Genomic DNA, 71593 nt, shown 5'->3' on the forward strand with positions numbered 1-71593 from the left:
GGCCATGTGACCATAAGAATTAGCTAAGCATTATCAATCCTTTAAAACCTTGAGTCAGCATATGGTAGTTCTAGTAAGTCACAAGGTTAAATGGGTTATGGCTGGCGCAGGAAGAAAATATGGTAAGTTTTATAAAAATGTAGTGTATCCAAAGTTGTTTTTTAGTATGAAAACTAGTTAAGATGGAGGCTGTAGCATATAACCTCTTAAAAAAATAAATTGCATACTGATTTTGATGCTGTTAGAGAAGTACCTTCAACATACCATCAAAGAGAAATATGAATTGCATGTGTGTGGTGAAATTTTCTGAGAACAGGTTTTCTTCCTCCCCCCCCTCCCTTTAGTTGATGCGGATGAGATTAAACGTCTAGGAAAGAGATTTAAGAAGCTTGATTTGGACAATTCTGGCTCCCTGAGCGTAGAAGAGTTCATGTCTTTGCCTGAGTTGCAACAGAATCCATTAGTACAAAGAGTAATAGACATATTTGACACAGATGGGAATGGAGAAGTGGACTTCAAAGGTAAGATATCTGTTATATATGATGATATTTTTCCTCACAATCTGCTAATTTTTGCTCAAAATTGAGAAAATTTGTAAAAGCAAAAGTACTGAGTAATCAGATTTTTAGGGGGAAGAAGTCCACGTTATTACCATGAGTAAGGTGTGTGCATGTGTATATATATATTTAAAAAAAAAAAAAAAAAAAAGACTTATAGTTAGCTGTGTAGCATAAGATTAAATATAATTTATTTTGGTTAATAGTCATTTGAGTATCCTTTGTTTTATAATAACGTCCATCTTGGCTTTAGAAAATATGCAATCTTTGTTGGTGTAAAATGAAAAAAGTGATGGAATAGGAGAGAATAATAAATGCATAGTTTCAGTTTTACTTCAGTAAGTTTCTAAGTTTAACCAATGACTTGGATCCAGATTGTTCACTTTCGTTAAGTTCAAATTTTATCTTGCCTCATAATGGAAAGCATTTTTTCCTGGAGTTCAGTTTTAATACATATTTACCTAATTTAAAATGTTTTCAGTAGTAAAGGTGTGGTCCACCATTGGACCATCTTCCCTAGACAAGCAAATGGACAGTTTCCCAGCATAACTTGGAACAGTTTTGTGGTATGTGCAACATTTAATTTCAGGACTGAAAATGTAATATTTTTTCTATAAAGTTTGATTGAAATGGGAAAAACAAAACAAAACCAAAAAAACTTTCTAAGCTATAGATCCTGTAGAAATACTTGTATTATAATTCCCTCTTAATGGTCCTTTTTTTTTTTTTTAACTACAGTTTTAGTTTTGAAGAAGTGACAATCTGCAAGGGAGGCAGCTGATTTTGCCTAAAAATAAATTATGTTGTTTTGACTGGGTTCTAAACCAATAAAAGTATATCATCTTGAGTATTTTGGATAATGTAAACAGAAAGTGAATCCCTTCTGCTGCCAAGTTATTTGCTATATTAAATATTTCTATATTAATTTTAAGATCTGAACCTTAGCAGTGGCAAATGCCTTTAATTCCTGTTTTAAATAAATTCAGACATTTGCTGTTGCTTAAGGTTACACTCAACCTCCTGTTCCCCCTAGTGCCACCCCCTTTTTCTTTTTTCTTTTTCCTGGAGTAGGATTTATTAAATTTCTATTATGCAAATATGTGGTCAGATGGATTTTGAAGGAGAACATAACTTTAAACATACTAAAGCTGTTACAAGATAGGAAGAACAGAGAACTTAGTGTCAACTGTAAAAATACTAAGTGGAATGTTTTGAGGTTTAGGACAATTTTTCGCAAGTGTCATTTCTAATAGATATTGATATTGATAATATGTAATAACTTGACGTACACTTACAGAAACTAAGTAATGACGGAGAGCTGCTTTTTTGCTTCTGAGTCTGAGCTCATATAATGTATAACAGTTTCAAAAACTGTTGAAAAGGTTCTTTCCATTCTGTGATGAAAAACATAAATATTTCTGTCCTGTGATAATAAATGCTGCTGTTGCTTTCTGGACATGCTTATGTAAATGAATGGGTCTCAATCCACAGCACAGAAAAAAGTCCCCATTTGTTACAACGGTTCATGCTACAACACAAGCTGGAAAAAGTGCAAGTTGCCCCACAATGTTCTGCAGTATCTGACAAAGTGGACCATAGTAACAGTGGGGGGGACACGTCTGAAAAAACTTCTAATTACATTACCAGAATCAGTGTATAGATATTTATAGTTTGTTCCTTTCTGCTATATATCATATGTTGGCAAAATCTCAAAAAATCTCCAAATTGGTCTGATGTGTCTCAATCACACTCATATACTATAATATATCTCGCATCAGACCATCTGGAGACTTTATTGTTATGAGAATATAAATGGGGAAAAATACATAGTCGGCTTCCTCCAATGAAATGTAGATACAGTGCCTTTGTGCCTCATTTACTGGGTCTCACTCAAACTTCCCCAGTATTTGATGAGAAGGCTTTCTATAATTAGGTCAGCTGCTTACCTTACAGAACTCCAGGAAGTCTTTTTCAGGGGCCCAGTCCAAAATACCTGTACATCTTGTCTTTGCTGTTACACACATGAGTAAGGGTTTTGAGATATGGCCTTGTAGCTTGTGTAGTTAAACAGATGTCACTTCTTAATGCTTATTTTAGCTATAACACCTTTCTAAAGATTGTTTATAATACTGTATTTATTTTATTAACACTAAGACCATCTTAAATGTAATTCATGTCTTCCTTACCCAAGGGCAAGATTAGGACTTACTCTTGATACAAATTGAACATTCAGAACTTGAAGTTGTTGCATTAGGCATTTTAGGTCTTCAATAAACATCAAATACCCTCAAAAGTCCAATATCTGAATTTTTAAGTGAATGTTAATTTGGGTTAGTCTGTATTCTTTGAACATAACTTTTTAATTCTTCCTGTTGAAAAAAGCTAGGAACCCCCTTCTAAGTACATAAATACAGTATTTCTTCTCAAGTCAACCCTATTTTAAAATAATTCCAGTAATGTAAGCTTTTCTAAAGCATTTTTCCTTTCTTAATTTCTCAGTATTCTGGTTTGTAAATGGAATAAGCATGTCTTTAAAACACTCAATTTGTAAATGCTTTCCTTGTTCTGTATTGTTTAGAATTTATAGAAGGAGTCTCCCAGTTCAGTGTCAAAGGGGATAAGGAGCAGAAGTTGAGGTGTAAGTATCTTGAATTCATAGCATACCTTTTTTCTTATTATATTTTAAAATATACTTTTAAGTTAACCATAGGGAAGAAAATCTTGATCCTCACAAAAGACTGTTAGTCAAGACAGGTTGGCAAATCTCTTGAAATGAGATGGGACTTCATGTTCTTGTGGAGATGAATAACACCTTTACAAAAAGAGGCAATGAGTAAATGAAACAAAGCTAATAACTTTATAGACATTATGGATAAAGTGCATTATTTTGCTTATAGCAGTAGAGAAATTTACTGATCAAACAAATGTAAAATGCAAACTAAGAAATCCAGTGAAATTGTTTCTGCAAGCTTTTATCAGTTTATTTTTCAGAAGCAAATGTACTCAAATCTTTGCTTTTTCTTTTAGTAGTCATTGTAATGACCTATCTATAATATGGCTACAGAAAGGGAAGCTGCTACCTGTAAATGTTTAAAAATCTCCTAGCCTAATTGACTCTGTGAAACAGCATCCTGTAAATTTACCAGTGAAAGGGTGAAGATGGCAGGTCGATTATCTGTACGCTAGAAGGCCATGGTCTTGCATTTGCTTGTTAATGTATTGCCTGATGGCTGAAATTTGTTTGAGGTTTTTCTAGTTCATGTTAATGGAATGCTTTTACAGTCAGTGTTACAACCATTACATATTATGGAATAAAATATTGTAAAATTGTTCACTGTACTGTCTCTAGTATTGTGGGCTGCTTTTTTTTTTAAGAGTTTTACTCTGGGAGACGAATGATCTTTCACTTAGTTGTATATGCTTTACTGAAACAGTATATATTTTACTAAACTGTTTACAGCGGTAACAAGTTATGGATTTTACATTTCTAATCCTATGGAAGTTATTCTGTTTTATATCCTGTTTACTATTATGCTTTCATTGTTCTCATTTTCTGTAGTTGCTTTCCGCATTTATGATATGGACAAAGATGGCTATATCTCCAATGGGGAACTCTTCCAGGTGCTGAAGATGATGGTGGGGAACAATCTCAAAGACACTCAGTTACAGCAAATTGTAGACAAAACCATAATTAATGCAGATAAGGATGGTGATGGAAGAATATCCTTTGAAGAATTCTGTGCTGTAAGTATTAAGCAAAGATTGAACATTTTTGTTTTAAATAACTGTAATAAATCTAATTTGACCTAGAGATTTTTTTCACAACTATACCAAAAAAGTTAATTGCTGCTGTCCTTTGAAAATCATACAAGAGTCTACAGTTATTCAGGGTGCAGAATTCTCATTTTTGACTAAGATGTCAGTAGGAAACTCGCCCCACCCCCCCCAAAAATTATTGTTAAAAATGGAATTCCAAAGAATTTTTTTCAACACTCTTTTGAGGTCTATAAAACCAGACTGAATTAGAATGACCTGGAATTGAATATGTGCACCAACTGTGTTGTTAAAATGAGAAACCAGAAATGCAGGCTGCAGATTTTAAGAGTTTGTATGGTAGAAAGGTGTGGTTCCAAAACCAGTTGTAGACCAGCGATGATCTCTGGAGACCTGGTTGAGTTTGCTCTCAGCAGCTACATTTTATTACAAGGAACTAAAAAGAAAAAACATTCTCCTGTTTTCTTCCCCCTCCCCTTTCCTTTCCATCCTGGCTCCATACAAAATTATTATCAAGGCCACAGGGAAGCTGAGTAATCACAAATGAGTAAGGATGTGTTTCATTGGGTACTTTGTGAGACTGCCTGACATTTTACTTTGCTGGCAGGTGTTGGCACAAGACACACTAAACTCTTTCCAGTTAGAGTGTCTCTTCATTTAGATGCAACTTTAGGATGCTAGGGAGGGCTAGTAAAAACAATTTACTCTGTTGTTTAACCTTGGGCAGATCACCCCCTCTGTAAGATGGAGGCACCTTGTAGCAAGCATGCACAGCCTCAAGAACTAGGAACATGTGTTTTTTATATTGTTGGACAGCTGTCCAACTCAAGCACTTTGTAATGGATCCGCTGCAAAAATGTCGAAATGGAAGGGGATAGAAGGAAATAATTATCAGAACAATGTAACTTTTGTAATTCGTGCTCTCCAAGAGTTGGTGGTAATGTCCCTTTATGTCTCAATGAACTCTGACACCCTGGCCCTAAAAAGGACTAGGAGGATTTTTTTTTTCCATTTGAAGTCAGAATTAAAGTAATATGAACTTAAAATGTAGATGAGTTATGATACATATCTGAATCATACTTGTGAAGTGGGCAATATATAACCAAACCAAATTAAGATCTCAATTTATAGTAAATAGAGATTAGTAGAAGTGGATCTCTCCTTCTTCAGGCTCCTTGCTGTGGATTGTGTTATACATACAGACTTGTAATTTATTGCACTTGAAATATTACTTGTGAATTTGGCCTTCCATGTATTGGTGTGGAGAGGCCAGAAAGCAAGGGATTAGTTGAAAGGCAACCAGCTACAGGTAATGGAGCTTCAAATTTAAGTGTGGACCTATTTATGTACATTTGTTGCTATACCAGCTGTCCTTAATTCTAATTGCTTATTGAACTTTAATATTTATTCCCATTCCAGGTTGTAGGAGGCCTAGATATCCACAAAAAAATGGTGGTAGACGTGTGACTCTTTTTAGGGCACCACCCAACACTTTTGCTTTCTTCTCCATCTCTGAAGATCTGCTCAAGACGTCCAGCAATGCTCTCTGTGTATTTAAATGGAAGTATTTTTCTCTGTGAAGCCACATTTTCCAACATGAGCCTCATGAAGCCAACTAAGTGTTATTGAACTTTTTATTCTCTCAATAACTCAGTGTAGCACTTTAAAGTCTGAAGGACAGCAAGATGGAAAGAGCATATCAGTGTGGTGGAGAAAGGGAAGGGGTTGGCTTTTTAATTTATTTTTCATCATCTTTTATAACAAGGAAATATCTATCTATATATATATATATGTGTGTGTGTGTATTTATATATAGATATATATGTAGCTTTCTATAGGTAGTAGTTAGGTGGGCTTTAATTTAATATACTTGATTCAGAAACAAAACTAGAGTATAAAGTGCCAAGCAGAACATTAACAGTTCAATATATGGTTATACATCCTTACTTTTATTTCACACAGTTTTATATATATATAGTAAAAGAATGTAAAATTTTAACTGGGTGTTAGGTCAACTGTTTTCCTTTTCCTGTGACTGTTCAGAGGCTTTTATATATTGACTGGCTGACAAAGCACTGCTTCCTGCTAATTTACTTTAATTACATTTCTGTAACACAGGGAGACTAAGTTTTATTTATACCTGTTAATATATTATCAGGGACTGTGTCTCTTTGCTTAACTTTTAGTACAATTCTACTTAATATGAGAATATAGTATGATGCTGATGCCAAGAACTAGGCCTGTGCGCATGTAGAAGCTGTAGAGTGCTTTTATGGCCATTTCATTCTGTCACCTGTAACTGGGGGCAGTTACATTTTAGTAAATATCCCTAAGCAAATGTATAGCAGTTGCTACAGATTCATTTTAGATGCAGCATCTGAAGATGTTTGGTGCATTCATGATTTCTTGTGCTTTGCTTAACAAATTTAGGATTGATAGAATTGTGCAGGATTCCCATTCACTTATTTTATATAGTGCTTAGTGAGATGATACCTTGTTTCTTGCCATTAAATTTATTATGTTTCAACCATAGTAGTTTCCCTTCTGCTTTTTAAAAAGTACTACAGGTAGCATAAATAACTGGTAATATTTTATATATATAAATATATATAAATAAATGTATGTATATAGGATTCATACAGGGGGAAAATCTTGTTAACCTATGCCATAGAGGAGGAAAACTTCACATCTAAATTTTATACCTCTTGCTTTTCTCCAATCCTTTACTTGGAGAGTTGTTTTTTCTTTTCGTTTTTTCTTTTCTAGATTTGTCCATATCATGACTTGTAATGGATGGTAACTTGATATATTTGTGTGATATAAAAGTAGCAGGACACATTTAACAACTTTCTATCATCCCTTCCCTTTTCTGCAATGGTACTATTGGCTGGAAGAAAAACACATTTGCTAGATTTTTAGGGTAGTACATCTTTCCTGTATAGTAGTTTTTCTATAAAAGTTATTTTATAATCAGCTGTGGGAAGTGCAGGTTGTATGAACCTACTTTAAATCAAGCACCTGTCTGCCATAGCTGTTCCTTCAACTGAGTGCTGCACATCATGGGCTCTGTCTGAGAGAGAGAAATCCAGGTGCTTGGTGTCCTTGCATGACATGAAGTTTTGCATGTAGATCGATTTGAAATGTTCCTCTTGTTTACATAATTTGCATAATTTAAAAAGGTAATGTTGCCAAACTTTGGTAAATGTTAATGTTCAACCGAAAATCTCCACTACATGTAACCTTCTTCCTCTGGATCAGTACGTGGCTTATAATCCCAGCCAGTGATGGTATCTGTTCCAGTGTCAACTGCCATGTGCTCTGCTTCAAGGGGGAACCTAGTCTTTTGTGAATTTTTTGTACATAAATATTTGTTACAAACATTTTAGCAGATGCTATTTCTCTTACTTGCTTGTGCATATCTTGGCTGGCGTTCTAGAAGATAGTGCTAATGTTACTTCCTTAATGGGGGGATGAGATTTTTTTAGTTTGCGTGGGGGAAATGGTTTATGTTGAATGTTTAGTTTTTCCTCTGCATGCTACATCATATGTTGTGGGAACTATAGGAACCTTCATACTGTATGAATAAAAAATAAAATATTTGAATCTTGCCAGAAAGTGTTCTGAATACTTTTGTTGAATTTTTTGCATACATGCTGGGGTATTTTCTCTTGTTTAAAAAAAAAAAAAAAAAAAAAAGATACAAAAGCTCAGCATTCTAGGTTTATTATTTAACTAACATTATGATTAAAGTCTATAAAACTGTTCTTGAAGTACCTCAGCCAAGTGGGTACAGCAGCTGTTTCTGGGACTGGTGCCAGCCTTCTTCCATTTGCAATGAGCACCAGTATTTTGGGGGGTTGGTTTGTTCACTGGGGCACAACTCTGTAAAGGGGTTAATTTCTTTCTTCCACTTCTGTATTCTCATCTGTCAATCCAAAAGACATGCTGCCTGTTAGATCCCACCTGTGTTCTGGGGCACAGTTGTGGTAAAAGTTCAACTGGATGCATGATAACAAGCACCTTAGAGCCTACCCTCTTCTCCCAATGTCTTTCTCAACTTAGTAAGACTTACTGAAAAGCTTGTCTTACTTCTAAAGACCTCTTAAACTGGAAACAAATTATTTTACTGCCTTTGCATCAGTCCAGAAGCTCCCGTTTGGGGCTGGCCCAGAGTTAGGATTTTGACATGGTTCAATGTGCCACTCATGACTTCTTTCAGATCAGCTTCTATTCATTCTCCACTTACCTTAAGAAAAATCCTCTGGCAACTTGTGTTCTGCATCTATAGACTTGGAATGGCAAGAAGCACAACACTTCCTTTGCACAAATTGTCACTTCGTATGTTGGCATATTTAGTTTAAGTCGTAAATTGTACACTGGGACACACGCCCTTCCGTTCTGAAATTTGTGTTTAGTGTACTAGATAGATTGGCCTGGACTGTTTCATTTCATTGCATGTTTAATGTCATCCTCTCAAATCATCAGATAGCTGGTGACCTATGTAATTGAGCAAATATTAGCAAAATTGGCTTCAGTAAGATGTAGATAGATTCAGGGGTATTTTTAAATTTACAGCTGGTACTATTGTTTACTACAGGTTGCTCTGGCTGACCCTAACTTCAGTTGCTCACTAAATACAACGTTTGGATTAATATTTCCTGTGCCAGTCTGCTTTTACCTGCTGTGAGATAAATTGTTTTGGAAATTTTCAGCATAATGACTTGCTTGCTGAGAGTGATATTAGAGAGAACCAGCTTTAATCCTTATCTTCCTCTTCTGAGGAGCTAGAGTGACCCTATGCTTGAGGAATGGAATTAAAATTTGGCAGGAGCTGGCCTTTGATGTTAAGATTAGGCTGTTCCTGTGAGAAGCTGCCCAAATTTGGCCAAGTTAAAAGCCTTTGGGGGAGGGAGATGACTGTTTAGATATGATTATTAACTTAGCAACTAAAATGTCCAAAGATGCCATCTGCATGAAGAATGTTTGTTTTACATCCCCTGCAGCTGACCAGACTCTATATACCACTGAAGGACTGCAGTCTGGACTGGCTCATTCCTGGCTTCTATAAGCTGGACACAGAGCAGGCAGGGTCCCCTGCTCTCCTTGGCCTTCCATGCAGGCACCATGGAAGAAAGGCATGTAACATAAATGCGAGAGAATAACCAAATTTAAACCAGGATGAGGTAAAGGAATAAATGCAAGGGCGGAGCTTGGATGACAACAATGACTGAAAGAATTAAATCTTGAGAAGGGCTGAGACATAAGGGCTGCATCCATGTGGTATGTGGTTCCACAGGCACATTTGTGGTGCCACAAACCGCATGTTGTGTTGATCTCCGCAGTGCAAGGGAGGGAAAAAACAGCTGTGCATGTGGCAGCAGCATGTGCCAACTGAAGCTTGAGTCTGGCCAGCTGGAGCTCAGCCAACAGTGGACTTCAGCTCCATGAGGCAGGATCATTGCTGCTGCAGCCCTGGGAAGCCCCCAGGACCTCAGGTAAGGCTGCTGAAACCAGCAGTGCTGGCCCCAGCCTCTCCTACCCCATCCAAGGTAACTTGTCACATGCTGCTACACATGTGGCACAGGCATTCCCTGGGGGCAAGTTATGCTGCAGCTAGTTGTCCCTGGGGAACCAAACATTCATGCATGTCTGGACACGGCCAAGTAGGAATTTGTCATGGTCAGTGAGTGCTGCATAATTTCCTCTAGAACCCAAGGGGCTGGAATATCTCTTGCCAGCAGTTATTTGTGAGCCTACTGTGAGCTCAGAGAATAAGCTACCTACTAAGGCTATCACCTCCTCTTACAGATGTCCCACCGCTTGTGCTGTTAGAGGCTAGATGACAGACAGGAGATCTAAAGTTTTAAACCCTGCTGATGGGTATCCACTTAATATAGCTTTCCAGCTTGTTAAAAACTTAGTATATTAATACATAAGAGCTGTTGAAGGTTAGTTACATAATCAAGCACTCCAAAGAATGGAAACAGAGTTGATGTTGCCTGTAGAATCTTGTCACTTTTCTGTATATGCACTAATACTTTCTCTTTTCAACCAAGTCCTTCTCAGTGCATGGGATGAACCTACTCAATGGAAGAATCAAGGCTATGTAATGAAAACAGTTGTTAAACTCCCACCTCCATCTTTTATATGAGTCTGAGGGGTGCATAATGAATACAGCTCAGGATTACTGGGCAAGAGATGAATATCACAAATAAAAATACTTGGATTCAAGCCCAAGAAGCTGCAGGAGCCTAGATAACATTTAAAACTCTCCAAAGCTGCTCACTGACAGAAAATAATTACCCAAGGAGGGTCTGAATCATAGCAGTCCATGTTTTGTCTTATCTGATCATTACTCAAGCATGGTGCAGAACATCTCCTTTATGCAGAGAATTCTATCAGATAATGTACCTACTTAAGGGCCAAATCAAAGTGAGCAATCTCTAATTGCCCTTCTGTGACCATCCCAAATTCTGCAGTATCCTTTGAAATGCAGTAAATAGAACCAAACACAAAGATGAGCTTTCACCAGCACCTGCATATCATGCATCTATCATCCCTGCTTATCCCCCTCCCTGCACTTTCCCAGGAAAGTACAAACAATAGACCTCATCAGAATCTGTCTGCTGCTGCTGTTCCACTTAACTGCAAGTTTACTATTTCATCTGTCTTCTGGACTTGTTTAGACCACAAAATTCTGCCTTTTGCTTCATGAGTAACAGCTTCCTTGGGGAACTGACAGAAATCTTCAGGTCATCTTTATCCGCTACTTTTTTTGATATAGGTCAGCTCCCACATGAAGAGGCATGATTAACCTTTTTGCATACCATCCTGGTTAGCCATGTCACCTCCTTCACTTTCATAAAACTGCAAAGGAAGATGAAAGGCTCCCTAAACCCAATGCTTCCTCTGTTGCAGGAGGGCCTGTTTTAAGCATGGCTGTTACCCCACAACATTCAGGAACAGAAACTCTTCCCCATCCCCCTCCCCACACTCTAGTGTAGTAATTATAAGTTCCTCAACCACATACCTACCTACCCACAAAATTCTTGGAACTGGACCTCCTGGCCTTGGAACTTACCATTCTTTAAGCCAACGGGAACCAATTTCTCTGGCAGGTATGCCACAAATTAGCCCCAAGCTCTCACATGCCATTCCTCTGCCTGTGCCACTTATGGCACACATGCCACAAATTGTCTACTTTTGTTTGCTCTGCCACCTCTATCATCAAACAAAGCAATAATCCCACAGCCATCTGTGAAGACTAATGTCAAATAAGGTTGGGAGCAAAAAAACTAAGTTTGGATGTTGTTATCCAACAGGTTGTATCCAAGTAAGAAACTAATTTCCCCATTCCAAAATGGAATCAGGAAAATTAGACAGTTTGGAGTCACTGCAGTGTGTGTAAAGTATGAGCATGTCTTTTTCATCTTCCATTCAGGGTTTCACAGACCTCTGAGGTCATACAATATATTAACACAAAAAGATTTGGGCTGAAGCTGAGACATTCAGACTCCTGCTTCCCCACATCTCAAGAATTTATTTTACATATCAACATTGACTTTATTGGAACACTCAAGCATGTACCTGTACAATCGACAGAAGAACTCTGAGTTTCTAGCACTTAATCATTTCCTTCAGAAACCAAAGACATTTCCAGCTTATTAGTATTCTTGTTTCAGTGAAAAGTTCAGTTAGCCATGTTTATAAAGTATAAGGAGTATAATCTGTAATGATCACATACAGGGCTTTGTTAAATTACTTAAATATTGCATCAAAAGGTCAGACATTATGCCTGAAAGAACAGACTGCAAAAGGAGTCCTGCTTTCTTCTAATCTTCCTAATCAAACTGAAGGAGGTTGAGTACTGTTCCTGTTAATTCCATACACGTCAGTTGTGTATTAATATATTCAGCTTCTTTTCATCGGTACACAGTCCCAAATTAGAGTCCCAAGTTCCAGTCCCAAGATCTCAGAATCTTTCAGCTGCCCTGCTAGCCACAGCCCTGATATTGCCATAAACTTTTGATGGAGGACTTCCTGCAGGGAAGAAAGACACACAGTTGTAGGATGACTCATGAATGAATTACAAATATTGGTACAAATTATGACACCTGGAAATTTCAATATTACTACTAAGAGAATTTGCTCTGAGCAACAACAAGATGCTCCACAATTTCAGCTATACACCAAAACCATACATGGAAGAAATATCAGTCTTTCACCTGAAAGTTACAAGGGAAACACCCAGGGTCAGATAACAGTTTCCGGTATAGAAGAGAGCAGCTATAAGATGGTGGAGCTTCGCAGATAGTTGTAGAGTGAATTATGGAACTGCAGTGTACAAATAATGTCTCAGCAAAATTCCTGGCTGGAGCCAGATACTAATGGTTACTGGAATGGCAATTCAGAGATCTGGACACTGTTGAGCTGCTACCAATGCTAAGACACCAAGCACTTAGGAGCAGACCAAGCCCAACAGAAGGAAAAGACACAGAGGAATGAATGGTGCACCTGGGAGTCAAGCTCAGATTCAATTATGCTCAGACAGAATGAAGTCCTTCTTAAAGCAGACATGGTTGCAATACTCCCAGTTGTACAAGACTTAATTTAGCATTTTCAGAGAAGAAACAGAAGTTGGATAACAGGACTTACCTAAAATGAGATTGCAAATTGCTGTTCGTGCCATCTTAATATTCTGAAAAGATCCTAAAATGTGAACTTTCCTGCAATAAGTAACCAAAATGCTGCAAGTTATTTATTTTGGAAAGGCTTTTCCTTGCACACAGTTCATGTTACAGTACTCAACCAAATTTGACATTCAAGAATTAAATACACTAATACTTTTGAACGCACCCATTTCTTCTTCCTTTGCTTCCACTCTTGCAGTTTCAAATCACAACCCTGGAAAAGCATGATTTTTGACTGGGCTGGTATTTCCTTTTGGTTTTACACTACCAACAATAGGTAGCACATCTGTCTGACAGTATTTGTTATCAAGGTAGAGGTGAAGATGACCCCATTCAATGGCACAGCAGTGTCATGGCCCTTGCTTTGAGGACACCAAGAGGACACCCATACTGTCACATGGGCAGTTATATCCAGTAACAGTGTCTTCAAGAGAATCGTATCTGGCAGTTCAACCTCCCATCCCCCAGTAAAACTCAGCAAGCATGCCAAAAATTATGAGAAACTGCTACCATTTATACCTGAATGCAATTTATGCCTACTCATAGTAGCAGCTGAAGTCACACAGCAGCATCAAGATGCATCCGTGTCACATAACTGTAAATGAACAGTTCTTCACATCAATCAGTAGGTGCAAAACATCAGCAAGTTGCACCCAAATGGACGTAGCACCTGGTTTCCATCCCTTGTGGAAGTTTCTCTTAAAGTGCTCAAGCATTTTACATTAGAACACCCCAGTGCCCTGCTGTCTTCAACTTTGCAATGCTATATGGTAACACTTGTATCATTTGTCACCACTAGTGAACTCAGATTTAGTACAGAATAGATTGGGGCTGATCCGTTATTCACTTCAAGCACTTAAATTAAGCGCCTTCCATTTTCTCAAACAGGATATTAATTTGCATGTTTACATAAACATGGCAGCCAGCTTCAGACCTGTTTTCACCTTTACTGTCTGTCCTTCCTGCAACTTAAGAGATCCCAAAATTATAGACATTTCTATCCAATGCTACTATTAGAACACATCTCACTAGGTTCAAGTTCAACGTCCAGGTACTGATGCTAATATTGGCATCATCACTGTCACGTAGGTTAAAAATTCAATTGCTTTGAAGCTGCCAGCGTTCATCAGCAGGGAAAATAAGATTAGGAATAAAAGAGCTGACAAAAATGCTTCCATGGGGGTGTTGGCATTCTATTATTCACACAGAACTGTTCCTACCTTGCACAAAGGAACAGTTTTGGTTATTGTACAGAGGGAAGATGCTGAAGGATCAAGTGTGAGTTTCAGGATTTGCACTTTACCGAAAAAAACCATGCAAAATGAGAGAGGGATGTTTACACTTACGAGTCAGCAAGAACTATCCGTGTCCTGGTTACATTTTCTATTGTGAATTTTGTTTTTCCTCCTTTCCCTGCTATTCTTCCTATTGCTCTTGAAAGGTGGTCTCCTTTCAAAGGCTTGACTTAAAGCAAAATAAAAATATTTTATTATTGAAACAGCAACATGTATTTCTATAGCACCTTTCAAGGGTTCTCAAATCACTTTACAAACATGAATAGGCTACAAAATATACCTACGCACACAAAGGGAATTTACTCACAACTGAAATGCACTTACAGAGGGACCACAATTGACCCCTGAGGTGGCTGTGTTTTAGAGGAGGGTGAATTGATCCCCGAGTAGGACTGTGATAGGAATAACTTCCCAAGCGACTGGAGAAGTGAGGTCAATTCCTATGCAGCTGGGCAAGAAGCAGAGTATGACGGCATGGAACTAATGTGCTCTCAACAGAGTAACTAAAATTAGATGAACCCAGCTTCTTGTACCAGCCTCATCCCCCATAGTATTCAGGGGCCTTCCAATAGCATAAGCAGCGCACAACCACCATCTGTCACACCTCATCCCTTCCCTAAGGAAAGGATGATGCACAAAGTATAATTTATGGTTTTAGTGGTGGTTTTGTTTTGAGTTTGCTCCTCAATTCATTTGAAGAGTAGAGTGCAGTATAAGACACTGCAACTATGGGGGAGATGAGCAGGGCACCAGTCCCAGATGTTAACTTTGGGCTAGTTTTTTTTTTTTTTTTTACTTTGGAAAGATAATAAAGCAATTCTTCTGTTGCAAAGGTTAGGGATCCAGAGTTTCAGACATTCTATGTGAAAATAGCACACCCAGCTTGCTATTCCCTACAACGCTGATAAAAATGCCACTTAACTAGCTGCTACACACTCACACCTGCTTTCACTAAGATATAAATTAACCTTTTTTGACCAGAACATCTGAACCTGATACCCACCTTCTCACAACAGCAACAAGCTTCATATTTTTAAGAGCTACAACCCCACCTTCATGCACCTAGCCAGGACAGTGGCAAATGTGGTTCTGGCTTGTATTGGAAGTAATTTATGCCCCCAGGAGATTTTTTTAGACTGAACAACAAGCATTAAAGATCTTACTATCCAATCCTCCAACATAACATTAAAATAAGAAAGACCACTCCTAATACAGAAGTGCCCAGACTGACTACATACCAGCTGGACCAATATTTCCACTAAATGAGATTAAAATGTACCGATTCTTAGCTCAAGTGATAACCAGTCATAGGTCAGCTGTTTTCTTACTCTTGAATTTAGAGTAATTGCTGCTTATTTCTAATAAGTTAATACACAAGATGATAACCATTGTCTTGTGGAAATGTTTAAAACAAAAAGACGGCAGTACAAGTTTACTAATTCTCACTTTGCTAATTAACTATGTGATCCCTTCCATGGGATGATTGTACAGCATCATGCATGGTGCCATTGTTCAAATAATGTTCAGTAAGCTTCACCACATACTGGAATTACCCAATTTCTCAGTGCTGTAGTAAGATCTTGTTGCTAAGAGAGTGGTTTTTGTCGAACATCATCATAGGGTAACAAACACTTGAAATAGCCTTGTGTGATCTTGATTTATCTTGTTGATTTATACATGTGAAGCCACAGAACATAAGCCATAACGGATATTAAATGCTATCCGCATGTATACAATTTTGTTTTGTGAAAGGGGAAAGAAAACCCAATGACATGAAAAAATATTAAAAATATGGCAAGAGAACACACTTACCATCTGTAACTTCAAAGGATTCTAGAAAAAGGTCGTCTAATCTGATAAGAGCAAGTGCATCCTAAAATATCAGAAAAGTTGACATTAACACTATGCAAGTTATAATACTGCAGAACAAAAATATGCTTAAAGATCAACATTACAAATTCATTTCCTTTGGACACGTAACAAAACAGATCTCCAAGAGGGCCTCACTAAATGTATCCAACAGCAAAAGCAAAAACTTAGTGCCACTAAAGAACAAGTTCACTGTAGGTCATGTTTCTGTACAAGGACTGCAAGAGCTTGAGTGACTTAGGATCATAGGAAAGAAGGACTGAAAGAGACTTCACAAAGTCATTTAGTTCTGCCCCTCCTCAGACAGGATCATCCTTGACTAAAGCATTGCAACCAAGTAACTGTCCAACCTGCTCTTGAACATTTCCAGAGATGGAGATTTCAAAATTTCTTAAAGGTAGCCTATTGCTATGCTTGACCACCCTTACGGTCAAAAAGTTCCTTCTATTCGCCAACCTAAGTTTCCTCTGCCGCAACTTGAGGCCATTGCTGCTAGCCTTATCTCCTAAAGCCACAAGAAAAGCCTCTTTCTACATTTATAACTGTCCTTTGTGAATCTGAAGACTGCTATCAAAACCCCCTCAGTCTTCTCTTCTCCAGACTAAGTAACCCAGCCTTTATTCATAAGTCAGCTTCACAGGCCTCTAGTCAGTTTTTGTTGCTTTCTGCTGGACTAGCCAATTCTTCTTGAAGTACAGAGCCCAAAACTAGACACCAGGTGAGACCTCACCAGTGCTGAATACAGCAAAAAAATCACTTTTCTTGATTTGCAAGTGTCATTCCTGGTAACGCAACCCAGACACTGTTGGCTTTTTCTGTAACAAGAGCACACTGTTGACATACATTTATCTACTGTAATCCCCAGGTTCTTCTCTGTAGTACCGTGGCCTAGATCGTACTTATAAAAATAGTTTAAAAAGCACCAGATAAGATGCTTATCCCTAAAAAGTTAATCCTTTTCAAAAAGTACAAGATGAATCAGTAAGGCAGAATTTTTAAAAAATTTTTTTTTTTCCTATGGAAAATAAGTCCAAAGAGAGTCAAACTATTTTTTGGGTATGGGTTTGAAAACTGTATGGGTGTGCGCACCCCCCACCCCAATGATATACAAATAAATGTAAAACTTTATTCTGACTTGTGGATTTAGAATAGCCTTCAGATTAGCAAGAAGTACAAATTTAAGCCACTTTACAACTGAAAATACATTCAAATATTTATATTTTATTATGCTAGAAAAATGTGAAGTGACATTTCCTATTTACTAGGTGTTTTGGGTTTTGCTTTTTTTTTTTAACTTTTTGTTTGTAGTAATCTGCTTCTGGAAAGAAACTGGAATTCAATAAAAGATGCAAAAGAAGTCCATGTTTCAGCCTTTTTATGCATAGAAGGGTTACGTGTGCTGAACACACAAAAAGTTTATCAAAAGATATTTTCTCTTTAAAACTACCGTATTTTTCGGACCATAAGACGCACTTTTTTCCCCCCAAAAGTGGGGGGAAAACGAGGGCGTGTCTTATGGTCCGAAGGTGTGTGTCCTGGGGAGACGGGGCGGAGCTTGCCCACGGAGGCAGCGGAGCCCGAGCGGGACACCCGCCGCTTGTTTATGCCGTGTCCCGGGGAGACGGGGCGGAGCTTGCCCGCGGAGCCCGAGCGGGACATCCGCCGCTTGTTTACACCGGAAGCCGGCGCCCGTGCCGGTGGCCGGGAGCCGACAATAAAAATGGCCGGCCACCGGCACACATAGTCTCTCCTGCCATAAAAACTGGGTGCGTCTTATGGTCAGGTGCGTCTTATGGTCCGAAAAATACGGTAACTGATTTATTTAAAAAAAAGTATTACTGTTGTCCATCAACTGAACTTTTTTTTTTCTTGTCACCAAGTTCTTCAATATTTAAGAATTAGTAGACCTCAGCATTTTGGAAAAGAAGCCAACTTGCTTTTTCAACTCTCAGTCAGTTTCTTAACTTCTAATGACTTAATAAACCAAAATGAAAAAGCTGAAATGAAATCAATTCTCTGTGCACCTGCAGAAGGGGTAACAGCTGTCAAAGTGGTTTATCACTTCAGAAAACTCTAGTTCCAAGTGCTGAACCAATGACTTCCCTTAGCTCAATTGTCTGGCTAAAGGCTAAGGACTCTACCCAAGAAGGCAAATACAGATTTTAGACAAGGGGACCCATTCACACTCTGGCTGCTGACAACTCACCTCAACTTGAAATCCAAGAATAAATGCTTTCACAAAGTCAGCTGCTTTTGTCAGAGCACTCAGATCCTTTGTCTCTTTACAAGTCTGCAAGGCAAAAATTATAGATGCCAATTAAGAGCACATATTAGGTGGATCGTTACATTCCCATTATCTCCTTGTTCTTACTCATTAGGCTGAAATACTGCAGTAACCCTAGCCATCCACCATAACATTTGATATAGTAGTGGCGTTCAACAATCCCAATGTTCTGTGCCTCCAAGAAGGTGCAGCACATCACCCCAACCAGTGCTTGGAATTCTTTCTCCACCCAGTCAATGGATGCTGCTTGAAAATTCTTCTGCCATGATGTGAAGGAACGGAGGTTTTTGCAGAACCCCCTGGAACATAACTCAAATCATACCAAAACAAACAGCAACCTGAGAAGCAAGGAGCAGGGAAGGAGACATATGGTCAGCTTGAAGGCCATGTGCAGTATGTAATGCTTACCAAACTATTACACAAATCTTGAGACTAGAACCTCTGTCATCACCCCTCCCAATGCAGTGTTTTGTGTAGTGAGCCTTCTGCCAACTACCTCCCCACCCCAGATTCTCCAGAAATTCTGCCTAACAGTTCAATCAGGTTAAATTCAAGAAATTAATTTCTGTACACCAATGAGATTTTAATTCGGAGCATCATCTATTAGGACCCAACACTTAAGATCTTTAGATCAAGAAAAAAGAGAAATGTGTGCTCTAAGTCAGAGGAACTTTACTCTCTCAAATATATGCCCTAGATCAATACTGAAACTGATCTAGATAAGGTGTTACAGACACTGTCATGCAGGAAGTCAGACTAAATCATGATAACTATGGGCCTTGAATTTTATGGAATGTCAAAAAAAACATGCAAGAATTAAGGTTTGGACAAAGGAGGCGGCAGGTCAAAGGAAGAGAGAGATTTGTGAATCATCAACAAAGAAAAAAAGGATGAGGAAGAAGCCTTGTGTAACTTCTAACAATTGAAACATTGTAGGTGCAATCTAAAACACAGAAAGAGAAACACAAAAGTCACAGAAGGGCAAAATTTCAGAGCAGCACGTGTGATAGAAAAAAATAAAATGAAGTAAGATAACTGATTAAAGAGGATGCACATGGAGTAAGCCAGCAAATCTCAAGGCTTGAAGAGTATCATTAAAGACAAACAAAAGCATGTCAAGATAGTACAGGCAACAGAAACAAGATCAGAGAAAGCAAGGAATGCGGCTGCACGTGAATCATTTCAATTTAAAGGTGCAGGAAGAAAAAAGCTGGGCAATAATTGGAGAATGAGATGGGATAAAGATAGGTGCTTCTTTCCCACTTTCTTTTTTAAGATGGGGAGGGACAGAAGGAGGAGTATGCAGGGGATGCCCAACAGAGAACAGAAGGAATCTGGGGATAGGTGCATACACATGTCCAGCAAGCTGAGGAGACAAGTTAGGACGGGGTCACTGGCTAGGGAGAGAGCAGATCCAGTGAGATTTTTACCCATTTTCTGGACAGAGGCAACATCGTTTTTTTAAAATGACCTTACACTTGCATACCAACATCAATGCTTTGTTATCAAAGAGCAATGCCAAAGTTATGATCATACTTTCTGCTAATTCTGAAAAAGGAAACCCTACACTCTCACAAAACACCAAGTTACCTAATTTTGAAAGTTTTTTTATCTTTATTATATTAAAGAAATTTGAAAATGTGACTTAATACGTTTATCAAGATGTGAAAGTATAGTAATCTGAAATGTATTATGTCACATTTTCAAATTTGAGGATGAAAATCCATATATTACTGACGTAACATCTTTCTTGATAGCAGTAAATTGTATAATGAGCATTGTAGCAGCCACCAGAGGAGAGGCGGCTAAATTATTTTTATCTATAGTGCCTCTCTTTTTTTCAATAGCTGTAACATGGCAAACCAGTTATGCAAGGGAATGCAGATTACTAGGTCTGTTTTCTGATAACATACAACATTTCTAGAAAGCTTACAAAGCTGTTGCAGTTATAAATGACATATTGGAGGTAAGGATGGGGATAGTTTTGTGACACTTTTTGCACAGCAGAAGAACCTGAGATTTGAAACTTGAGTTTGTGTGGAAATAACCATATGTGAGAAGCAGTGCAGACCCTTGGTCTGCATCAATCTGATTGTCACCTGATGATCTCACAGAAAAGCACTTCAGAATTTCATCCTGAATCTGCTACTTAAGTATTGTTTTTTGACTGTGTCTCTTAGGTCAGCGGTTTTCAACCTCAGTAGCCTTCAGGCAAACAACTGTTTATCTACTACAATGAAGAAAAGTCTCACCCACTCGAAACTAGATAGGCAGTATTGTGGCCTCAAACATCCATAATGCATTAAATTCTTAAATAAGATTGTGTAGTTGGATCATACCCAGGATTTTTCCTCAGTGCCAGAACCAAATACTTTTTCGTCAGAGAGATATAAAGTTAGAGAAATAAAAATATCACAAAAGTCAGTCCTAGGAATAAAATTCCATTCTTAAAAGTTTTATTTATGTCAACTATTTACCTCAAAACAGTAACTGCTGCTTTTTAACTGGGATACCTTTTTTGCAATGCTCTCATTTGGCTTCCTATAGCAAATACGTACGCTATAAATCATTAAAATCTTTCTACACAAGACAATTTTTTGTATTTCAAATCCCAGCTGAACTGAAGTGATGCACTGTTTACAAAAACTAAGAGAAAGAGCTTTCCCCTTACCTTGATTTCCACATTTCTTGTTTTTAAATTAAATCGGATTTGAAGTTGCAAATGTTCCACAACAGGTGTGAATATTTTCATCCAATTCTCTTTCAAAGGGGTATATCGGTTTGCTGGTACAGGGATTTTCCTCATTTCAACTTTTTCACCCTAGAAAAAGGGATTTTAGTTTTACTCAAAAAAAAAATTAGACTAATGCCCCAAGGATCCCAAAATAAGGGTCAACCCTCTCCAAACCCCCTACACGTACATTTTTGTCCAAACCACTTCTAAAATTACCCAGGTCAACCACCCCCACTGGTCTGAGGAGGCACCACTGACTAGTATGAGAGGCCTGTCCCATCCCCACCAAATCAGTGGGTTTCCAAGATGCTGCTTTTTGCAGTCCCATGAGAACTCATTTGAGATGTGCAGGATATTAAGTTGCCCTGAGCTTCCCCCAAACCCATACTGACACACTGGCTGCTAGAAGACAGGCCCTGTCAGTGTGCTCAGTCACCAACATGTTTCTTCCCCCCTTGAACAGAATAATAGTCCAACAGACAGCGGACTCCAGGACTGCCAGATTCACAATGCACGGAACAACCACCCAGTGAAAGAAGAACATTATGCTGGTGTTTTGTGCTGGGGTGCAAAGTGCTAGTAACACTTGTTGGGAAGGGGGTGCATTAAGGACCAAAGGCTGTCATCAAGGACATCAACCTTTAAACCAGAAACCTGATGAGGTTTCTCTGCTAAATCCTACTTCATTCCCATCTAGGGCTCTTCAGCTGTAGCTCAGCCAATGTAGTGTCAGTGTGGATTCAGGTAAAGGTTGGGCCACCTGCATGTCCTGTAAAATGATTTACCTTTAAGGTAAAGACTGCAGAAGGCAGAGCAGCACCTCAGATACTAACTGGTTTGCGGGGAGGGAGTCGGTCCATCTTGCCCAGTCTCAGTGCCCTCTTTTGGTGAGCTTGCTGTCAAACCTTTGGCCTTCATGCCTGTCCCTGTTTTGTCTTTTGTCTCATGAATTCAGTTTACACATATGAAACAGTCCTCTCTATAAACAGGAAGGGCTACCTGTTGCTCTGCAACCATGTTCCCAACATGCGTCAGACAGGTCTGAGAGGAGGAGCAGGCAATATGAGGCACCAGCAACTCTGCTGGAGCCCCACCCCGTGAAGTTCAGCCAGGGCTGCTACTCTTGCTTCATGTAAACCACTGGATTAGATGACCTCGGGGGGGTGGGGGGGAAGTTTCTGTCAGCCCCACTTCTCTATGACTCTAAATTAGGCAAAATGCTGTCAGCAAGATGGCAGCAGGGGGCTGTGGCAGCTGCTCCAACTACCTGGAAACACATCTCACTTTACAGAGAGGGTGCGGGGCTACTTCATGAGTAGAATAAAGATGCTGACAAGTGTCACACTGGGGCAGCAAGCGGGCACTGAAAGGGAGCGGGCAGAGGGTCTGACCAGGACCCACTCTTCTTCTCCCACTGGCAGCCTCCAACATCTACAGGACCGCAGGGACTCGGAAGTCCGTATGCAGAAGCCGTTGCCCCTTTTTCTCCAAGGGCCTGCCCAGTCCCTGGCCCCCACACGTCGGAGGGGAGGGGTCGCCCCGCGGCAGAGAAGAGGGGCAGAAGGGGGGAGGGAAAACCCCTTGTCTGTCTCACATACCCCGAGCGCGGAGGTGGGGGCAGCGGCGGGCGGGAAGCTGGGCCTCTTGCTGGGCCGCGGCTCCGCAGTGTCCATGCGGCTCGCGCCAGCCGCTCGCCGCTTCCGCTTGCCTCTTGGCACCACGCCGGTGAAGCCGCCGTCGACCTCCGCGACACTCTGCATCTCCACACTGGCCACCGCCCCGGGCAGCTGTCCCGCCACCTCCATCCCCCACGTGCGCCGCCGGCCGCCGGGCCCCCTGTACGCATGCGCAAGATAGGCAGGGGAGGGCGGGGGCTACCCCCAGAGAGCCGGAAGTGACTTCCCTAAGACGGGCGCGTCCGGAGGCAAGGCTGGGGAGGTCTAAGCCGGATGTTGCGCGCTCAACGCGCTTCCGGCGGGTTACCCGGGCAGCGGCAGTGGAGGGGTGGTTGCACGCGTGAGCAGCGCGGCGCGAGGCGGGCCAGCATGTCGGGCGCGGGACTGGAGAAGCCGCAGCTGATCGCGCATTTGCAGCAGGCGCTGAGCTACACCGCCTTCCAGGCCCTCTGGGTGCCGCGCAGCGCGCGCTTTCTCTGCCTCGGCAGCCTCCCGCGCGGCGCCGGCATCATTCAGCTCTACGAGCTGCAGAGCGGCCGCCTCAGCCTGCTGCGCCAGGTCCGCGCCGCCCCGGGTGCGGGGGGGAGGGGCTGGTTGCTATGGCGACGAATGGGCTGGGCGGGCTCCCCCGCGTCACGTCCCGTTCTTCCCTACCCTCCTGGCGCACCGTGCGGCTCCAGCGGGGGCAGGGAGTACTGGTTTGAGAGCAGAGAAGTTGATGATAGGGCAGGGAGCACAGGGTGGAGAGCAGAAAGCAGAGCAACTGATGGGGCAGGGAGCAAAAAGCAGAGAAGTCGATGGGGCAGGGAGCATAGGGTGGGGAGCAGAAAGCAGAGCAGCTGATCAGGTGGGGGATCAGAGTGACACTGGCAGGGAGGGTGCAGGGATAGCTTGTGGCAGGACAGCTAAACTGGTTGATCTCTGCCCTGCTTCTCCTTTATTCTGCTCCCATGCTGATGCTCGCTCTGTTATTACTTCATCTGTTATTTTCAAGATTTTCCTTTGCAATGAAAATGCTGCAGGCTTCCTTCTTTGCTGGACGCTTTGCCCTCTGTCAGGCCCACAGTTCCCGTAAGCACAAGATTTGCTGCTCTTATTCCATCTAATGAAGGAGTGCTGTTTTATGGGGTGGGGAGAGGGGGAACTTAGTTAAGTACCCTGGAGGGATGTGGTTGAGTTGCTGATGCTGGCTGTATCATGCCTTGCTCAAAGTTGCAGGCATGGTGGCAGCTTTTGAGGCACCTGGACTTCTCACGTGGAGCCGCAGTGTTTAAAATGCAAGTAACCTTTGAGGATTTGCTAATCTTCAGGAGTGGGAGTGTCTCAGGTGCATAAAGTTCCCATGGGGGCAGGAGTGCATAAACTTTCTCAGTTCACAGTTCTGTAGGGACAGCACATAGAGGGCACAGACTGCTTCAGACTAATAGAAAGAATAGCTTAATTATCTCTTCTGTGCGTACTGTTAGGCCTCTGGGATGAGCTCAAATTTGCCAACTTTATAATTGCAAATCATTAGAGACCACAGACATGTCAGCTTTTGAATATCATTAGTGAGCAGCGGGGCAGGGGAGGAGAATTACCGTATTTACTCAAATCCAAGACGAGGTTTCTTCCCTCTCCATTCAGCATGGGGAGACCCACTCATCTTGGATTTGAATACAAGGCAGGGAGCAGGCAGGTACTGTGGCTCCATCCCACCCATGACCTGGTCTCAGAATTAGAGTCAGAGCCACAGGCCAAGCCACTCCCACAACCTGCCCCTTCACCTCTGCTTCTGTTCCTTCTGCACCTCTGCTCTCCCTTGCCCACATGCTCAGTTTTAGCTCTGGCCTGGGGCACAGAGTACATACTGGCTTCTGGCCCTGCCCAGCCTAGCAGCACCAGTTGTGATGGCAACAGCTTTTGCATTGGCTTCAACCCAGAGCTGAAATTGCCACCACTACAACTGCTGCTGTCAGGCTGGGCAGGGGGCTGGAGTTAGAGCCATGACTGAAGGAAGTAGCACCAGGAAGGTGGGGCCCACAGGCAGTGGTGAGTGAGCAAGTGACAGGGATAAGTGTTGGGGGACAGCGGGTGGGGAGGACAGGTGAGGAGGGGGTACAAATGGCAGGCAATAGGATAGGGGTGCAAGATGCAGGGTGTAGTCTGTTGGACAGTAATGACACATAGGGGGATGCACATGCACCCCCTGAGAGCGCTGGTGCACCCCCTGCCAGCCAGTGCTCTCCAATTAGGTGACAGGCAGGAGCGCAGGTGGCCCCCCCTTGTGAGCGCTGGATGGGTAGTGGGGGTAGCAGGAAAAGTGCCACTAGCACTTGCAGGAGTGTCACTTGCACTTCTGGGTCGGTGTGAGTGCCTGCCGGGGGATGACCCCCGGTCGGCGGGATTGGCCGCAAGAGACCCCTCCCCACAGTTGGCGCAATCAGTTGCAGGGGGACTCTGCCCCCCCCCCGCCCCCCCCCGGTTGCTGACTGGCCTCTGGAGGGGCATGTGTCCCCCCTGACTCAGGCGGCATCTGTCGCCCATGCCATTGGACACCCCAACCACCTGCCCCACTGACGCCTGCTCCTTTGCCATTTCTTGCCTCCCCATCACTGCTTTCACCACCACTGAGGTGGGGTGGGGACAAATTTAAAATGACCCTTCAATAATTAGATTCTATACTTGGAAAATTATAACAAGCTAGCAAATTGCCCATCAAGAATGATGGTGGGGATCAGGAGTGAGGGGAGAGGAGGCAAGTGCTGCCACCGCCCCACGCCACTGTCACCTTCAAGGAGTGGGGTGATGGGGTCTCTGTCCTTGCCATCATTCTTCCCACCCCAACACCGCTGCTGTGTCCCCGTCATCATTGATGGGCCGTTTGCCCTGTACACAGCACTGGCTGGAGCCTTGCCCCACCAGGAGCCATGCCCCCAAGACCATTACAGACTGACACACATAGACGGACTAAGCTCATAAATATAAATATAAATAAAAAGTAATTTATACATTTTTCATATATGTCTAATTATTGGGGGAGTTGTCATAAATTTGAAGTCATCTTGGATTCAAGTAAATACAGTATTGTTTTATAAAAGGTTTAATTTGCATTTTATACAGGAAACCCTCGGTATTCATGGGTTTGGCATTCACAGTTTCAAATATTTGCAAATGCTGAACCTTCATTTTAAATACACTTTAAACACTTACCGGAGCTCCTCTGGAACTTCATGCTTGCTGCTGCCAGGCTCCTGCCACTGCTGTTGGGCTCCTGTCATTGCCGCTGGAGCTGTGCCCCCCCACACCATGAACTCAGTGCCCCATTCATAGATTTCACCATTCACGGGTATCGTGGGAATGTATCACCCGTGAATGGCGAGGGTCGCCTATACTGATTTCTAAGAAACTGTTTCTGCAATGGTGTTTTGGTGATCACTTTAATTTGCTGATAAAAAAAAAGTTACATTTTTTTTCTTTTAAGATTGAAAAGCCCAAGCCCATTAAATGTGGAACTTTTGGCGCTTCGTCTTTGCAGCAGAGATATCTGGCAACTGGAGATTTTGGTGGCAACCTTAATATATGGTGAGAATTTTTCATGTCTTCTCTTGCTACTTATCTTCTTGTGATGTATTTTGAGTCAGTATTACTGATTTTGCCTAATTTTGATGAGTTAACATTTATAGGTATGCCTGGGGACTCTAATCATTGTATTAAGCCTTATATACATAAGTAGAAAGAAACAGGCAGCACCTGAAGTTTACAGTCCAAGGAAAACTGTTAAACCAAACTACATCGAAGCAAAAAATTGTTTTTATATAAATCTTTTGATTTGAGATAAGCAAAAATCTCAGTTGCTATGATTTGTGTTGAGCTCTGATTGAAAGGGTATTTGAATTCAGTTAAAATGATCAAAACATTTTAAAAGCAAAACAGTTTATTAAGAAAGGAGTTATTAGCTGTAATTAGCTAATTTAATTGGTAGGTTGTAGTTCCCACATCCTTCAGGATTTTAGAATCTGTAGATCTGAGCCTTTCAAGCCTAGTTTGTATTCATAAAGTAGTAAAGGAAAACAGTCCATCCTCCATGTTCAACTCCAAGCTATTTCCTAACTTTGAGCAAACTAAATTAAACCAAATAAAATGAAATAAACAACTCTTCCTGCACCTGTTGAAGACATAACAGCTGTCAAAAGCAGACTGATCACTTTGCATACCCTGATTCCAATGCTTCATGTGTGACTGCACTCAGTTCAGTGGTTTTGAATGTCTTTAAAACTTCAGCAACAAACATGTACTATTTGAATTATAATTTTTAATGAATTAAAGTTATTTTAGCATTGCATTATGTTTTAGACCTTTACTCAGGTTGCCAACTTTTTTATAATATATTTTTCTTTCAAAAATATTTTTTAAGTTCTAATTTAAATTTAAAATAATCATATAGTTTTATCTGTCATGAATTTGACACCAACCTGAGTAGTAGCATAACATGAAAGTTTCACTATCATGACTAGTTAAACATAAAACATAAATGCAATGCTGCACATGCTGCATAGCATATTTCTTCCATAAGGTGTTGCAGAGTTATAGGTGTTTCTGGGTGGTTTGATATCTGTGGGTACTCTGGTCCCAGTCGATCCATTCTCTAGTAATCTTTTCAGGTTCTGGATATGAATTTCCACTGCTCATTAATAACATATAATTAGAGGTGCACTGATATATTGGTCGCATATTGGATCAGCATCAATATCAGGAAAATTAACATTATTGACAGTCAGCCTTTTTTGGCTGATATTGTTACTGATAAATCCTGCGTACATGGGCACAGCTGCAGCTCACATGTGCACAGGAATGCAGCCTTGCAACTTGGAGAGCAGTTTGTGACCAGTATGTCTGTGGGGGGGGGAAGGGGCAGATAGAGGCCCCAATGGTGAGGGAGGAAGTAGAACAGGGGCACGGGTAGGCACTGCCCAGCCAGGGTGGTGAACATGACCCTGGAGCTGCAAATGACTTGTCCGGAGGGTGCGGGGAGGTGGGGCTGCTCCCTGCTGCTACATGCACCCCTGGGGGAGGCATAGGGGGCATGTGTCCCGACAGATTTGTGCATGGGGTGAGGGCAGGCTGCCCTCTGCACGCTTGGGGTTAGGGGCTGCGCCAGCCTCTTCCTGGTGGGGGACTGGTTTGGGGCTGAGCTGAGGAGCATATGCCCCCCATACCTTCCCTGGGGGTGCACGCAGCAGTGGGGAGCCACCCCACCCCCCATGTTCCCCAGACAAGCCACCCATAGCTACATCTCGCTCCCCGTCCCAGCTGGGCAGTGTCTACCCCTGCCTCACTTCCTCCCTCACTATGGGGGCCTCGATCTGCGCACCCGCCTGACTCTCCCCCACACAGACTTACCTGCAGGGCACTGCTCTCCAAGCTGCAGGGCTGCATTCCTATAAATCAACTGTCGGGTTAGTAATCAGCCAGCATGGCTGGTTAATAATCGCCCGTCGGTATCAGCCAATAATTTCTATTGCCCCTACGTACAATATCAGGGCTTAACATTCTTTCAAACTAATTTTGTTTCTTAGATTTTGATTAGCCGTAGTTGACTTTTTTATCCTAACTGAAGAAGATGGCTCTTGCTTGTTAATTTTGACCATAATGAAGATGTCCTGCCATAGTGCATGAAATGTTTTTTAAATATACCAAATAGAATATATTATTTAAATAATATATGAATTAAGGCGTATAGGTGCCAGCATGTAAGCATTTGCAAGACACCAGTCAGTAAAGTCAGATGACTGTTAAAAGGTCAATACTTTTTTTTCAGAGTTAATAGCAGAGCAGTTTGGAACTGCAGTTATAATTGTATGTTTAAGTGGAAGCAGCTTCTTCCCTTTCTATTTTTGATCTTTATAAAAGCCAGTATCTTGGTTGCAACTGCTTTATTCTTTCTGCAAGTTTGTGTCACTATGTGTTGCACCTCTGGGAATGTGACATTACCTTTTTTGTATACTAATGCTAAGTGTCAAGGAACATGTGTACAGTACCTTGTTTATTCTTTTCTGTTGTCTAGGAACCTGGAAGCTCCAGAGATCCCAATCTACTCTGTGAAGGGCCATAAAGAAATCATAAACAGTATTGATGGAATAGGCGGCTTAGGGATTGGGGAAGGAGCACCAGAAATTGTGACAGGCAGCCGAGATGGTGAGTTAGCCGAAATGGTGAGTTAGCATGTTCTGTGTTAACATTTATAATCAGTGTTATAGGTGTGCCTGGGGGCTCTAATCATTATATTAAGCCTTATATAAATAAGTAGAAAGAAACAGTCAGCACCTGAAGTCCAAGGAAAACTGTTAAACCAAACTACATCAAAGCAAAATATTGTTTTCATATAAATCTTTATTCTCTGCCTGGAAAATGCTGTCAGTGGACCTTGATTGAAGACTATGGAGCTAGTTTGTCTTGAATTCACAACAGAACTTCAGACACCTGTTTTGATCTGTCAGCGAGCTTGTCGTAACCAAACAATAACCAGATACATTGGACATCTAATGCAGGATTAGGTAAGAATCTAAGGCAAGGGTTCCCAAACTGTGTCAGAAAAGCTTAATGTTTCATTCATTTACTTCACAACCATTTTTTATGAAGGTAGCTTATGATCCAATGAAGAGCTTTGGACCTAATGCACGGATTGCGTAATGCCAACTCTTGGAAAATTATCGCGAGAGTCACGGTTTCTAAGTAAAATTAAGTCTGTCTCATGATTTCTTGATAGAACTCTCATATCTCAGGATTTCTTCTTCTAGCACGTGTAGAGCAGTGCCCAGCAGATAAGTCTGTGGAGGGGAAGAGGGAAGGTGTTGGTGGGGGATCAGATTGAGGCCCTCATGGTGAGGGAGGGAGTGGGGCAGGGGCTGGGGTGAATGGGGCCCTGGTTGCAGGGCGGGTCATGCAACAGAGCTGCGGGTGGCTTGTCCAGAGGTGTTTGGGGGAACAGGGCACAGCTCTCTGCCGCTACATGCACCCCTGGGAGAAGCATGGAGAGCACGTGTCCCCCAGATTTGCGTGTGGGTCAGAGGCAGGCTGCCTGCTGCCTACTGGGGTTCTGTATCATGCTGCCTTTGCCCGAGGAGCCGTACGATGCCATGTTGTATCTCCTGCCGCCAGGTGGGCAGAGTATGCATGGCATGGCCAGTGCTCAGCTCCCAGGGCAAAGGCAGCAGAGCACAGAGCCCCAGCCTGTCTCTGCCCTGTGTACATATCTGGAGGGCACATGCCCCCCATGCCTCCCCCAGGGGTGCATGCAGCAGCTGGGAGCTGTGCCCCTACCCTTCCTACCCCATGCCTTTGGACAAGCTGCCTGCGGCTCTGTCGCATGACCTGCCCCAGCCCTGCCCCTGCCACAGTCACTCGAGTCCCTGCCCTACTCCCTCCCCCACTGTAGAGTCTTCAGTCTGCCCTCTGCCCCTTCCCTTCCACAGACTTACCTGCTAGGCTCTGTCTGTGTGTTTGGGAAAATGCTAAACACACAACAGTCCAGCAGATGTTGTTCCAATTGTAACAACAGGTAGGAATTTTTTTTCCTCCTAAATCATTATCAATTGTAGTAATATGGTTTTTGTATTAATCTCTGACATATTATAAGTTAAGTAAGTGACTAATGGGATTTAGACACCAACAGTCAATATATCTATATTGCTTTATACTTCAAAAATAACATCTCATGATTTACATACCAATCTTAATTTTTAAGAGTTTATTTCTATTTTTGACACAGTAGGGTTGGCAATACTGGGATTGGCAACCTTTTCAGAGTAGCTGATTGCAGTAATGCAGCTGTCCATTGGCAGGCCAGCATTTCTGACTTGGCTACTGCCACTTCTCTTCAGTACCAAATTGCAGCCCACTACCCAGGTGCCACTGAATGCCACAGAATCTCCCACTGCTCAAATGCTGCTGATGTCTGGGCTTTGCAGGCCAGATGAAATTACTTGGTGAGCCAGATCTGACCCCTGACTTAAGGCATTGCTTTGCAGCAATTTAACTTGTCTGCTTTTGGGTGCATCTACTCCCTTAACTTTTTTTCCAGTAAAATGCTTCATTGCCAGCATTCTGAAATAATTTCTCGTCTTCTGAGCTCAAGTAATGTAAAGAATGATTCAACTTAAAGCAAGTTTTCCAATCCTCTTCGTCTGGCTCTCATTCCTGTTGCTTGTTACCAGGTCATTAGTATTCTTACAGTCTTCTTTTCAGCACTTTCTCCTTATATACAGTAGTCTTGTCACTTGATTGTTGCTTAATACTCATCACCCCCTTCCCCATTCTCTTTATCTTGGTCATTCCTTTCCAGGGCCCGGAATGCCACTTCTTAAAGTAACCAAGGTTTGGAACAGAACTGGGTGGCTTCAACAGCTACGCTTAACGGAGAGAGATTCCTTATTTTGTGTTGCCTTTCGTTTAGTATTTATCTATTGGGCAGAATGTTTTATATCAAATAATGGTATTTCCAAGAAGCTGCTGTTAACTGTATCGATGAATTACCTATCTAGTCATGGCTGTCAGGCTAGCAGTACTGTACAGTATTTAAAATTGCCATTAGAGGAATGAACCTGTTATTTTGAAACAGGGTCAGAGCTTTGGGGTAGCAATTCACTTAAATATGGTAGTAGGACAGACAGGGCAGTTAGCAGTTCTGAGTACCCATGGAAAAGCTAGTTTGTTCCTTTCAGTTTTGTTTGCTGAAGTTACTGAACTGTCCAGTCCATTACTGTGATTGAGTGCTGTTATTTCTTAGCCTGGTACATATAAGGCAAGATTAGCATTTTCAGCTATGGGTACTCTTTCTGCCATTGGATATGGGTACCATTGTATTACAACCAGATCTTCGTGTGCTGGGTTTGCTATATTAAATCCTGCATGGGACAATTTTCACAATGTATTTGGAGGCTGTAACAAATTATAGAAATACAGGAAAGTACCAAGTAAAAGAAATGCAGGTTTTTGTAAATGAGCTGGAGAAACTGTACCTTTTCCTGAGGATAAAGTTAGAAAGAAGAAAGCTAGAATTTGAAGCAGACTACCTGAGGCCATGTTTGGTAAAGTAAATGGTACATTCCTCTAGATGAAATTGGACAGGTCCTAATTTCCTATTCCTAATTTCTATTCCATTTTTCCACCCATTAAGTGCAATTTACTTTGCTAAAAATTAGATATACAAATGTGCTTGGAATATTTTTTTTTAAGCTGGTTGACAAGTTGAGTTTGTATGTGGAGCATGAACACAACATCCTACTTTAGCAGCAATATAAAATCCTATATGATTCTTTATTACAGGAACTGTCAAGGTATGGGATCCAAGACAGAAAGATACTCCTGTTGCTAATATGGAACCAGTACAGGGGGAGAGCAAGAGGGACTGCTGGACAGTAGTATTTGGTAATACAGATAAACTTCTCAGTCTATAACCTTCCATGCTACAAAACATTTATCTATTTCTCTAGCTCAGGATTCCCCAAACTTTACTGGTTCATGAATAGTAATACTGAGCAAATCACACATTGTGAGCAACATCACATCTTATTATCCCTGTCAACCTCAGTTCTAACTTTTTAATGCCCCGTGTCACTAAGCAACGTTGTAAGGTCTTATGTGCTGCATGTTGGGCTAAGGACCACTGATTTAGCCCTTTCAGCTATCTGTGAAAGTAGGTGTTGAAGGCTCTGAGCAAATAACACAAATAGTGACTATCTTGATTAAATTTAGAGGAAGAAAAGTAGCAGTGTTTGAAATAGACTACTCTGTGATTATTATCCCAGTGTCATTCTTGCAGTGACTTTGGGTATGGAAAACAGCTTGTCAGTAACTGCCTTTCCTCTCTCTTGTATGGCCCTTTCTGTGTTCAGCTCCCTGTGATATAACTCACGTTTAAAGATTGTGCAGATATCCTAGTACCATATATGGTAAATGTTTTATGGGACTATCCATAGCAGACTCTATACTGTGTCTCTCAGGTGTGTTGGTTTCTGCTGACTGGCTTATTTATTCCTAGCCTGTGTTTTTGGAAAAGGGCAAATCTTGCAGCAACGTATTCTGAAAACAGTGAGGCTTAGACTCCGTGTTATCTTCTTCGGTAAGCCAGAGGCAGGTGGCTTTCAGTGGTGAAGGTCTTTCTGTTTCTTGAAAAGTTAACCCTAGTACTTTCAGCTGTATACTGCTGGAGGAGCTTGACTGTCGTCAGTCTCAGTAGTGTAATTCCATCTTGTCAGGTGCTCAGATATTAACAAAAGTCCTTAACTGTGAACTAGCAGGGGGAGCAAGCTAGACATCTGACGTTTGTTTCACACCCACCCCCACACCCCTTTTTCCTGTGAAGGAGGCAAGCTGCTATATTTTGTACAAGTTTGTATTTCTGGTTTATTTCAGTGTTTTGTGTCAGGTTCAGTGAGTTGTGCAGCTTCTTAATAAGTATGTGTATTACTACAGCAAAATCTGCAGTAAAGAGGTGTAGTTTATTGGCCAGCTAGTGGAGGTCTTTGCTCACTGCTGTTTAAATGCTGTGAGTTAGTAATGATTCCACTGAGACTTGGAGGCTTTGTTCTGCTTTGACAAAAGGAAAGTGTTCAGTGCCTTCACTAGCATTTCTTTTTTCCCATTTGTACCAGCACTGCTTAAATCTTGCCTGCACTGAATTTGAGCCATCTCCTCTTTTGTCCATGTGGTAATTTCTTCGTGTGTGTACATCTGATCGTATCAGCTGAGGAGTTAGGGAATTAAGTGTCACCAATGCCATAGGTCTGAGGACCTCACCAAGAATAGCTCTACAGATACTGAAGAGGAGAGAGACAGTCTGATCCCCAGAGAGTTCCACATACGAGGGCTCTGAGGCATGATAAGCAGCTTTCTGTCATCATCCTTTGAGTCCTGTGTCAGATAAATGAGTCTTAATGATGTTAAACCATAGGCCTTATATGGAGGTCAGCAGTACTTTGTGAGAGAATATGCTGACATTTGCAAAGAAAGTTGTTTTTCTGTTAGACGTGTTTTATGCCATTTCTCTCATATGAAACTTATAAATGGTTCAGAGTGAAGTCAAATGGCACATTTTCAGTTGCATGTAAGTATAGGTCAGGATGAAGTCCATTCTGCTAGAATAGTCTGAAAATTCATAATTTCATTGAGGTGCAGAGGTCTAGTTTTCTAAACACTAAAGCTGTTTGGTTGAATCGGTATGCAGAAAGTGGTTGTTAAGCCAAGCAGCATATGTTGGTAAGCAAATTACAACCATTTTAAAGGAAACATATCTATCTTATGAGGTGGCATATTAACATAGCTAGAAATAGAAGGTTGAGCAGTACGAGAACTTCATAAAGGACAGAATTTGCCATTTTGACACTAAACTTGATATGTTACATATTTAAAAACCCAATCCTTCATCTAACATCTAATTGCAAATATTTCAACTGTAATTTTATTCATTTGCATAAATGCAAGCTCAACTGTCAAGTTCAGTGCAGTCAGGATTCTGTTATACATCTAAATGTTCATTTCTTAATTTCCAGGCAATGCCTACAATCAAGAAGAACGTGTTGTGTGTGCTGGCTATGACAATGGCGATATCAAATTATTTGACTTAAAAACCATGTCATTGCGGTGGGAGACCAACATTAAGAATGGGGTACTGCATCAACTTGAAATGTGTTCAGATTTTCAGAGAGAATATACTGAAGGTTTTTTGTCCCACTGGGCCACCAAATGCTAGTTTCTGGGTTCTTAACCAAGAACTTTCTTCTTGGCTACAAAGGTGTGATCTCAAAACTATTTTCTTTTGAAAATTGTCACCACAGGTAAAAGGGTAGAAAACTACCATCCTACTTTGTTAGCTTTTAAAGTATGCTGTGACTTTTATCTGTTCACTCAAATATTTCTTGAGTACATTTTTTGAATGGGTTCCTTTTTTAATAATCATGCTCAATCAGTTATTTCCAAATTCACAGCATTTTCTTTACTGTTGTAATTATAGTCTGAGTTTATGATGGACCCATAAATTACAAATGTGAAATAAGTGATTCTGTGATGAGTTGAATTGTAGATTAAATGCTTTTTTGTGTGTTACATTTCCAGGTTTGCAGTGTGGAGTTTGACAGAAAGGATATAAATATGAATAAATTAGTGGCTACATCACTTGAAGGAAAGTTTCATGTGTTTGATATGAGAACTCAGCATCCAACCAAAGGCTTTGCTTCAGTTTCAGAAAAGGTATAAGTAAGAAGTTATTCTTTTTAAAGGAAGTTTCATACTCTTGCAGCTCTTGAAATATTGCAAACTTAAAACTATTGTATTTAAGGTATAAGGGATAACCAAATTCTTAGGTTTATATAACAAAGCAGGCATTTGAAAGATAGGTATCACTTAAAATGTGTAGAGTGAAGCAAGCTGCCCATTCTGTATGCAATACTGCATGAGGGACTTCAGGCTCAGGCTCTTCTCTTGATCACCTGCTACCTGGAGAGAAAGGAGTGTCATGTAATTCAGTAGACTTCCAATTGTAGGATATATTTCGTCTGTACAGCAAAGAGTACAGATGAATAGCTCATTACCACTAGGTGTGATAACTAATAAATGTTCTAGCTGGGGTATCAGATTATTCTGTTTACTTGTGCTTTATTATTTTATAATTTCGTAGCCAGAGGTGTACATGTAGATTGAAAAGGAATTTCAATCTAGAATGATGGAGCTTGTTCAAAGCCATGGTATGAATGTTAATTGTGTTTGATGATAAAGAGTTGTTTGGAGCTTAGTGCAATGGGTCACATGTTTGTAGACCGCCTGGTAACTGAGAACCAAGCAAATTGTGATTGGGATAGCAGGAGCGGAAGTGGATCTAGGAGAAGGCCTCTTACATGATGATGCGCCACAGAATTCTAAAACTGGAGTGCCAGTAATCTTTTCCCTAAATCCATAAAGCATCGTATTGATTGAAGCAGATACTTCATGAGTAGCAGTTTGATTATAAGTTAAATTCTTTTCAAAACACAGGTATTTTAATGAGAAAATTCCATGGGACTGTTTCATTTGTAATGTCAGTTTATCAACTTTAATTTGTTCCTTTTAGGCCAGGGACCAGCGTTTTTTTTACAAGCCATAGGCCAGAACTACCCAGCTCTGGTCCAGCATGGGCTGGGAGCTGTTGGCAGCAGAGGGTGTTTTTCCTGTGCTGGGAGCTGTACCCTTGCTGCTGCTGCCATTTTCCCCCAGTCCTGTGTTCCTCAGCTGTGGTGTGGGTGCAGCTTCCATTTGTTCGGGAAATGTCCTGGGACCAGGTATTTGTCATCTGTGTTTCTGCTGCCACTGCTTCTTACCTCTCCCTCCTTCGTTTCCCTCCCTGCCACGCCCTGGCTGCAGCACAGCTGGAAGCTGCTCAGCTCCCTACCAGCTGGAAGCTGTGCCTGCACTACAGCTGGTTGAAGCAATGGAGACACAGTTTGCAGATGCCCAGCCCTGGAGCAGATGCCCACCAGCCAATGAAAGCTGTGCGTGTGCTGTAGTTGAGGACCAGGGTTTTGGAGGGAGTGGCAACAGCCTAGACACAGGTCCTAGTGTCAGGCTCCAGCCCTGGTGCAGACAAAGCCTTTGGTGCTGATGCACTGCCAAAGGCACCTGGCCCACATTGGACTGGAGCTGGGAGGTGTAGCAGCAGCATTGGAGCACCTGGAAGCTGCCCAGCTCCAGCACAACTCCTCGCTGCCCAACCCTGATTCAGGTACAAGTAAAACTCTCCAGATCCACAGGCTGGATCCAGTTGCTCCTTGGGCCAGATCCAGCATATGGACTACATGTTTCTTGAACCCTGCTTTTAGATATCAAAGATTGTGGTAGATAAAATGTATTGGTGTAGAGTACACGGCTGACTATTAAGCTTTTAAAAATAATAATGGAAATGCTGTGTTCATTTTGAGCTGTGTTAAACACTTCCTTTGGGAGTGTGTGCAGAATCCTACCCACTAGCTTAGATTACTTATAGTTTGTGAAGACTCTTGGTTTGTTCTTTATGTTGTTAAATGCCCATCTTACATTATTTAAAGTCCAATTTAAATTGATTCAGTATGAATCATGGCTGTTGTAATAAGTGTGCTAGAAAATTCTGGGGATTGTTTAAAAGGGTCATTTCTGGCCGTAGTTACGTGTGTAAAAACTACTTCATTTCTGACGTCAGAAATTTTGTAGCTACATGATTGTCATTTTTGACCATAGGCCTGGTCCTGTGCACCTTTATGAACACAGAGCGCTTATACATGTATGGGGTAATTACAACACATCAGAGCAGACTCAATTAATCTGCTGGAGCATGGTAACCACCACACTGCAACAGACTCCAGCGTCACGTGTATCCGTGTCCCGCACTGAAAAATGGCGACAGGGGCACTTAAACTAAAGCTTGTTCAATGAGCTTTTGTTAAAGTGCCAACGCCACCATTTTTCAGCACAGGAACCCTGATACACGTGATGGTTCAGGCACTTTAATTAGAGCGACTCCCCAGGTTGCTCTAATTAAAGCCCCGTCCCCCCACTCCTGGAACATGTGCCCATAGAGAACTCTCTTCACCGTGAACGCTGTGTACCTACAGAGGTTGGAGGGGCATGGCAACTGCCCACAGGCGGTGATGTCAGCAGCAGGGACATGGTGGCAGCGAGCAGGGAGCTCCCTTAGGCAGCCACAGCGGTGATGGGGGAGGGAGGGGTGGTGTGTGCTGACGAGTGGTCAGCAACCACCTGCAGATGCCACTGGCAGAGTCCATGGCACTTTTTACAGGGGTACACTGCCAATCTCAGGGGGTGCACATGCACCTGCATGCACCCCCTATGTGTTGCCAGTGCTCCTCACCTAAGTAGTCTTGCTCCTAAAGTGGACTTGAAAGCTTGAGGCATAATTACATTCACTAGTAGTACCATTGCTTTCAACTGGACTACTTGTATGCTTTAAGTATACATGTAAGCGATTGTAGCACCACGACTTATTATGTCCTTTCTCATGAGATTAATTGGCAATTTACTTTTATACATTTTTGGTATTTATTAGGCTCACAAATCTACCATGTGGCAAGTTCGGCATCTGCCTCAAAACAGAGATGTATTTATGACCAGTGGAGGGGCGGGGAACCTTCATCTCTGGAAATAGTAAGTGCCTGCTACTTAAGCCACATGGGTAGAGGGGAAACAAACAGGTATTGGGTTTGTTTTTTCTTTAAAACTTTTCCTGAAGAACACGAGTGAGTCCTATTTCCAGACTTAAAATGTACTTGGTACAATTCACTACATCTGTAAATACAGGGAGATGCAAGAGATCATTTCTCATGTGACACCTTGATGTTAAAGGCTGAATTAATCTCTGGTGCAACTTGGAAGGCCTCAATGGTCACATCCCTATGAGTGTGCATGTTTCTCATGGTACAAATAGCAGCAGCACATAATTGTGCTGCTGCTACTTGTCCCTGGGCATGCCCCTGCATGCGTGCCCTGGCACATAGCAAAATGACTTGAGTAGGGTAGGGGAGGCTGAGCCAGCACCTGTGCTGGCTCCAGCAGCCTTACCTGAGGTCCTGGGGGCCTGTCAGAATGTGGCTCTGGCTGGCCAGGCTCCCTTTCTGGTGGTGCATCCTGCTGGCATGTGCACCGCACTGCTTTTTTCAGTGGTGGGTTCTTGGGGTTTTGTTTTTTTTTTTACACTGGGATCTTTTGGTATCAAAAAAGCCTGCCTCATTGCAAATTAGCAGTGTGGCAAATGCTTGCACATGTGCTTCAAACTGTTTTGAGGTGCCACCAACCACTAATACACACTCATAGGGATGTGCTCAGTGAGTTTACTGTAAGGATGAGTTTGATCCTAGACGTTTAACTTTATATCATCTGATTCACATTGTGTTATCAGTTAAATAAAGAAAACCCCATATTTTAAAAAAGATTTCTTATTGCATCCATTAGTAGTAATAAACATTAAAAAAAGTTCAGACTGCATCTAGTTAAATATACCTGGCATTTTACATTTTTCAAATCTTTATGCAAACATAAGGTCCTCAGTGTCCACAGGAGGTAGCTCACTGTTATTTTCATTTTTACATATGGAAAAACTGAGCCAGTTAAGGAACTTGCCCATGGGCAGAGTCAAAGAGTTGGTAGCAAATGAAAGGGTATCATAACTTTTGCTCTTCTAGGCATATTGTTTTTCACACTGGAAGCCTCACCCTGAGACACCACAGTCAAGTCCTCTTTGGAAGCTGACCTGGATTTAGATGAATGTGCATGTGGCACATGCTCCTTCCATGTCTTGGAGCACTGCTCTGTATGGTCTTACAAAATGGGTAGGGTCACTGAATCCTTTCAGTTTTCTTGCTGTCTTACCCCCGAAGTGGACTTGGAAGTTTGAGGCATAGTCGCATTGACTAGATTGGCTCAATAACCTCAAAGCAAGCCATCCTCAGTTATTTGAGCAGGATGGCTATACGAAAAGGGGTCTGGGTTTGTTCATTAACATAAGGCCTAAGGTGATGCATATGAGCCTGTATGAATTCTCTGAGCTGGATTAAATTTCATCAAGAAATATTTATCAGTAATGCATTTAAGTGGACATATCTGGGGACACTTGTGATTCACTTTTTTTTTTAGCACATCTGTTTTCAGTATCTCTAGGTTATGAGAACACCTTTTCTGTGAGCTTGCAAAAGTATATATAGCATGTAAGTTATGTTATGAGGCATTTGTATATGAAACATTTTTAAATCCTGTATTTTTTTTCTTTGTCAGTGAGTACCCTGCTCAGCGCTCAAAGAAGGATTCAGAAGGAGTTGAAATGGGAGTTGCAGGTTCAGTCAATCTCTTGCAGAATGTGACCTTGTCAACACAGCCCATTTCTAGTCTTGATTGGAGCCCAGACAAAAGGGGCCTCTGTGTCTGCACTGCATTTGACCAGACTGTGAGGGTACTGATTGTTACTAAACTCAACAAAATTTGACAGAGAAACTATGATTTCCAATATGGAAAGTGACATAATTTGTGGCTTATATATGAGAGAAGGAGAAACTCTTTCTTATACGTTGAATGTCTTTCTTAATAAACTAGTTTAAAGAATTTTAAAAAATCTTTCTATTGAAAGTTTAAATAAACTCAGCTACGGTTGTTCAACTATAGATTATGCTACTGTGACTTAGAGAAAGTTGCCTAGGCATAAAACTTTTACCTTCTTGAAATATATGTTTATATTCTTAAAATAAAATGTGCCTTCTCTTTTAACCTACCTACACATTAGGAATTATTTTAAATTCTAATTTAACTGCAGTGCATCTCATGTAGCACTGAGATCTATTCATTCTTGTTGCATTGGGTAATTGAGCACTTAGAAACACATTTCAGGCATAGTAACTTTCTCTGTACTTGACCACATCTCTTAAAGTATGTTGTAGCGACTCAGACTACCTTATTGTGTTTAAAGATATTTAGAAACTGTAATGAATATTAAGATGTGAAACACTCGCATCTATTGGAATAGCTATTTCCTTAGAAATGGTATTACAATTAAGATGTTGAACAAAAGGACGGTTTTTTCATGGTTATGGCTCTTTTTGGATTTTATTTTGTTTTCTTACCAATTTGTTACATGGCATCCTACAAATATAAATGTCTGGAGTGTTGTTTTAACATGAAGCACATTATTCAAGGAACCAGAGCTCTGGAGGAGGATACAAGTGTATTGGTTTACTAAAAGAAAACAGTTTTTAACAGTAAGCTACTCCTGTGGTGAAGTGATGGATTTGTCTGGTTCTATCCTTGTTCTTTCTGTCATGAAAAGCTTTCTACAGCAGTCAAAATAATAGCATTTTTAAAAATCAGATGTTAGCATAATATTCATAAGATAAACATATTAAAGGAACACTGTTAAATAAAAGTATATTCATAATAAAAAAAACCAAAACATTAAGTAGCTGCAGTCACCATTTCTGCCCCTAAGTTTCCCTGCCATTTTCTCCTTATTTTTGAACTGTTTCTCCCCTTGAAAGATGCAAGTAATATTAGGAAGAGCAGTGAAATGGACTGCAGTCTAATCCACAGAGTAAACAGGAATGTGGAACTTGAAAAGGGGGCTGCATTTCTTATCAAGGATTTGTCTTTTGCTGTATACACTCTGGCTTCCCCTGTGGCTGCTCTATTCAACAACCAGAGAAGAACTTTTTTCTTGTGCCCTTACCTCCTGACCCAACTGGTGCATGGGGGAAAGAGGCAGAAACACAAACATTGGTTTGATATATGTGAGTGTGGCAAGTGGAAAAAGGATTATGGGAGTCAAGGAGAAGCAGAATTGAGTGATGGTCTTGAGCTTGTAGGCTGAAGCAAATAGAGAGGATCCAGAGGTAGGAACCAAGAGAGACAAGACTGGTGAAATAGGGTGGAGTATGTAGAAGTGGAGAGGTAGGAGCTGGAAGCAGGGAGGTTAGAGAGAGAAAGGGGAGACCAATGATTCTCAACCAGGGTGCTGCCCCATTATTGCTGCCAGGTGGAGCTGCCCACTGTGCCTTTCTTTCTGAGACATATTGTGGGGCTGGATTGAGAAGCAGCTGCAGCCTGGCCTGACAGTCTGCCACAGGGCTGCTGTTGCTGACCTGCCTGAGAGCCCAGATTAGTGGCAACATCACCACTACAGACAGGATAGGGTAAATGCTGCCCCTGTCTCTGTGGTTCCTGGCAGGTAAGAGGCACCCCTGGGCTTCATGTACTGAGGCAGAAGCTCGGTGGGGGTGGGCATGTCTCTTGTATGGAGAAAAGGAGGTGCTCCCTCTGCCCCTCTATAGGGAATACTGCCAACTACAGAAAAGTTATGGAGGAATGGCTCAAGCCTAAAAAAGCTTCAGAACAACTGCAGTAGACACATGGGGACAGGGTGTATAATAGCTGGAGTACTACAGTTCTTTAGGCAGACTAGAACAGCCTGGGAATCCTCAGTCTCCACATTCCTTTGCTGTAGGCAAACACCTGTGGAACCAGATGATAAAGTGTGTATCATCCTCCTCTACTGATTAGGTGACACAAGGTAAGGGTGTGTTCCTGCAACCAGTCATTCCCCTAGCTGGAGTGGTGGAGGACTGGAGTGGTCTAAATTGCCAAAGAATTGTGATGATAATCCATGTTGAGTGTCAATACAATGCAATTTCTGTTTCCTAAAGAAAAGGAGGACACTGGAACCTCCCTCCTCCATTGTCAAGTCAAGCACTTAAAAATTAGGGAATGCCAGAATTAAGTGTGTTTGCAATATGAATACTTTGCTTTGCACATACATATTACAATGCACAGTACAAATAACTTAAGCATTAGTGTCCTCATGAAGTAGCTTAGTAATATCCTCATTTTTATATACGGGGAAACTGAAACTCCAATTAAGAAATTGGCCCATGGCCAAAGCCAAAAAGCTGGTTGTAACAGAATGGGTTTTATAACTCGTGCTCTGCTGTCTAGGCATGCTGGTTTTCACCTTGGAGGTCTCAGGTTCTCTGTGGGGACTGATCTGGATTTGGATGATTGTGCATGTGGGGTAGGTTCCCTTGTGTGATGTCACCAATTGGATAAGGCCACTGGATCCTTCAGATTTTAAAGACTATTACAATGCAGTCTTTAATTTCCCCCAGTGCCTGGACCTCGTCCAGTGTATAGGGTTTATGGTCCCTAAGAATGAAACAGAATTGTGCAATGAATTTGTCATCTGTAGCTCCTCAGTCTCACTTGTTGCAGAAATTGGAAGGAATTTAATGGATGAGGCAGGGAACTGCAAGAAAAGAAACTGCTGTCTCGTGTTAAAGTACTTGTGTGTCACCCTGGAGTTCTGCTATTTATGCCTCTGTCCTGCTGTTGTTAAATGATGCCAGGGAAGTCACTTAAATCCCATTTTTCACAGTTTCAAGTTCATTTGCTTAGTGCCTACTGTTGGAAACATGGATTTAGATTTGGTAAGTTCTGAGCTCTTGCCATAGCAGATGAAGTCCAATATATCTGAGCTTTGAATATATTAAGTTCTTAGTACTATGGAAAATTGGAGTCTGGGTGTCTTCAGTTCGCCACTCCATATTAGTGGGCACTTGAAAGTAATGGTTTTATTTCATTAACTGTAAAATGGGGATAATACCCTCCAGTTTCCAGAGCATTGTGAAGTATTTGTGGACCACAGAATAGCCATAAGGAAATAAACTAACCCTTTACTGGAGGGAGCATTTGGATGATGTGCCTAATTAAAGACTGCATTACGTTAACTTGACTGCTCTGTCTGTATGCAACTTTAAGTCTAGCATTTGAGTGTTTGGCTTCACAAAAGTAATGGTCTTTCAATATAGGAGGAGCTTATTTTGTTTGTTTTAAATACAGTATTGAAATATGTGTACAGAACCTAAACTCAAGCACAATAGGAATGTCAGGAAATAAGATGCACGTACCAACCCTGAAGAATTACAGAATTTGAAGGAAATAATGCAAGAGGAAGAGTATTTTCCAGCTTTATTTTAAAGATCCATTGCAGGAATGGGATCAATTGGCATTGCAAGAGATGAGTGATAAAGGTCAACTGAAAGGAGTGTATTTGAAGAAGGGTGTGAAAGAAAAGTACTAAAATTTACTCATTTCCATATAACACTTTATATCCCTATTGGCTAACGAAATCTTGTACTCGTACAACCTTCCATCATTATGCCAATCATTTCATTGTTGAAGTATTCTAGAAAACATAAAATCTTATTCTGAATAGTATGTTCAAAGCTGTAAAGTGTTACTTCTGTGCTGTTAGTGATTTTTCTTAGCCAGTGCTTCTTAAGTGTAATTTATGTTCCAAGGAAAAAGAAATGAATATTAAAAATATATATATTTCTGAATTGCACATGTCACCAGGGTATTTAAATGTTGAAGGATGCTTGGACAAGTTATAGAAGCAGGGACTGAAGTAGCCACTTTCAGCTGATGCTCAGGTGGGTCCCTGTCACTTTCTTCCTATCCTGATTATTGTAATGCACAGTCAGGTCAGCAGGTATGGATGTGAGGAGAAGAAATTGCTGAACCACTGGAGATGCAATTTGCAACTGTGTAGGGATAAGTGTTTCCCCATCAGTATCAGGTTCAGGATGCTGTTCTTGGCTGTTTCTATCCGTGGTGAGTGTGGCTTCTTAAATGGGTTCTAGACATAATGCTAATAATATTCTAGTCTTGCAGAGGACTTCAAAGCATTTGGCAAGAAGTGGATTCCACTCCTATGACCTAGTTAGATGTTCTCATTTCATGGCTAGGAAGGGTTGAGACAGACGCAGCCTAATATATGTAACTAAATGTCACAAGCTTAAATTTTTCAGCAGTGCTGAGGCAGTGACAGAAAGCAAACACATCTGTTATTTGGATTGTCCAGTACTATTTCATTAATTGCTGTATTTTATATATTCTCAGATCTACCTTGTATTGCTTATGCAATCTTTCTGTAACAAAAACAGTACTTTTGCAGGATTTATCTCTATAGTCACTAATGATAAGAGGCTTAAAAATGTGGCAAAACCCTAATATGTCTAATATGCTTTTTGGAAACATCAATAATTTTACCAATGTTATGTGGACCTGATTTCCTTTCCTAGTAAAAAATCAAAAGAGTTTCACTGGGCTAAGTGAGAAAACAGATCTTGTATGGGCACGTCTACACATGTAATTAATGTGCAGAAAGCTTTCTGCGCAGTAAACTTACCCTGGGAGTGCATCTACACATGCACCCATTGCTTTTTGTGTTAAACTAGCTTGTTATAACAACACATTGCCTATAATGCCTTTCATGGCAGGATCTTAAAGTGCTTTAGAGATGGTAATGAATTAGTCTGCTGACATTGGGAAGTTAGACAGCTTCGCCTTTAAGAAAAAAATGGAGGCACAAGCAATTTAACAGCTACATTTTCAAAAACTGTCCAATTTTGGATGCCTCAATTACAGTTGCCTATGTAGAGTGATTTTCAGAAGGGCTCAGAAATGCGACTCCTGCTGAATACAGCTGTAAATGCTTTCTGTTTCCAAAAAAATCAAACTCTGGAATCTCGAATTTTGTACCAAAAATCCAGGCCATAAAAATGAAAGCTATTTTAGAAAATTTGTGAACCTATGGTCCAAAGTCACAAAGGAATGCTGTACCAGACCTACGAGTTGGAGTGTGCCTCTTGCCTATACTCTAGTGTTGGTAAAAATGGCATTGGGCATTTCTGTTTTTGTTGTTTCCCATGGATAATTGGATAAAATGTGCTCAAGCTTACAAGACAGACTGGGCTGGCAGCTAGGGGGGGAAAAAAGCATTAATAATACAGGCAGTGCTCAGACTTACCCTGCCCTGATCTGGGGGCACATGCCCCACCCCTCTCATGCCCTACTGCTGCTCGCCAAGCTGGGACAGGGTGGGCGTGGGGCAGAGCTGTGGTTGGTCTGGGGGTGGGGGGCGTGGCTTGTCTGGAGGCAGCGCAGCAGCCTGTCCCACACTTGCCCTGCCCTGAGTGGGTGAGCAGTGGGAGTACATAGCCCCTGCTCCCAGTGCAGCCCCGGCCCTGCCCGCCCTGCCCCACACAGATCTGGGGGCATGCCCCCCCAGCCCTCCCAGACGAGTGGTGGTAGCTGGTGTTTGAGCCGCCAGATGAGCAACTTGCCCCAGCCCCTCCCTCACCATGGGGGCATTGATCTGCCCTCCCACACCCCTTCCCTTCCCTCTCCCCTTCCACCACACCAGACTTACCATCTGGACACAGCTGTATCCAGCGTCATAAAGTCAAAACTCATGTCAGAAGGTCAACAGGGTGTCAATTTATAAACATCCTGAGTGCCCTTTGTCGTAAGTCAAGGACAGTCTGTAAATGGCATGTTTTTCATGGATGTACTACAGTCTTCTCTTGGTTCATCTCAACGTGGGTGAAAGGGTGAGAATACTCGAGAAAGAAGCTGGTTACATATGATGGCATAAAACCAGAAAGGCATGGCTTCATCTTGCGAAAAGGAATCACAATTTTAAAATCAAAACTCAACAAAATCATGACACTGAAATATGGCAAGTAGGATTTACTTTCTCCAAACATTTAGACAGAGTGAGTAAACATGAGGTACATCTACACAAGATGCTTTACTGTGCAGTAGACTAATCTATTGTCCAGTAAAGTGTCAGTGTCTACACTTGCACATCATTTATTGCACAGTAAATTAGTCTACTGTGGAGTTGGCTACTGCCTGTAAATACTGTGCAGCAGATAGCTACTAGATAAGGTTAGCTACTACCTTAGCTAATTGGATTTTTGGTACACAATTTAAGATTCTTGAGTTTGATTTTTTTGGAAACAGAAGGCATTTACAGCTGCATTTAGTGGCAGTCACATTTCTCAGCCCTTCTGAAAATCACTCTCCATAGTGTAACCTCTCTCCAACTATAATTGAGGCATCCAAAATTGGACAGTTTCTGAAAATGTGGCTGTTAAATTGCTTGTGCCTCCATTTCTTTATTTAAAAGTGAAGCTGTCTAACTTTCCAGTGTCAGCAGACTAATTCTTTAAAGCACTTTAAGATCCTGCCATGGAAGGCATTATGGACAAAGTGTTGTTATAGGCTAGTTTAATACATCAAATGTGACTCAACAAGAAAAAAAGGAATCAAAATGTATGCCGGAATTGATATTTATCAAACAGTCTGCATTTTTCTAAGTCTCATAACCTTTTACATGTTTTTATTAATACTGAAATTCATATGACCTCAGCAAAATGTCTTTGCATTCAAAAGTAGTTTTGAAAACACTTCCACATGTCTATGGTCTTAACTATCGATATATAGTTAAACAATGGAAATAGCAATACAAAATTAAACAATTTGCCTGGAACTATAAGAAAACGTTACTTCCAGTCAGGCAGCTGTAGGTTTTACTAATGCAAATCCTTTCCTTTATGAAGGAAAATTCTCCAGACTGCTGTCATAATGCCTGTGTGATTTTGACTGAAGACCCAGTAGTGTTCTGCCCCTTGGTGGAGAAGCATATGCATTGCAAGTATTTACGCAGGTCTGTAGTGATAGTCATAAAGGATGGATGTATTTACCATTAAAGTTCAAACAGTATAATAATTTCAAGTTTGAATAAAGAATTTAGAAGTTTATTCAAAGAAGGTTGTCTGTATGTATAAAGCATGTAGTACCAGCTTTTTGTGCCCCAATGACTGGTCCAATGATTGTGTAATTAATGGTTATTTGGTTGTGTAATTAATGGCAGGAAGTGTAGCACATGATATGTACTTATAGACATATAAGACCTTCAAAAGATACAGACTAAATATCTCAGAGGAAGTTAGGACTTACAAAATCCAGCTGTTTTCATACAGCTTAGAAGTTTTTCTTGCAAGTATAATGTGTGATATTCAAGACCCAGATAGTCCTCTCGGCTTGCATATGTACTATAACAAGAGGACGTGCCCTTAAGTGACTTAAATGTCTTTCTTTTTAGGATGAGTTTTCTAAAATAAAACTAGAAACCTATTTCTGCTTGTAAATCCTTGCTGCAGCTCTGCTGATAAACCTGAGAGCATGGAGCTTAAAAATAATGGTTTCTCTGATTCTGAAATATGCTTTTAGTGATGCAGCTACTAATAAATAAACTTTTATTGTAAATGAAATGCAGTACTTGAAAGGTAGTCGTTACTATGTAGAGGAATATACCTTGTGCTGCATACCTGGGGAAAGAGGATTACTTTCTATCATGAAAGATTTTGTATCAAGTAGGGATGTTATGAAAAACCGCCCAGCCCTAAGAAGTACTTTGAAAGATAAATAACAAGTGCATGACAATGAGCTGGTTTATGTTTTCACATGTGTGACCTCTTGGTCCTGTTTTGATGAAGTTGGCCCTCTGTATCAAAGACAGCATATTATATAAACAACTGTAGGCAAAGCCTCTTGTGAATTCAGGTTACGATGATGCATGATTAATGCAAGAGCTGGTAAATTTTAATATCTGCAGCTGAGCCCTAGACTCTTCCAAAAACTCCATGGGCCTTCCGGGGATGAGGATTCATCTTTCCTCTTTGCCCTTAGTCTATTTTTGGATTTATTATTTTTACTTACTTGTATTTTAGAGATGGGAACAGCGGGGGGAAGAGCTGATTTCCTTGTGCAGAGGGAATGCTCCTCAAGGGCACAGTTGGTGAGAAGCTAAGGTGTAGGGGGGGAGCACAAAAGAATATGGGGTTTTTTTGGTTGGTTGCGGGTTTTTTTTTTAGTGTTGAGTTTTCTTGCATGATATTACCTTCATACTTAAGACAGTTAATTATGGTCTGGAATGCAGAATTGTTGCTAGTGCAAAGAAGGGTTCATGTCTCCTACCGACTGGATTTTGGTTCACCCCTGGCTTGCTAAGCAAGAAACTCAAGCAGATTACAGGCTGCCCCTAGCAGCCCAGTCACACTATTTATAGAGCCCTGGCCTCTCTTGCTGGAGACTGGCACTGAGCCTTTGCAGCCTTGAGGCTGTAGCACTACAGCATGTTCTAAATAAAATCAGAGCTGGCATCAGAGATGAAATGCACAGGGCCAAATTCTCTCTGACACAGCATGCAAGAAAACCCTGCCCAGTTCAGGAACATGAAGTAGAAGTGAGCCTTGTAATTTATGGTCCATCTGAAATCTCATGGTTGTACAGCAGAGGGCCACATTTATGAAGTATATCTGACTGCACTGTCCACTCTTCCTAATTCATATTATTCCCATGCCTTGTAGGATCATCATAAGTAGTTTGCCTCTGCGATATGGACTTGATCTAAGCCAGGATATGGGTGTCCATTTCCCCAGCTGTTACTGTGAATAGACCAGATCCTCAGCTAGTAGAACTAGTGTAGCTTTGAAACTGTCAATAGTGTTTGCTTAATTTACACCACTGGATTATCTGGTCTATGCGTGAAGCCTATTCTCCATGCGCTGCTCTGAAATTTGGCTCACAGTCAAAGTAGAGAGTTGAAAAGCAGCTGCAAGAAGAAGTAACAGTGACGTTGTTAGACATTATCTTGTTATGGCAATCTTTCTCAATTGGGGAGCTGCAACACCATTTCAAGGGTGCAGACATTGGTGCTGCCTCAGCCAGCCAACCAGATGGAATTGCTCCATGTGTCCATGTTTCCAGGAAGGGTATGTGGGGCTGGAAAGTGAAGCAGCTGTGTGGCACTAGTGGGCACTCTTGTCTGCATTAAGTTTTGTTTCCTTCCCTTCCCTGCTTTGCTCCTCTTCCCTGCTGGCTGGGAGTTTGTACATGGGAAACGCAGACAGCAGCCCACAGGAGGACTCTTGGAGTGTAAGACAGTGGTGCTCAATCTTTTGGCCCTTATTTTTAGGTCAGATAAATTGCATGGAGATCACAAACCAGATCAGGCCCCACATACCAGGATTGTGCCCTGCGCTGCTGCCACCCTGTTTCACCCCACACCGCCCCACTCAGCCTTATGCTGTCCTACTCAACCCCATACCACCCTGTGCTGCCCTACTTGATCTTGCTCTACTCCAGTCAGCCCCACGCATTCAATCTAGCACATCAGGCCACACTATCAGACTCACAGAGCTTCCCCCATGTCTCAAAATTTTACAGCAGGGGAGCATCAGTTAGCTGCCATTGCTCCCTGCTGCCAAACTTTTGTACCCACAGGCTAGATAACATGGTTCTGAGGGCTGGATCTGGCCCATGGGTTAGGGCTGAGCATCCAGGGTATAGGACAGTCACATATGGCTTTTGCATAACCTGCATCCTTATTTACAAACTGCCAGGCAATGAGAAGAAGGGAAGGGAGGGAAGCTTCCCTTTCCAGCCCTGCATACCTCTTCTGGAAACAGAGGAGCATGGGGTAGTTTCAGCTGGTGGTGGCAGAGGCAGCAGCCTGGGAAAAAGTAGGTAAACTTAGACTTTACAGTGGTTCTCAACTGGGGTGCTGCCAAAATCATGAAACTTACAGAAGGCTGCCTTGAGTTGAAAAGGTTGAAAACCACCGTGCAGCTAGGGTGTCACAGGAAAGCCATGTAAGGAGAAATACTTCTGCTGCTTGAGTGCTGAATACAGGAGCAGCAGATACAGTCTGCCAAGAGAACTCAATTCATCTGTCATAACTCACAACCATCAGATTTATTTGATAGCAGCTATAGATTGTTTGGCTTAACCGACTTAAATTTATAAGAGAGCAGCAATAGATTGGGCCCCTGGTATTCATCATTGCAATAAAGTTGTCTAATTGAAAAAAGCCCCTATTGACAAACCAACAGAAAGTACATTGACTCGATAGTAGTTTTTGAATTATTTAGTCTTCAGTTTCTTACATAGGATACTTTAGCTGTTATATTTTTATGAGAGCAGCCATTCTCCACAAGAAATAAATGCACACTCAGAGTAAAAGAAAGATTGGCTCCCTGTCTGTATTTTAGGCAGCCCCTATATTGTATCTCTTTAAAGTATTTGCATAAAAAGGATTTTTGTAGCATCAAACATAGATCCAAATCACCTAGGCAAAGCCAGCTGCTTGTGATCCACATGCTGATTTTGGTTAAGCACTGGAAAAGCTGGAAGATGACACTTTGTGCAGGAGCTGGGAGTTACCTGCCTACTGATGACTTTTGTGATCAGCTTATGTTGTCTTATCCACTCTCCCAGTAGCTCCATCTATTAGTTGGATGCTAGAAAGTACTAAGCCATATAAGACACTGTGTACAAGGGGTTTAGGAGTGAACAGTCATCTAAACCTTATCTCTGAGGGGGCTTCTGTTCACTGCAGCAGCCTTGCTGAGTCTGAGAGCTTGCCAGGGCACAGCTCCTGAAGATAGGGCATAGAAGCTTTGCAAGGTCCTGCAGCAAACTCTGCATTTCCCTTTAGCAGTCCCTGGCACAATTGTGTCTGATCTGCCTTGCTTCTATTCCTGGGTCATCAGGACAGTATGAAACACTGGACGCATCTACACAAGTGGTGGACTGCGCAGTTGTTACTGCACAGTCATTTAGTACTTGCTTGTTACTATTGCACAGTAGTGTTGCTGTCATGATCTATGTCTGGTGACACTATGGTGCCATAGCCATGAGCTACAGTGCAGTAGCTTGTTGCTATGGCATCATTGCATCTCATGTAGATGTGTCCCACTGATACTCCATGTCTCGGGGGATATGAGGCAGGCTTAGCCAGAGATGACTGGAAGTGACTATCTGACTGCAAGTGAGTGCCTGGTATGAAATGGGTTTGGTGGGATCAGTCTAGTTCTTAGTAAACATTTGTGCTAGCAGCATTTGAATGATGCAGTGCCCAGTTACTCAGGCTTTGTGGACATGGAGAGAATTTCACCTCATGTAGTATACAGGCTGGCTATCCTCCTGGAAGAAAGTTATATCCATGTAAAACCTTGCTTGATATTTTGGAGCCAGAATTACTTTTGGGCCCCCAGTTAACAGGCTCCAGTTGAAATGACAGCCTCCAAATGGCAGTTCAGTGCTGATCTAGCCACCTAGACCACTTATATTCTTAGGGTTGGCAGCATGCCTCTCTTTTGTGCCTCCATGCATGTCCTCTCTAGCCTTCATATAACTTGGGGGGCTCTGCAGAGTGAGATAGGGAATCATCAGTCATCAGGCCTAGAAAGTGGGGTAGGGTGGTACAAGCGCTAAAGTGTATGGTTAACAGCCCTGAGATTGCAAGTTTAAGGCCGTAGCAGAATTGTTCATGGTATGGTCCTGTCAGATCCTAACAAATCTGCACATTCTGCTAAATAAGTTGTCACCAGGACAAGAAAGGAAGCCCTAGAAAGGAGTTGATTATAGTTTGAAATTGTTACCAAGACTGATGTAGGAATCTTGCTATTATGGGAAGTGCAATGCAGTGCTGGAGGGAGGCAAATAACTTCCAGTTAGGCCCATCTTCTTCCACAGGCTCAGCAATACCATTTCTCTTGGGACCCCAGATCCACAGAATAGTATATTTTTTCCTGTCCAGACTCTATGGCCATTCCCCTGAGGTTCCGTGGCACTCTGGTGTTTCTCAATCAAAGCATTTTACCTCCAGCCTCCCAGATGTTTAATTACTCTGGAAGCAAAGCAGAATATGTTTTTAATCACCATGAATAACCTGTAGGCAATATAAATAAAATGAGCACAAGCAGCCACCCCTGTATCAGTTGTGTTTTTAGGCTTATGAAACAACAAGCATTCTCTGAACCTAGACAGTGCATAGACATCATATCTTCCCCAGGTTCCCAAGCACTGCGCAGATTGTATGGATAATGTAGGAAGAACATTTTCTCTTTTAAATAGTAGTAGAGATTCAGAGAACGGTATTTCAGTCTGTTCACAGCAGTAGGCTATCGCTGTTATTCCACTGTTTGACTGACTGGCTGTTTTAAGAATACCCCTAATGGAAGACTCAGTGACTATTTATCAAGCTCTGATCTTTCCATCTCAACGAGCACATCTACACATTTATGAATGCACCATTCATACTAACTTAATGTGAAGTAATTGGCACTACTGCACATTAGTGAAAATGAATGCATTTTGTGTGACACTTAATGCCCATTGGACTAATCTACTGAGCATTGGTGCATTAGTATGGTTTTTGCCAGCCATGCTAATGTGCATTAAAATTAATCTAATGCGCATTAAGTGCCTTGTGTAGATGCACCCAGTTGCTGGTTAAGTTTTAAAAGCTGTTTCCAGGTCTTTTCCAAGTAATTAGTAGTGGCCAGTCTCATTAGAGTCCCACTGGGTGCATCTACGTGTGCACTTCAACATGTAGTAGCCTATTTTACTGTGTATTGAAGCATCACATCAAAAACTATTCTAATAAGCTAATGCACAGTAAAAATAGGCTACTGTGCATTAAGCATCACTAAAAAAAAACATGTGCTTTCACTACTGCGCAGTAGGGCAGCCTAATGTGGATGTATTTAGTACCTCATATTGTGGTACTAAATTTAATGCACATAAGGAAAAACACATTAATGAACATGTAGACACACTCATTGACAACTTCTGTATCCCAGAACTATTGAAAGAAGAGTGCCTGGGTTCGTCTTGCCCTCTAAGCTGTAGACAGTGAACTTAACATGCTCCCTGATGGGGAATTTGCACTCATTTTGCAGAGGGGATACTGGTAAATAAATATACGCAGGCCAAGGCAGTGGAGAATCAGGTTCAGAGTCCTCATAATTCTACCCAAGTATGCTCCACCCTCTCTCTCTCCCCTCTCCATCAAATAGTGCTGTATTAAACTCATTCTTCATGTATTATAGTATTTCCTTCCATTTGTCAATATCCACCATTTGTCTCTTGCTTTATATTGTGTAAGTATTTGGGGCACGGACTATTTTTTTTTGAATGTTCGTTCTTGTTGCTAAATGGCTGGGATTCCCAGGCACCGTTCAGTACAAATCATATGTAATAATAGTAGTAGTTCAGTTACATCCTATCCTAGACCAACTATTTAATCATCAAATTTCCTGCCAATGCTGGAAAGTCACTCATCCCTGTTAATTTCAAATAAAGATCTACAGGGTGTGATTTTGCTGACTCTGCTCTAGGCAGTACTCTACAATGGCATAGATTTACACAACTTTTTTGGATTTTTCTGTATTAAACCACTTTTTTTTGCCAATATTTGCATTTTCTTCTTTCCATCTCACTGCGACAGTCTGTGGCAGAGCCTAGCATGTATGGAATAGTAGCCTGAATGGCTATGTAGCTTTATTAATGCTCCTACTCCTAAACCACTTGGATGGTAAAGGTTTTCTGTAAGTAAGTTTTAGAACTGGGGCTTCTGGGGAAAGATGTGGGCTGATGGTTCTTAGTCTTGTAATCTGCAGAGTCCCATTTTTCACCTGGAGGAGGAAGTGGTTTGCCCAAGATGTGAAGGGAGATCTTGCATTTCTGTCTCAGTATCCAGCTTCAGAATGCAGCTGAGATGTGCCAGCTGCCTACGTTTGCACCTGAAGATTATTTGCAAGAATACTAAGAGAGTTTTAGTGGGTTTGAAACTATCATATTGGTGACATTCCACTAGGGAAAGTTACCTGTGCTCTTCTTGGATTTAGTCTGTCTTTGCATTCCTCTAATCTGGAGGACTAAGGCTACTAGCTTCTCCTATGAAACCTATCAAAGTACTTACAAAAGCTTCTATTTGGTTGATATTTACCAATTTATTTCCTGCCATCATTATGTAATAACACCAGAAAGGCTGTTGTTATACTGACTTATATTTGTGAGTCACTAGTCAGTGTTACACTGGTTTGTTGGCTGAGTATTCATTCACAGTGATGAAGCCTGCTTCCATGGGCTGAGTGGTAAAATGGCCCCTGAGCATAAAGTTTATCAGGCAAACAAAGTGAAAATGGTGTCTTGTGGTTTGATGAATACAGCTCCAAGTAAATTACAGATCATTCCCATTCCCATTTATCAGCTGTCTGGCAAATGACTGTTGTCAAATGCAAACATTCATAGCTTTTTTACACTGTTTTTAACTTTACACATAGTATACGATTACAAAGTAGATGGAACAAACAGATAACATAAGAAAACACAGGTGTAAAATGATGTGGGAGTAGGGGTCACAGTCAAAAATCTCATTTTTTTTTGCACAGTTACTTTTAGGAGACTAAGACTGGAGTTCATTCTGCTTAATCTTTCAATTGCCTCCTGATGGTTTTCATATATATACCATCAGGAGGCAATTGAAAGATTAAGCAGAATGAATTCCAGTCTCCCAAGTATCATACATATGTTTAGGAAATATATCTATATATCTCTATCTAAATATATCTATCTATATATTTATATCTACCTATTCCCTCCCCTACAGTGCATGTATGAAAGAGCTTTGGAGACTTTGTGTTAGAGCATTTGATGAAAACTCATCTAAAGCCAACAGAACAGACTTTACATTTACTACACTCAAATGCATTAGCTTATTTGGGATAGGAAAGGAGAGCAGTGAATTATATTGCCAGGGAAGAAACTTTATCAGAGCTGAACATCCTGCACATTTTTACACATCCCCAGTGCCCCACCAGTACAGATTACTAAGGCTCCTCCATATGTTTTCCAGAAGCCAGCACACTCCCTGCTTCATCTTGTATAACTAATGCTTCCTCCTGGGCTGACTGACCTAAGTGAAGCTTATACAAAGACCACTCAGTGTTCTCTGTCTACTGTTCATGGTTTCTACAGGCAAGAAAAAGCCTTGTTAGGTGAATCCTTTAGAAAAGACACACATCCAAAGAACCAAAGGGAAATGTGGGGACTCGGCCCTCTAGTGAATGGATGATATCCCTGCGTAGCAAGAAACCATATCATTTAATTTCTTACATTGTTCACAATTGAATAACGAAGCTTATTCCTTATATCTGGATTGAAGTCTACTGTTGACTGGGAAAGCAGTCTCCACCGGTGATCCCTGCCCCTGTGACCCAGAGAGTGCTACACAAATAGGCTGTATCTAGATGTGCAAGCACATGTGGTTTGTGGCACCACAAACCTCTTTGTGGCACCACAAACCACAAGTGTAGTATGTTAAAACATGCCCCACCCTATAGATTTGCAGTGCAGAGGCAAAATTTGCTACTGGGGTTTCCCGGTAGCAAAAAGAAGCACTGGGAAAAAAAGTGGTGCAGAGCACACAAAAATAGCATGCACTGGGACAAACAGAGGCTTGGTCCTCCAGTGAGATTGTTTGGTTGCTGGCCAGAGCATCTCTATGCTCCATTTGTACCCCTGCTGCTCCAGCATACTGGGAGCCAGGAGAAACTGGGCATGGGCAGTTTGCCCAAAGCAGGACAATGTGTCTCATAACAAAGTGCATGTGCAGGGGCATGCACTAAGGCACAAAGTAGCAGTACAATTTGTGCTGCTACTATTTGTGCCACTGCAAGCGCATGCCCCTGCACATCTAGATGCAGCCATAGCTTTTACACTCTCTTGTATCGCCCCTGTCCTACTTGAAAACAAAGGTGAAGTCCTGGTCCCACTGAAATCAGTGGGAGTTGTGCCGCTGACTTCACTGGAGCTAGGATTCCTCCTTAAGCATGTTATTAAATTAGTAAAAAGAGGTAGTTAGCCATGTTAGTCTGAAGTTAAACAGAAGTCAGGGCAGGGTGGCACCTCGAAGAACTCATTGGGAGATTCCTTTAAAAGAGGCCTTTTAAAAGGATCAGTATTGGAAATGGCATTTGTAATCCACACCCTAGTTTAAAATTAAATTGGTAGATTAAATGATACCAAGAAGATATTTGAAGCTTGGGAATCTCAATGTTCAGTGATAAGACATGTCCTATCACCCACTGCAGATCAGCTGAAAGTTTTCTGACATCCTGTAGGCTGACACTGTTGGGTTAGAAATGTTATTGTCACTTAAAAGTCAAGTACTAAAGTGCCTTAAAGCAATTGAAAAAGAAACGTTTAAAAGGATCAGAATTGGAAATGACATCTGTGATCCACACCCTAATTTTACTGTGCTCCTAAACTTACCCTAGGCTTCATTTTTTATGGGCCTGGGAGCAGAGTCAAAGAATGAATTATACTGTACTACTAAGCTTATGCACAGGAGGTAGTAAGTGGGTACTTAGAATGTTGATTCACTTGGAAAATAATCCTGAGTTTCTAATGTAATTTATTTCCACAAAAAGAGTAAGACAGACATCTATAAAAAAATTACAGTGATACACTAATTGGGAGAAATGCAGTCTTGGAACACTGTCAGAGCAAACACTATAACCATTATAGATTGCTTTCAATTTATTTCTATAGTTTCCACATAGAGATGTATATAACCTATTAGAAGTATCTGCATTCAGCAAATAAGCCCATGTTCATAAAGTAACTGGATACAGTGCCCAGCACTTCACATCCTGTCATTTAATCTAGCTGATGTGTACAAGTTCTTTTGATCTATCCTAACTATCTTTATCTCAATGGAGATCTCAGCTTCCCTATCTGCTATTTCAAAAAAAGCTTTAATCAGAGAGTACGAGCTAGTCTTATTGAATTATATTATTTTCCCCTCTAAAACTAAACTACATAATGCTAGGGCTCCTTCTTTTCATGTACTTCTGCATCTATACTTTGATTGGAAATGTTATGTTTGTAAGAAGGAAGAGGCACTTTGTTTAGTAGGGTTAGAGTCACTCTAATTTAATTTGTGTACTGAAAAAAACAGGCATTTCCAAAGCATTTTAACTGAAAGGTGAGTGCAAGTTCACCTAGGCCCAGGCAGCTTGTACTCTGTATCCTGTAACCAAGTTAAATGTCAGTACTACTATACGTAACAACAGTGGTCTTGGAGGTTACACTTCCACTAGCCAGTCTCACTGCTACAGTTTCTACAGCTTTTGATGACGTGGGAGAACTTGGAAAGTTTCCACCATAAATTTCAGTTTCATTTTTGCCTAAAGCAGCCCAACCTGTCAGTGATACACGTTAACAGAATTATTATAATTACTTTATATGACAGAAATTTGCTGCTGGTACCTAAAGCTGAACTGAAAAATTTTCTGGTGGTACTTAAGGTTTTATTGTTTTAAACTGGTGGTGTACAATGTGTCAGAGTTTGGGAACCGCTGGCCTAAAGCATAAGACTGAGAGCCAGAAACCTCTTCTGGTCCTAGCTTTGCCACTGACTATCTGTGTGATGTTGGACAAGTCACTTCTGTCTGTCTGCACCTCTGTCTCTCTTCCCACAGTGTAGCAATGTAAATTGTGAGATTTTGGTGCAAACACTGGTTCTCACAATGTGGCTCTACAGTGCACAGCGATGCCCTGATTCCAGTACTGCTACAATGCTATTAGTAATAACTAGAATTGAACTCAGTGGGCCAGGAACCATATTCCCTGAGAAGCTCAATGCTATACTGGTTCAGAGAATTGACTTTAAACCGAGGCTACAGAATGAATTTGGTTGCAGCGCAGTTTCTCCATGCAGTTAACTATAGTATGAGACTGTCTACAGTGACCTGAAAAACTTAATCTAAGTCTATGTTGGCTTAAAATCATTTAGTGCAGTTTGCTCTGTCTTTGGAAGTTTAAGATCAGGAGTATTAGAATAAAAGGAAATATTCTCTCAGTTTGGGGTGGGGGAGTTGTTGTTCTTATTGTCTACTAGTGGATATCACAGAAAGGTATCATAGTTTCATAGTTGTTAGGGGCTAGAAGTGACCTTCCAGATCATCAGGTCCAGCCTCCCTGCATGTGGGCAGGAAGACTGCTAGGATCAAATGATCCCAGTAAGATGGGTGTCAAGACGTTTTTTGAAAATCGCTAGGGTGGATGACTGTACCACTTCTGGGGGCAGCCTGTTCCAAAGCCTCTGTACTCAGCTTGTAAAGAAGTTTTTCCTTATGTCTAGCCTGAAACAATCTTCAATCAGCTTGTGCCCATTATTTCTTGTCCTTTCCTGGGGGACTTTGGTGAGTAGCTGCTCCCCCAAACCCTGATGTACTCCCTTGATATACTTCTAGGCTGCAACCAAGTCCTCCCTGAGTCCTCTCTTCTCCAGGCTGAACAGTCCTAAGTCCCTCAGCCTTTCCTCATACGTCTTGGTCTCCAGGCCTCTGATCATGTATGTGGCCCACCTCTGGACTCTCTTGAGCTTTTCCACATCCTTCTTGAAGTGCAGCACCCAGAACTGGACACAGTACTCCAGCTGTGGTCTCACCAAGGCTGAGTAGAGTGGGAGGATGGCATCCTTTACCTTGCCCGTGTTTGGTTAGCTCTACCAGTTATAGCATTGCATTGGTGGCTCATGTTCATTTTGTTGTCAGTCATGACACCCAGATCTCATTCAGTTGTGGTGCTGGCAAGCAGAGCACTGCTGAGTCTGTAGGTGTGTTGTGGGTTATTTCTCCCCAGATGGAGCACTTTACATTTCTTTGTATTAAATGACATCAGGTTGACGAGCCTGTCCAGATTGGCCTGTATAGCCAGCCTGTCTTCGAGTGTGATACTGCTCCCCCATAGCTTGGTGTCATCAGCAAACTTTGCCAAATTGCTTTACCTGAATCCAAATTGTTGATGAACATGTTGAAGAGCACTGGTCCAAGTACCAACCCCTGAGGGATGTCACTGGTCACTCTCCACCATAATGGCTCAGTTAGTACCCTTTGGGTCCTACCATGACCCAGTTACCTAGCCAACAGACCATGCAGTATTCAAAGCCACATTTTCCCAATTTAACCATTGTGGAAGACCAGGTCAAAGGCCTTTCTGAAGTCCAAGTATATGACATGACCCCATTTCCTCTATCCAGGTGGTGAGTAACCCAATCGTAGAAGGAAATGAGGTTGGTCTGGCATGACCTGCCCATGATGGCTACCCTTCAGAATACTGCCTTGAGGTAGCCTGTTTGTGATGGTTTCTTTGATTATTTTCTCCAGGATTTTACTTGGGATTGAGGTCAGACTGATTGGCCTGTAGTTTCTTGGGTCCTCCCTTCTCACTTCCTAAAAGATGGGTATCACATTGGCTTCTTCCAGTCTCTCCTGAGTGCCACAAGTCTTCAAATAACTTTGCCATCAGTTGTGCAATGACATCAGGCAGTTCTTTTAGCACTCTTGGGTGTAGTTCATCCAGTCTAGCTTACTTATAGATATTTAGCCTTTGTATGTGCTCCCCCACAAGATCTATGCCAACAATGGGAGGGTGGTCACCCCCACCATGGTCATCCTGTATCCTGTCAAGCAGGCTAATATCCTTGGACTGGTAGAATACTGACATAAAGTATTCATTCAGGAATTCAGTTTTGTCCTGGGTGTTGGTTAACAGCCATCGTATTTCATTTATCAAGGGCCCTATACTTCCCTTGTTCCTTTTGTGACTTCCTACGTATTTAAAAAAGGACTTTTTGTTGTCCTTGATCCTGGTTGCCAATTTATATTCAGTTAGTGCTTTCGCTGTCCTGATCTGCTCCCTACAAGTGTAGGCAGCCGCTGAGTATTCCTCTTTGATAGTTGTTCCTGACTTCCATCCCTTATAGGCTTCTCACTTTAATTTCAGGAGGTTCATGACTTCCCTGTTGAGCCAAGGGGGTCTCCCAGCTCTTTTGCTGCCTTTCTTGCAAGAGGGAATAGACTTTCTTTGAGCTTTCAGGATTACTTCCTTGAGTAAAGAGCACACCTTCCTCATTGGATCACGGTCCTGCAGGGTCTCACCAACCAATTTACTGAGTTTGTGGAAATCAGATTTCCTAAAATCAAGGATTTCTACCTTACTGGCTGATTGTGCTACTTGCAGTGAATGGAGAAAGTGATCATCTCATGGTTGCTGTCATCCAGTTTCCCTTCAATCTGCAGGTTGCTCACTAGATTATCCCCTTTGGCCAGAACAAAGTCTAGGAACGCCTTGCCCCTGGTTGGCTCATAGACTTCCTGAGTTAGAGCTCCTCAATGCAATTGAGGAAGCTTTGTGAATGATCAGATCTAGCTGAGTGCTCATCCCACGAGATGTCTGGGTAGTTGAAATCACCCATGATGACCATGCTCTGTGAGTGTGCAGCCTCTGCCAGTTCTCTAGAGAATTTTTGGTTGGGCTGTTCCTTTTGGTTCAGAGATCTGTAATAAACTCCTATGATCAATTCCTCTTCCCTACGCTCTCCCCGTATCTTGACCCAGAGGGTCTTAAATCGACCTTCTTTGCATCCAGTTTTCACCTCAAGGGAGGTGTAATGTTCCTTTACATACAGAGCAACTCCTCCCTTCTTCCCAACATGATCTTTCCTGTACAGGTTGTATCTCCCTATGCCTGCGGTCCAGTCATAGGTGGAGTCCCACCAGGTCTTTGTGATCCATATAAGATTGTATTACTTGTTGGTTAGTATGAGGGCTAGTTTCTCCTTTTTTTTTCCCATTCTTGTGGCATTAGTGTACAGGCAACTAAGCTTGCCAATAGACATCCTAGGCTTTCTAATAAGTGGTGGAATAGCATGTCCATTGGCTGGTGTTGGAGAAGGCTTCCTATTATACCTTGGGATGCTGATTTCAAGGTTGCCATTTCTTGAGCTTGTGTTGCTGGTTGATGGCCTATCCCCTAATGATCTCAGTTTAAATCCATGTCCAGGAGGTCCGTCATTCTGGCCGAGAAAAGCTTCTTCCCCTTTGCTGTGAGGTGAATGCCGTTTCTTCCCAAAAGGCTGCAGTCCCTGAGGTGCATGCCATGGTCAAAGAAGCCCTCACAGTAGCACCATTGCAGAAGTTTTCTGCTTACTTTGTCCATGCACCTATCCCTCCCATACCTGTGACCTGCAACCAGGAGGACCAAGAAGAAAAGTACCTGTGCCCCTGACCCCTTGAGCCCAGCCCCCAGAGAGCCCTGCAGTCTCTCATGATCCAGCCAGGGTTGTTCCTGGCCATGTCACTTGAGCCCATGTGGATGAGGAGCTTGGGGTAGTGGTTGGAGGGTTGGACCAGTTTTGGGATTCTGTTGGCCACATCCCCGATGTGGGTTTCTGGACAGCAGCAGACCTCATGGGTTAGAGGATCAGGGTGGCAGATCACTCCCTCAGTCCCCTCAGGAGGGAGTCACCCACCATGATCTCTTCTTGAGGGTGTTGGGGGAGGGGACTGGCTGCCTGGCTTCTTCCAGAGTTGGTGCTTCCACTGATGATTCTGCTGGTGCTGTGAGGGGTGCATACCTGTTTCGCAGTTCCAGGGGAGGGGTAACCCTGGCGTGTACCTTGCGGCCAGAGACGACCATCTTCCAGGCAACTCAACTACAGGATGGGACCCTAGGTCAGTCTCGTTGTCCTTCATCTTGCTGATGGGCTTGTGTGCTCTTCCCTCTCCATTCTTCAGGTGTGGGGCATGGTAGTAATCATCAGTCTCCTGTTCATGGGCCCTGATGGTACAAAGCCTTCTCACCTCTGCCTGAAGCTCCCTTACCTGGCATTCCAGAGACCTCAGAAGGGAGCATATTCCACAAACAGAGGTGCCACTTAGTTTGAATTACAGGATGTAGGGCGTACAATGTAGGGCGGTGCTCTTATATAGTCAAAGGCCAGGAGAACAATTGATGCTAGGAAATATACAAGCTTCTCTTTCTTCCTTAAATTAACGAGAGCTGCCTGATGCATTTATTCTTTGGTTCTGCCACACGGTTTTAGTAACAGATAAGCAGTAGTCTGTGACAACAATCATCTACTCTAGTGGTGCTCAACCTTTTGACCCAGAGGGCCAGATGAGTGGCACAGTGCTGGTTTGCCAGCAAGATCAGGCCAAGCATACCAGGATCAGGCCTCAAGCTGCCTCTGTCTAGCCCTGCACACCCAGATCAGGCCTGTGTAGACTTGACTTGTCCTTTTGTGCCAGGATTGAGCCCTGTGCACCAGGATCAGGTGCTACCCTTGCCCAGCCACACGTGCTGGGATTGGTCCCATGCACCAAAATTGGACTTTAGGGCTCCACACTGCCTTCACCTAGCCCTGCACTCCAAGGTTGGGCCCCACACAGCCTTGTTTGGCCTCCATGAACCAGGATTTAGCTCCACACCACCCCTGCGCCCAGCTCCACATACCAGGACTGAGCCCTGCATGCCAGGATCAGGCCTCAGGCTGTCTTTGCCCAGGTTTGTATGCCCAGATTGGGCTCTGTGCAGCCTTGGCTGACCTACATGCACTGAGCTCAGATCTGGGTGCCCCAAATACTGGGATCAGGACCTGTGCTGCCTCTGCCCATCCCTGCATGCCAGGATAAGGCCTTGTGGACCAGGATAGGGCCTTGGGGCTCCCCACCTTGGCCTGCATACCAGGATTGGGCCCTATGCCACTCCCATCCATCCCTATATAATGGGATTGGTCCCTGTGCTGCCTGGTTTGGACTCTACATTAGCTCCACCTGGCTCTGTGTGGTGGAATCAGGCCCTTTGCCAACCTGTGTGCCTGATTTAGCGCACAGGTCCACACTATCTGGCTAGCTGGGCTCCCTCCAGGTTTGGAAATTTGTCAGCAAGGGATCAGAGCCACCACTCCCTGGCTGCCAAATATTAGACCCATTGAAAACCCTGTGGGCTGGATGACATGATGTTGGGGGCCGCATGTAGCCTGCGGGTTAGAGGACTGAGCACCTGATCTACTCAGTTTTCAATAGTTCAATAAGTCTTTTTCCAGGTTACCTCTCAAGTGCTTTATATGCACTTCCAGTTTACCCTAGCAAAACTAAGCCTACTGATTTCTTTAAGCAATCTTTTTTCTCTTTCATGAGCTGCAAAACCTCTTTCAATGGGGGTTTCTCTAGGAATCAGTGCTGTTACCGTTTAGAAATACCAGGGGCTGGAATTACATTGTATGTGGGAGAAATGCATTTTTCTTGCTCAAATGAGCTTTATACCATCTTTACAAGTAAGATTGATTGGCGTCAGCCTGGATTCTCCACTTCTCTGAGGTAGAAATAAATGTTGTGTGTTCTCTGGATGATCTTTCACCATCATCTTAGTGAGACTGTAGATGCGTGGTGTGGGCTTTGTCTTGCATTTTCAGGGTTGGTAAGTTTATGCAAGGATAAATGGGTCTGTTGTTTATTGAGATAATAAATGTCTCATTCAGGGGAGGTAGGGTGTTGCATTTCATCCCAAAAAGTGGTTGGTAGATTCGTTCAAGAAGTCAGATCAAGTTCTTTGATGGTGAGGTGATGCCAGTGTCATCTGGAGCCTACAATTTTCCTTTGTTTACCTCATGAAGTACTTGGCCAGAATATGGTTCAAATATTATACTATTTTCATTAGTAGAAGATCTCAATTTGGTGATGGACAAAATGGTCATGCACGTTCTGACTGATTATTTCTTATCTGTTGGCAGCCTTAAAGTTAATGATGAAATTTTGTTGAATGGACTAGTAAGTTATGGATTAATTGTTGACTCCACTGAGAACTCTGACAAGTTGAGTGGTTCCCTTCTGTCCTTTCTACCCTGAGGACTTGTGTATTTCATGTGTGTAGTCAAGTATGCTCTGTTTTATGAAGCTTTGCATGGTTTTGTTTTGCCAATCTATCCTACTCAACATACATGAAAAGCCATACAACATACATGTGAGGTGCCATTAAGCTATGTACCACTAATTTTTTGTTCAATGATGACACTGCAATGTCTTTGCTTTTTAACAGCCTGACTTAGTAAGGGTTGGATAAGAGGGGGTTAAGAGCAAATGCAGCTTAGTAAAAAAAATATGCTGATTGGGGAATGCAGCATGTTGATAATATATACTACAGTTATGGAAATAGAGTTGTCTACCATTTGTCAATAAGGTTTAGGTTGCGTTCCTTCTTGGCCACCAATTGCTTTTAGATGAGATCAATGCCTGAAAGTGCCTTTTCCTTTTTTAGTGGGGATTCCATCACTGATTTTCTTAGATGTGCACTTGATATCCTTGTTACCCATTTCTTTTTGACCTCTAGGCTGGATTTCTGTACTGCATTCTGCTAAGGGCTATCCTTGGAAACCACAACACGTGAAGAACTGTGGTGTTCCAAAGAGTGTGTGTCAGCTTACAAGATACTACTGGACTATTAAGTCCTGCATGGTTCGAATGCTAAGTATTTGAGTAACCACTTCTTTCCTATGCACTAAAAATAAAAAATGGGATCAGCTGATGGACTTTAGAACCATCCACTGGCCATTCTCTTTGTCCCTTTTAGACTGAAGACTGTTATCTATTCAGGCTTAGTCTAAAATCTACCAATTTACTGAGACTTTGGTTGGAGGGGTTGATTGCTGGGGCATAGTTAACTAATTTCCAGGATTGAGTTCTCTAATTTTGTGTGACATCATTCACCTCATTTTGGATTGATTTAAACATAATTTGTAAAAAATGTGCCAAGGGGAAAGGTATGATAAATGTAATTTTTTTTAAAAAAAATCCAATAGTGTCCTGGTAAAATAAAATTCCAGCGGACATTAGTCAACTTCATTGCCACTGAAATCTCAGCAGAAGGACAGGCCTTTAGTGGATGTGACGACTGGCCTATTCTCTCACAGAGAGCATATCTTCTTGGTAAACTGACATTTTACATAGTCCTTCTTCTTGCTATAACCAAACGTAAAATGGTAGGAAGAGTCAATTTATATTTGTTCTGCATAGGTACAGTAGCCAGCACAATGACGTTCTGGCATATAATTGGTTTCCTAGTCACTACAAGACAAACAATACATATTAATAATGCTAATTAGCTGATGTACTGCATGCTCCTTGTAGACTCACTAGTGTTCATTCAGCTAGCATGTGAGCTATTCATGTGTGAAAGAACAGGAGGAAATGACTTCCTAACTTCTCTCAATGAACATGCTAAAGCCGCCCTTACCTATGTAATCCAAATGCTGCAAACAGCACATAGAAGTGAATGGAATCCTCATGTCATATCATAGTTGAGCTTTAAATAAAGGGATTCTCAGGATTTTAAGTTTTTTATTATATCATCTTCTTATTTTGTAATGCACTTTTAAAGGACAGTGTTGTATTTAGGTTGAAGCAGGCTGAGAACTGTGATATGAACATAGCTTGCACATAAAAATGCAAAGCAAAACTACTTGTGATAATAACAGATGAACGAGAAAAAGGAGGGTTCCAGAGAAATTTTTTATCAGTTAAGAAACAAAACACACAATTAATGTCTTATAAATGGATGGTCATCAGACAAGTGTTTTCAAAGTGAAGGCCAAATGCCCTCTATATCTAGACTGCATATAGAGAGTGAAGGTTGGAGTCAGCTCTATTTGTGTTGGGTATTCTAGATCGACTGTGACTATTACGCTTCATACTGGATTTGCTAGCATTTCCCTAAGGGCTGTCTTGATGAAACTAATATAGTATATTAGTTAAAACATGCCAGTTTTTAAGCTTACCTCTCTGGTAAGTGTTTGAATGGTGATGCTTATAAAAGACTCAATCATGTTCATATTTAAGACAACAGCCAAATTCCAGTTGGCTTCAAAGCAGCTTTGTAAACACCAGCAACAGTACACTTAATCCAATATAGTTACACCAATGTTAGTTAAATTTAAAACCAGTCACAACTGAAATCATGTTCTGTGCATAATTCAACACTGAATGATTCACATAAACAGAAATGGGCAATTTTAGTTCCATTGGTGAAGTATTGACTGTCTTAGCCTCTGACAAAATTTTTATTGGCTCTAGTTGAGCTAGGGTTTTACCCCTCTCCCCCTCCCTCCTTGGATCTACAATTCATAAATTCCTGCATTGGGAATCTCTGGGGAATAGTGTTATTTGCATCGCAGGTGAAATGCAGCCCAGTACAGATGACTGGCACAAGGGCTGTGACCTTTAAATTGTATTTTGAGATGAGCTTCAGTGATTCAAAGGTCTTGTGCTGGCTTGATGCACTGGAGTGAATTTCACTCAGTGGGAAGAGTGATGATTGTCCTGTCGTCAGCTGAGCATCCTCAGGACATGAAGCATCTTCCAAGCCCTGTATTTGGGAAGTATGAACTACAACAGTGATTTTGATTTACAAGATGAGAAGACAAAATGGAGGGTGAAATCCTAGATCCACTGAAGCCAAAGGCAAAACTTCCATTTGTGTTTTCATAGGCACCCTTTAGTTTTTGCAGTCCCTGAACTAAAATATGTTCTAGCACTAGACAGAGTTTAGTGCATTAGGAATTAAATCAAGGGTCTGTTCAGATTTACCTGAACTCCTGTAAGAAATTAAAATTCCTGCAGGTATACCAGTGAATCTTAAAAACACAAAGATCTCTAAAGAGCTTTTAACGGATCAGTGCTGCATGATTCTGTTTGAAAGAGAAAAAAAAATGCACACGCACAACTATAACCATGTGTTAAATACAACATTTTGGGTATTACACTAGCAAGATTTTTCCTTATTCAAAAGTTAAACCTCTACTTGAATTTTATCTTTAAAAGAATGTCAGATTGGATCCACCAAAAATCTTTTTAAAATATCTCATCAGTGTCATAACCATTGATATCCTAAGTGACCTTGTCTCTCACTTTCTAATATGATAAGAATGCTCACAATAGCTTTTTGTAAGTGCACCTACCAAACTTGTCTGTTAATTTAGTTAAAATATAATTCATCATTCTTTACATATACATTAAAGAGACTTGCCTGATAACAGAAATCTCTGCACCTGACCTGGCAAGGCATTGTGTATAGGGTGCTCAGCATTTCACAGAATCGGGCCTTTAAATAGTACACTACTAAAATGTTAAGTATTCCCTTATAAAGTAAGTTTATCTACCACACAGAAATTGAAGAGGATTACTAACCACTAAATCCTTCCATATGCACGCAGGCAAAATGCCCAGTTAGGTCAGGACTACGTATAAGATTTGGCCAAAAAAATTGTTGTAAAAAGAGCTAACTTATGGGATTCAGCATTAAGTATCCATGATGAATAGACTCTATAGTAACTGTTATTTTTCAGTAATGAAGGTGTAATTATTTTCAACATGTTTGTTTGTTATGGCAAACATTTTTGAAGGAAATATTTAGGACAGTTTCCTAGTCATTTTGGAAATAGAAAAAAAAAAAATCAATAATCATTCCTAATCCTTCATCAAGTAACAGACCTTTTATTTAGCACTGACATGCTTCTAGCTTTTCTAAGAATAGATTTCAGACAGACAAATACACCTAAAAACATAGAATAAAATATAAAACATAGAATAAAATATTTAGAGAACACGCCAGACAAAATAGTCACAGCATATGAACTCTGCATCAAATCTGATTTTTATCAATGATAAATCATTAACTTTTCATTTTCTAATCTTGGAAGCAATATGCGCAAAATATATCATTGCAAGCAGAAAATAAATGTTTTTATATATAGATGGTACTACCTCTGGATAGGTTGCCTGCAGGGTTAGGATTCAAGGCTGCCTGATCTAAGAAGTATGAACCTCTGTTACTCAAACTAAAAAATCAAGTTCTGTTAGCTTGGAGGCAGTAACAAACCCATAATAAATCTCTGCAAGTCTTCTAGCCACTAGAAGGAGACAAAGAGCCACACCTTTTTAGCACAGGTTACATGCAGCTGAAAAACAATACTAGTCTTCTACCAGTGAGGATTAGTTCAATTTGAATATTCACTTCCTTTGTTCTTTAAAGCACCTGATCTAGCTCTGGCACAAACACCCTGTATTAGTGTTGGCAAGTCAATCAACCCTGTCTCTAGATGTTCCCCTCTCTAATTATGGAAAATAATTAACTAGTTACCATGCATTCTTAGGTCTTTAATTAGAAGTTAATTTTTGCAGTCCTTAAATGGTCTAGCTGTTTAGGCAGAGAGTCAACTGTGACACCTGAACCGAGTTTAAATTTAGGAATTAAGGTAAGAGCCTGTTCAGATGTTTCACTTGGGAAATGCAAGACAGTATTATGTTAAGGTATTTGGCTCTTCTGTCTGTGGTTTTACTTTTCCACCTGCTTGTTTTCTGGCAGTCAGCTACCTCTTCATTCAGTGTAAAAATAAGATCTCTGGGAACTCCTTTAGAGACCATAATTAAGAAAGAAACAATGAATCTGCATCTCTCTGAAAACTAAGAAACACTCAACGAAGCAAAAGAATTACCTAGTATTATTAAGCCTTAGCTAACCTTATCTCAACATCTTCCCTAATGCCAGGCCTGTTTGATGCATAGGATTAACGTTGGCTTGATGCAGACAGAATAATGGCTAGCCCCCTGCAAGGGGGGACTGGACTATATGTCAATTGATTTCAGGGGACAACTAAAGAGAAAACAGGGATGGGAGCAAGGTAGTATGTTCAAAATGAGTGTACTGAGGGGGGACGTCAAGTGCCCACTGGCCCTCAAATGAGTCCAAGGAGCCAGTAAAAACTGCCCAGTGAAATTCTGCTTGGAGATGTGAACAGACAAAGGACATGAAAATGGCTCCACAGTCTGTGGGGGTCCAGCTGGCCAGAGACTTCTTCCTAGTGCCTTCCATCCCAGTGCCTATGCTGCTGCCACGGGCCACCTTCCTACTGCTGACAGCCAGTGACCCCTTCAAAGGAACTCTTGAGGAGTCCATCTTGCTTTGGTCAGGGGGTTAGACTAGATGACCTCTGGAGGTCCCTTTTAGCCTGACTTATCTATGGCTCTACCTACCAGGGGACTTTGGTTACATCCACAAACCAGGGTATCTCCTAGGGCAGCTCTGCCTGGAAGACAGGCAACTGACATGAGACTAGCAATGGGATGATATTTAGCTCTGCTTGAGGGCAAAAGTGGGATGGGGGGGAAGCATGGATTCCCTGCCACACCCTAGCTCAGATGGTGGCCATGAAGGGTACAAGTTTTCCTTATCTGGGGGTCAGGCCTGGCTCTAGAGGGTGATACACCTCATTCTGTTTCTTCCCACCTGTCTGCACCCAGTCCTTTAGTGCTGGTCTCTCATGGAAATCATGAGAGGTAGGGCTGGAAGGGACCTCCACAGGCCATCTAGGCCAGTCAACCTTTGTTCATTTGCAGACCCCTAAAATATTTCAAGTGAAGGTGCTGACCTTTCTTAATTGTAAGTGTAGGTATTCACATACTTGTGTCATCTTCTGTGTACCCCTTAGGTGTAGTCTGCAGACCACAGGTTGAAAATGCTGATCTAGCCCAACCTCCTGCCTGAAGCAGGATCATCCCTATTATTACTATTCAATTTAGTTTATTTTAGAAAGCTTATTCTGGAGTACAATTATTCTGAAATAAAGTACTTCAAAATAGTTTCCTCATGAGAAGAAAAACCCTGGAATGAGATCACTTTAGAGAAAAGTTACTCCATTCTGAAAAAAATTTCTGATTTCCAAAGAAAGCATCCATCCACCCAGGAGAACTGCTGTTCATAGGTGCTGACTTTGTCTTTTCCCAGTGAGTACTTGGACATGTAAAAAAACCCAACCCCGGTGTAAAACAGTGGAGAGAGTGAAAAACCCCATGCATGCCTGGAAGAGACAGCACTTTACTTCAACCGAGGTCTTCAGTGTCTGTAAAGATCAGGTGCAATAGTGGTCTTTTTTATCTAATAGCTGATTGAATTCCCTTTAGCTAAAAGTACCAAAGGGCACCTATACCCTTGCTAATTAGAGCTGCTCTAATTCAAGTGCCCGCAGCATCATGTGTATTCAGTGTCCTGTGCTTCAAAATGGTGGTGGGGGCACTTTTACTAAAGCTTCTGGGAGGAGTTTTAGGCACCCTGCCGCCAGAACACAGGAAAGCTGAATACATGATGCAGAGGCTGCTGGAGCATGCTCCAGCACACCGGGCATTTGTACACATGCTCCCAACACAGCACTGGGCACTTTTAAAAGCTCGTTGAGGGAACTTTTAAAAGTGCCTGGCACTGCAGCGTATGTATTTGTATAAACAGCGAAATGAGCGTCAGCTCTGAGAAAATGGTGGTAGCATGCTTTTGAACTAAAACACATTGAAGGTGTTTTAGTTCAAAAGTGCACTGCTGCCATTTGCTCAGCGCTGACGCACATTTCATCATTTGTACAAATGTGTGCGTTGCAGTGCCAGGCACATCAGCTTGCATGCTCCGCACACTCCATTAACTGAGCCTGCTGACGTGTTGAGTCTTTGGCCCTTTAGCGCAGACAAGTGTATATGTACAAATGCCCCACAAATCGAGTGCTAATGAGGGCATGTGCATAGGTGTCCACATGTATAGGCACCCTCATGTATAGCCTATAGGTATCTTGAGAGGTGCTCTAATTAATGCACCCCTCACTACCCTGAGCGTGCGTATAGACCAGGGCTCGGCAACGTTTGGGAGCGGAGTGCCAAAAACACTAACAGCCTCCACTCGGAAGATGCTGGCGCGCCGGGTGCTGACGGCAGCGGAGCTGTGGCGGGCCCGCCCCTTCCCGTGGTAGCACAGCCCTGGCCCTTGTCCGCCATCCACCCCAGGCAACATGAACGACGTGCCGCTGCTTCCACCAAAGCATTTTTTTTCAAATGTTCTCTAAATTTAAAAAAAAAAAGCGAACTGCGGAAGACCTCCCCAGCCTCGTGGCACGCGCGCATCCCGCCCCCAGCACCGCGGCTCCGGGCCCCGCCCCAGGGCGCTTCTCGCGGGGACAGCGGCGCCCCCGCCCCGCCCCGCCTCCCCCGGTAGTAGCAGCAGCGGCAGCAGGAGCAGGGCCTGCCGCGCCGAGGTAGCGGGCCGGTGTGTAAGGCGTGCGGCATGCAGCGGCAGCGGGCGGGCAGGCGGGCTCGGAGCACGTGGGCGAGTGCCCGGGGCAGGGTTCCCAAGTTTCGGTGTGGGGGGCGCGCAGGCGCAAAGGTGTGGCGCGGGGGGTCGAGGCTTCTGTGGCCCCGCAGCTCAGTGCTAGGCGCAGGCGCAGAAGGTTCCGGGGTTGTTGTGTCAGGCGCTAGGGCGCTGGAGGTTCTCTCCGCCTCAGAGGAGGGGAAGGTTGTACCTCCAGTGAGTGAGAGCCCTGCACTGCCCTGCCAGGCCTCTTTCAGGGCAGCGAGGGGCACGGCCTCTGTAGCTGGGCTTCCTAGCCCGTAGTACTGGAGGCTGTGAGTGGAAGAGGGCAAGGCCCCTACCTCCCCCAGTCGGACTCTGCTCCCTCTCCCTTTTGGCTTTGCTTACTGCCCTGGTGCCATGCGGCCTGCTGGATGTGCTGAAAGAGTGGGCCTCCCTCATGGTGGAAAATTACAAGCCACCCTTAACGAGGGAGGTGGCTGGGGATCCATCAGCTGAATGTGGGGGACAAACATA

At 42.0% G+C, this 71593-nt stretch overlaps 4 protein-coding genes across 4 annotated transcripts in view; 3 read left to right on the plus strand and 1 right to left on the minus strand.

Moving 5' to 3' along the window:
• PPP3R1 (protein phosphatase 3 regulatory subunit B, alpha) overlaps positions 1–7940 on the plus strand; it is a 64689-nt gene extending 56749 nt beyond the window's left edge. Inside the window, exons 3-6 of the mRNA XM_019549149.1 lie at positions 345–521; positions 3136–3195; positions 4117–4301; positions 5751–7940. Of these exons, the coding sequence (XP_019404694.1) occupies positions 345–521; positions 3136–3195; positions 4117–4301; positions 5751–5798 (470 nt within the window). The 3' untranslated portion in view covers positions 5799–7940. The remainder of the gene's footprint in view (positions 1–344; positions 522–3135; positions 3196–4116; positions 4302–5750) is intronic.
• A 3819-nt stretch (positions 7941–11759) lies between these two features.
• Positions 11760–23034, minus strand: PNO1 (partner of NOB1 homolog). The gene is made up of 7 exons (XM_019549151.1): positions 22802–23034; positions 21141–21290; positions 18392–18475; positions 16129–16189; positions 14368–14485; positions 12987–13057; positions 11760–12371 (listed from the first exon to the last, which is right to left on the minus strand). Exons 1-7 carry the CDS (start codon positions 23006–23008, stop codon positions 12304–12306), a joined length of 759 nt encoding a protein of 252 aa, XP_019404696.1. The 5' UTR covers positions 23009–23034; the 3' UTR covers positions 11760–12303.
• A 185-nt stretch (positions 23035–23219) lies between these two features.
• WDR92 (WD repeat domain 92) lies at positions 23220–40510 on the plus strand. Its single transcript, XM_019549150.1, has 8 exons — positions 23220–23437; positions 26343–26443; positions 28926–29056; positions 32186–32287; positions 34411–34526; positions 34973–35107; positions 37929–38026; positions 39650–40510. The coding sequence occupies exons 1-8, from the start codon at positions 23249–23251 to the stop codon at positions 39855–39857; spliced, it is 1080 nt and encodes a 359-aa protein (XP_019404695.1). The 5' UTR covers positions 23220–23248; the 3' UTR covers positions 39858–40510.
• A 30404-nt stretch (positions 40511–70914) lies between these two features.
• Positions 70915–71593, plus strand: part of C1D (C1D nuclear receptor corepressor) — a 21776-nt gene continuing 21097 nt past the window's right edge. Inside the window, exon 1 of the mRNA XM_019549152.1 lies at positions 70915–71024. The gene's annotated coding sequence lies outside the window, so the exon portion shown is untranslated. The remainder of the gene's footprint in view (positions 71025–71593) is intronic.

Source organism: Crocodylus porosus, unplaced genomic scaffold (assembly GCF_001723895.1).
Source record: "Crocodylus porosus isolate Cpor-Errol unplaced genomic scaffold, CroPor_comp1, whole genome shotgun sequence".
Taxonomy (NCBI): Eukaryota; Metazoa; Chordata; order Crocodylia; family Crocodylidae; genus Crocodylus; species Crocodylus porosus.

Coding starts and splice junctions, on each gene's coding strand:
- PNO1 (XM_019549151.1), bottom strand. CDS start 23,008: ATGGAGGTGGCGGGACAGCTGCCCGGGGCGGTGGCCAGTGTGGAGATG. Junction 18,476..21,140: donor CAAGAAATGTGGAAATCAAG/GTAAGGGGAAAG, acceptor TTTGCCTTGCAG/ACTTGTAAAGAGACAAAGGA. Junction 13,058..14,367: donor CGGATAGTTCTTGCTGACTC/GTAAGTGTAAAC, acceptor TACTTATTGCAG/GAAAGTTCACATTTTAGGAT.
- WDR92 (XM_019549150.1), top strand. CDS start 23,249: ATGTCGGGCGCGGGACTGGAGAAGCCGCAGCTGATCGCGCATTTGCAG. Junction 32,288..34,410: donor CTGCTGGACAGTAGTATTTG/GTAATACAGATA, acceptor CTTAATTTCCAG/GCAATGCCTACAATCAAGAA. Junction 38,027..39,649: donor AACCTTCATCTCTGGAAATA/GTAAGTGCCTGC, acceptor TTTCTTTGTCAG/TGAGTACCCTGCTCAGCGCT.